A 72089-nucleotide genomic window follows, 5' to 3' on the forward strand; every position below is an offset into this window, starting at 1 on the left:
GAAACCGCTGGACGAAAGTAGCAAAGCTTTGCTTTAAAATCAAGCCTTTCGCCAAAGCAAAACGCATACCACCGCCCTCGTCCGATCTATGTCTGTCTGGGATTGTATGACGTTGTGCGCGGCGTAGTAAGCGCTTGAAGAAGCGGCCAAGCGCGCGGCATTGGAAAACGAACACCCCGCGGGTGCGAGTGCAATTAGAACGCGGTCACGGCCAAGGTCGCGCGCCATTCGAAAAGTGATTTAAACTTCAATGTGAAACGTCTTATCACCCGGATATGCATTTGTATTGGATTCATCATCATCATCATCACGAGTCTGTGTCCACTGCAGGACGAAAGCCTCTCCCAAAGATTTCCAGCCACGCCTATCAAGTGCTAGCTGAGTCCTAGTTTTTCCGCCAAATTTTCGTAGCTCATCTCGGCAACAAGTTCTCGGCCGGCCCCTGTTGTGTTTGTGGTATGTTGGCAGCCACTCTGTCAAACAAATGGTCCACCTGTTGTCTCTCATTCGCATTACGTGACCAGCCCATGCCCATTTCCTTCGATTAATTTTAACTGGATGTCCTCCATCTTGGTATGCTCCTTGGTCCATTACCTTGGTCTGTTGGAGGGTATTGGATTAGTTATCATTAATAGGCCCCATTTTCGTGATCAATTAAGCCAAAATAAAAGAGTGTGCGTGCATGTATGCGTCTTTCTTATAGATGACCACCGTCAACCCTCATAAGAAATAAAATTTCCTGATACCTTTCACCCAAATTCAGTGTCAGTGTCCTGTGCTACAAAGCTTCACTGTTCATCCACTTTCGCAGGGCCAGAATGGTGAGTTATTTTTCTAACGCGAAAGCAATAAATGGTTCATTAAGCGAAACAGACGGAGTCTGGTGAGTATAGCAGCAAAACAGGTACAAAACCCGCGTCACTGCGGAACGTACAACTTATCGCGCTTCACATTAAAGCACAAAATGACCATACTGGTTGGAAGTTCCATTGGAAGCGTCGCGTTCTACAGCGCGTGCTTCGCATTAATAAAATACTGCAAACTCGTGATAATACAAAGTAGAAGGGACCTCAGGACTTGTTAGCATTATCAGAAGTTCTCATAAATGTGACTCGGAGCAACGTACAAACTTGCGTTATAATGAAACATTTACAGATATTTGATAATACCACATTCGCACACAATACTGAAGTGCTATTCACACTTTGAAAAAAAATCACGCATGGATGACCGCTTTGTCTTGCATGGGAGTTCAAAACAATGTTTCCGATCAAGCTTCATTACGCAATAATGTGAGAGTGGTTTCTCAGTCCAAGAGCCCAATAATGTGAGAGTGGTTTCTCAGTCCAAGAGCCCATGTGCTATCCAGGCGGCCGTAGCCATGACCAGGAGCTGTTCCTCAGGTAGACAGCTGGACAGCAGTATCTCCCAGTTTTCTGTACTGGTCAAGAACTTGCGTATACCAGCAATGTGCCGAAAAGCCTGTGCAGCCTTCATGAATATATCTTCCACTGTTGGCTATGGCTCTTCCTCACTGTCACTGTTGTAGTGTGCAGACAACATCTCATTCACAATATGCCCCGCGTGCCGTCTCGGCTTTTTTTTTTTTTCTTCCTGAACCCAGAGGCGGTTATTGGCGCGCGCGGTTTTGCTTTGACACTTGTATGCAAGTAATCAACCTTATTTGGGATTGTTAGTGAAATAAGGATGCAATTGTGCAGCTAGATGCGGCAAAGCAGCAGACATTTTCCGATAAGGACAGCAAAATGTAGGAATTGACCGAATTTACGAAATGACGCAGCTTGAATTAGGCGGCTTCAAAATACATCGAAACCATAGCAGGCCAACCAAAATTTTTAAATTTGTTTGAATTAACCGAAGGTTTCAATTATCCGACTTTGAATTATCGCGAATCTACTGTATGTACAAAGGATTGCGCACTCCTCGGCAACGCGTGGGGTGCGAACCGTGTGGTGCAGTACGAACCGTACCGGAGGGATGCAAAGTGACAATTGTTAGCGGCCGCAACATCGGCTAGACCAGAAGGGGGCCATTCGCGTCACATATACCCTGCAGCAAAACACGAGAACATTATCAGCAGCGGAAAGCTCGGAGGAGGACTAAATGACGTTCATCTTCACTTTGGGGATTATAATTCAAACTCACGAGAAGTGATTAGGAAACCTCAAAGTTTTGAGTATTCCAAATTATGAGAGTAAATTATAGTGATTTTAGTAATGAGAAGTTCGGCATGTGCTAAACACGTAGTCTAGCGGTTTCTTGGATAAGCGATGTCAATCATTCACCAGCGACGGTTCTAATGATGAGTTTTCACATGTAACTATAGAGATCTCAGCTTTTATATTTTTTTTCCTGCGCTACTTCATTGGTACGCGCTGCTGTAACAAGAAGTCGCGAGATGGCGTGAGGATCCCACTACACACCATGCGCAACGGCCCTCAGCAACAAGAAAAGCGGTCGCGTGCACGGAGGGCGCGCCTTACACACGCACGCGTTGTCGTAAAGGGGCGCCCGGGCATTCTGCCAAATGCGCTATAACGGGGACGTCCTGATCAGAAGAGGCCCATCGTGCAGCGAAATCGTGTGGCAAAGGAAAAAACATGTCCGTGTTCGGCATTCCGGAATGGATAGTTTTGGTATTAACTGCAACTGTTCTTCTATATCTGTGAGTACGTCATTAACTTTCTCTCCAGAAGTGTAGCGAGTCTTGGCGAGTTGACACGCGTTCATTTTTAACGAAGCACGAAGGGAAGCTCAAAAAGTCTAATAATTACACACTGAGGGCGCTGACTATAAAACAGAGGTTTCATTGAAAAACCCGGTTCAGTCATTTGGCATTGTGCACTGTGATTATTTGCCACTTTGAGATGTATTTCGCCCTGTTATAAAAACGAACAATACTTCATATTTTCTCGGTTATGAAGTGCGCCTTAACCTTTTAAAACTAAAATTTTTTCGATACTATAGAGTTTACTAAATTTTAAAGGGGTAACAGAAGAACCACAGGTTTGGCGAAATCTCGTCTGGTAGGGTAGAAAAGTTATATTTAAGAAAGAATGTCGCGGAAAGCAAGTTTATTTTTTTTAAACAGACGTTTAGCCTTCCATAATGTCTTTTTAACAAACCTTCGGTCGCCGATCCTGCGTCTCTGAGTAACAAAGCATAACTGGAAGCTCCAACGTTGTACTTTGATCATTTCTTTGCTACAGAGTAGCCAGAAATAGATAATAGTCAAGGACGTTTTCAACTACATGAAATGGCACGAGGAATACAGGCAGCCAATGAGTGACACAAAGCCTTGCAGATGAAAAGACAGAAAAGGCATGAAGAGGGACAGAGACAAGTGTCGAGAGAAATAGAAACTCAGATTCAACTTTTAGTCTTACTATGACACCGTCAAAAAGGTTGTGAAAGTTTACCGAAGAAAAATATGTGTTCGACATACGATAGCATCTGCTGTCCCTGCAATACAACTCCCCCCTTCCCCTGCTCTCCTTAGAATGACAGACAGACGCTTAAATAGAGCCTTTAAAAAAATCGCCCCGCTGTTTTTCCTTTGTTTTTTTTTTTGTTTTTTGAGAGAAAATCCTACTTTCTTGGTATCCCCGTTGACTCTCGGTAACTACTCGTGTGGGCGCCAACCTGTTAAGAAACACCCAGTTTTCGTCTGTCTTTCTCTCTGTCACTCAGTCTGCAACCCACCGCCGTGCGTCGTCAATGGGTCGCATGGTCCACGGATGGCTCTCGTGACCCAAAAATGGAGTGGGAACGAGGAAGACGTAGCGGAGGCTAGAACAGTGTAGAGGAGGAAAGGAGTAGTAGAGTGAGTGGGAATGGGTATGAAAAAACGTATGAGGGAGAAAAGAAGAGCGGGAGGGAGAGAGAGTTGGGAATGGAGAAATGTAGGAGAACGAAGGGCGAGCGCAGGGGGGAAGGGAAAATATGACAGAGGGAGTGGGGAGCGGGGGGGAAGCAGACGGGTAGTGAAGTGCACCGGGAGGAGGTGATAGGTGCAGGAAGGGGGATGAAGACGAAGATGTAAAAACGGGTCGTTACTTAGCAGAAGTGGCAAAACTGCTGCGTCATTCAACGTCCTTTCCAGCGAAACAAGCGTATACGCGGCCAATCTTTTACTTACTTTTAGGATACAAGAATACTCGAGTGGCTTACCTCACAAGCGTGGACTGGGGAAATTTAATAAAGACGATGCACGATCTGGCTCTTCCTTTTACTATGTAACAAGCACGAACAACAACTGGTATTAATTGCTCTATTCAGCTTTAAAGGTGCCATGCAGACAAAACACGTTTGGTTCATTCTAATAATTGCCTCGTTAGAATACCACTGACGCCACTTTTAACATAAACTTCCCCCAAATCGGCTACATAATTAGGAAAAAAGGGAATGGCCATGTGACTCACTCGCTCATTTTCCGCACAAGAACATGTGGCGTCATATTCACAGCCGTGCGATTGGCTGAGGCTGGCAAACGCAAACGCAAATTAGGCTGGGCTGATAAGCCTGCCGAGTGAGCTATTCTCGCTTCTTAAGTGTAATGCATATCCATTTTATAGCAGTAAGAATGTTGGGGTAAACAATGTAAGTTACGAAAGTACAAGTAAGCAAAGTACCAGTGCGCACTGCATGCTGTTGGTACTGCGCGCACTATGCTTGTAGTAGCTGCACAGCATTGCGGCGCTTTGGGGTTCTCTCACACGGCACTGGCTGATTGGTGTAAGCGTCGGTGTCTTACGTGACCGTATTTGTCGAACATACCCATGTTCCACGAAACAATTACTACCTACCGCAAAAAAAAAAAAAAGCCAGGTGGAAATACGGTAAAAAAAAACAAAGCAAAGGTGCGGAGAAGTATGGTGGTGTCATCTAGGAGAACTGACGGTAAACAAGGCCCCGCAGTATCAACACAGCGCGCCTCCGCTCTAGCACGGCCGTGCCAGGCTGAACAGCGAAATTGAAGTTCGTTTGGAGACCCGTCCATGTGACGTTATGGCAGACGTCACGAAGCACACGATTTGGCGGGAGAATCAAAATTTTAACTTAAGTTTATTAATTTCTCAGTGACTAAAGCAACACTTGCTGCCGGAAAAGCGCTGGGGGCACTATAGAACATCAAATCCTTCGAATAAAATGAACTTGTTATTTTTCTGCATAGAAAAACCGCCAGCAAACACCTTATTACCTGGTGATCCGGAGAGCCTCTCCGCCATACAAGTTTCCCTACACAACTTTTATCTAGGTTTGAGGCATAATATATTTTTGTGCAGTAGCAATTGCCACCGCTGCGCCACGGGACGCATCACTCGAATCAGCTCCAACATACTAGCACGCCGACCATCGCTCCCAACGACCCGTATAGTGTGGATCCCTGGCCAAACATCTCTTCCTGGGAACGAGGTGGCACACGCCACCGCCCGCGAACTCACTTGCCGGGCATTCCCAGAAGAGACCAAAGACGTACCGGCTCACGAAGACCTAACTTTCAACCCCCTGCCCCCAACGTACTCCGACATCTTAGCCAACTACCGGAATTCCCGATGACTCCATCCCACCCCCCCCCCCCCCCCCCCACACACACACCCCTCCCTCACAGCCACCGACGCCCGCATATGGCGCCGCCTACAAACACACCACAATCACACTCGCCTTCACTATGTCTCCCCCACCCTCTACCCATTCAACTGTCCACATTGCAACTCTCCCAACACCACCAGCCACCTAGTTTGGACATGTCCGTCCAATCCCCTCCTCCCCACCCCTCTCTCCCCCTCTCCTGAGCATTGAGAGCGCGCGCTGCACTGCAGCCAGCTCGAAGAGCAGGAATCCTTGATTCTCCGGGCGAAGGCTGCAGCCACAGCCCGCGGCCTACCGGAATAGGATGGCCACCCAGTGCTCCACTTTTAAATGCAGAGCATTTCTTTAACTCACGATGTCACCCGTTCTTGGCGTCCGTAATAGTCCGCATCGCTCGCAGGTGCGCCCTCTCGGCCCGATCGTGGCGTGATAAAGGCGGGTGTCGGCGAGGCTGGAACGCACTCATCGCCGCGCTCTCTCGTCAGCCCCGCTCCTCCTCGCCTACTCTCCGCTCGCGTCGCGCGCTCTCTCCGCGGTCGGTTCGCGCCCAACAGGTGGGGGAGCGCGCGTCGCGGGATCAACAACATCTGTGGCGTGATCGTGACGTCAGCATCGCGCGCGCGTGGCGCGATCGTGGCGTGATAAAGGCGGGTGTCGGCGAGGCTGGAACGCACTCATCGCCGCGCTCTCTCGTCAGCAGTTGCCACAAGTGCAACAACATTAACGTAACGCAAACTGCTTAACGTCGTGCTCCCCCGGAAATGCTCTGCATTTGATCGTGCCCCTCGCGAGGGGGATGTTTCTTTGCCCCTACCACCATTTGCGCTTGCTTTAATTTCGTATGCTGGAGCTGCTTTGCGGCATTTCGAACGCGCCATAATTTCTGGAACCGTTGATTTACATCCCGAATTTGCTGTCACTGTGCTTAAATTAATACCATGGTACTAGCTCGATGAAGCTAATTTGTGCATCGCGCACTCCACCAGAGATACCTACGATTTCGTGACGAGAAACGAGTTTTTTAACCCAACTCCCTTCCCCTCTTTTCTTAATAAACGATTTCAACAACAACAACAACAACAACAACAACAGTATGCGTTACATACATATACGTAGAAATATAGTAATGGTTACCGGGCACTTTGGAATGACTGCCGAAATATATTGGGGCCAAACGACTAAATTCTTATTTTCTTACTTTGTTGCAGGATTTTGTAGCTTCAGAATAACGCCTTGTACTGAGATAGTCATAACTGTTTTCGGATACGGGTTTTTAACTCGTCACTCTTTTTCTTCGCTTTTAGTCGTGTGTCAAGGCACAGAAATCACTGGAAAAAGCAAAATGTCCCTCATGAAGACTACGCCTTGGTCTTTGGGCCCATGCTGAAGATTATGAAAAAGGTAAAAAAATTATTCTATGAATTTCTGTTCATTTTTTTTATTGGGTGTTTCGAAAGTTCGATTTGTTTATTTCCGCATGTATTCGCCACGCCTTGATACCAGTCCACGCAGCGTCGTTATCTACGGTGTTTCTCTTGTAATTTTTAAACTGGAAGGATACGATATTAATAAAATTTATCAACTGCAATAGTAAGGTAGCAGCAATATTTCTACACATATAAAAGCCATTCTGTTTTCTCTTTGGGTCACTTATATAAGTGAGCATGCACAAGAACTTCATATGCACTTTTCCAGAATGAGATCTCGTTTGCATAAACCGCATTGCAGCTATGACCCCCGCATAACCACCGTGTTAAAATTAGTGCTTTTTTTGGCCGCCGGTAGACTTTTCAGGCGATTAGAAAGAAGGACCTTCTGAAAGTGCCGCCTATGCTGGACACATTGGTTTGTGACCAGTATTCAGATTACTCTTGCTACTTTTATTGCAGCCTTTCCATGAGCTCGACCAAGAGCGCTACAAAAAGTACGGAAAGATATATGGGTGAGTCTAGTTGTGCACAACTTTTCACGTCTAAGCGTTTCCGCGTGTGATCAACACAACTTCATTCCCCCCTATACAGAACACTGCCCGAGTGAAAAACGTGTAAAGAAGCACTGACAATTATTATACTCCTTAATGCGACATTTGTGCGCAGTGCTAACTGCAGTCTTCTAGGTCAAGGCGCATATCTGCTGCGTCTCAGGAAGTGATCACGTGATCAGCGAACGCACGGCGGCGCGCGTTACTCTGCTGTTATTTCGCAGCCTGTCGCAGCCGCCGAGCATGTTGTTGCGAATCGGGTCTGAATCTCCCGCGCGAATGTCACATGGTTCGGATGAAAAACAAAGGAGGAGCGCCAGGCTAAAGTGTGAGGGGGAGGGCGCTCCTCAGCGGCTACACATGACGAAAGTGTGATGGGGAAACGGCGAGGGAGATGATGCCATAGCAGAATGTGCCGCCCTCTCCCTCGCACTTTTGCCGAACTTTCCTCCACCATTTTCTTTCTGCTTTCGCTCGCTCAGTTACAACGCCGTCGCCTTCGCCAAACCACAGTAGAAGCCGCCAGTGCTGCACCCTAAAATAAAAGCTACTGGACGCGGCTTGCTGCAAAGCACCTGTATCCACTTTGCCACATTTTTCCCGTTGTTATCCTCATTGACTCCTATCAGTTGTACATTTCTTATTAGGAAACAAAACTGCTGTTTACTTTATGTTTCAAAAGCAAAAGGCCATAGATTTCCTGGGGAAATAATTGCATAAGGCCAGTCCAAAGCATTATTATTCAGGTATTTACAAATTGAAGACGAGTTGAAGTTCTGTATTGAATTGAAGTTCTGTATTTATGTACAGGGAAGGGAAACTCCCAATAACAAAGCAATATAAATTACCTGGCTTAGTAGCAATTTCTACGAAGAAACACCCGCTGTCCTGAAAGGAATCAAATACTTTCATACCGCCATTCCCGAATCAGAACCCGAATATGCACTCAGCAACAAGAAATAAGGCCATAAGGCCATAATAGTGCTGAAGCTATAAGGCCCTCAAAGCCATAAGTGGAGAATAAGGGGTGCGAGGATGCTGCCCAATAACTAAGTAATTTATTAAGGGGAAGTAACCATTACGACCGACCAACGAGAAATTAGGAAATAAAAAATGAAAAGAAGGAAAAAAAAAGCTATATCTGCAGTATTGAACAACACGAACAAATCTAATTCCGAAATTTTCCCTAACAAATTATTTTACATCTCCAGCTGCGTCCAGACATGGCAGTTGGCCACTATTATACAACACTAGGTATAATTTAAAGCAGCGTTTGCCGTATTTCCCACTCACGTATATAACTTCTGGTGGCGGGAAATAGTTTTATGAATAATTCTAGTAGCCTATTGTTATCAACTGAGAAAGAAACACGAAGATGAAATATTGAAAACGATGCCCAATATATGAAAAAAGAACTAATTTTACAAACCTTTTCAAGAGACGATAACTTAGATGAACCACAATGTCCTCCAAATTTATACCTCCTACAGTACAGTCATACTGTTCGATCATAACATAACAATGAAGTATGACAATCATTTAAATGCAAATGGGTCGTCAATGGGCCCAAAGATAGGTGTAATGTAATGAATAGAAATTTTGTGTATTCTGATGTAAGATTGACATTAGTAAAGCTACAAATTATCCCTGTTCCCAGCATTGGGGAAGCTGGTAGTAGTCATAGTTACTAACTTCTACGATATGTCCCTAACAGCAGATACCTTTAGCAGTTTCGTTTTTTAAAGGGACGTAGCAATTCCCAGCCGTTTTGGCGGGAAATGTAGCGACTTTAAAAATCTCTGGTATATGTCTTCAAATTTTCGCGATATGGCCCGTGCGCGCACCCTCATTTTCATTCTCGAAGTTTTCATGCTCTGTTATTGTAACATTCAACTGCAAACTCTACCAAAACATCGTCGTGATCAAATATAAATTTGGCGATTCATGCTAGGATTTGTTTTCCACTGCTGACTACGTACACTCATTGTTAGTGGTTAGTGCGTCCTGCATTTGCCCGACACCAGTCCGAGCAAAGGGAAAGGGAAAGAAGGTCGCGCTAAGCGGGCTTAAGACAGACGAGCGTTATGAAGGTGTTGGACATAAAAAAGGGACGTTTTTTGGATTGTTCGACGTGGGAAAGTGACGAAATACCTAATTTATAAACCGCACTACGCTGTCTACAGAGCTAAAAGGCTAACTGAAGAGGCAGAGATTTGCGATTCCTCGACGTTTTGCTTATTTTTAGTTGAATTTTCTTCAACGTGAACAAAGCATACTACTTGCACAAAAAATTGCGCCATAACCTTTATGTAATTCGCATTTTTGGAAGCCGCTAGTTTGGCGTGACTCCCCGCGACTGATCAGCATGGCGGCGCCGATGACAAAAGAACCAGGACATTAAGTTACCTTAACTCTGGAGGAGTGTAACGACGTAAAGGAAATGGATGCGCGCACCAACCTCCCGTCTTCGTGTTTCATCAATAAATTTTGCACTTAGATGTATTTGCAAACACATGGCACGTATAGCTTTAACAAAAATGAAACGCATGAAAAAAAAAGTTCAGCAAAATTACCATAAACGCAGCATACTCATCTCCACCCGGTATGGGCAGAGATCAGAGACTCTCGTCCAGAACATGCTAGGAATTTTTTTAATTACAAAAAGGGGGCAAATTATTTGTTTATCAAAGCCTTATATCACGTGACTGCTTTGTTTATGACTTCCGAACAATGAAAACTAAATAGTGAGCCGTATTTATCACAGTGTTAGGGCTTGTTCATCATTTATTCTGTTTTTTTATCTCAAGATGGCAGGTAGTTGAATGACTCATTTTGACATATAGTGTGCTTTTCTGCGGCCTGTGTCAATTTTTTTAATAATCTGGTTGGCGACACTCACACCAGTTAAATATTTTTCTCCGCCTATCATTCTCCCAATTACCAAACGTATGTTGTAATATATCATTTCACAACTGGGACCTTCGAAATTATTTGAATATTTATTTTACAATTGCGCTTTTCCAATTAAACTTCGTTGGCATGGGAGGGAATTTATTTTATTCTTGGTTCGCTTTCTATTTTTCCCAGTCTTTAAATAAATAAAGCTATTCTGAGGAGCGGGAACTCCTGATAATAGCATTAGTGCAATCTCCAGGGTTTTGCTTTGACAAAACTGTGTAATTCTCTGTAAACAATGTCAAAAGTCAATGCAGTTGCTAGTGCCACCGTACCTGCTTTGTTGCGGCCGATTCTGTTCCTGTGGCCACTGTTACCATCGGGAAGGCGTCCCCGAATGGGACTGCGTCGCCTCCGTCATGTGAGGTAGCGTGGTGAAGAGCGGCCAGCAAAGGTTGCTGCCATGGTGACAATAAGGAGGAAAACTAACTGGTTTACTTCAGGACGAGAGATAAGCCGAAGCAATACAAGAAAATATCCTTCCAGGAGAGGTTACAGTACAGGACTCGAGGAGAGGGACAGCTTGGATTTGGTGCTCAAAAACGAATCAACTATCCACCGAGAGGGCGGACACAATGGTCTTTCCACAATACCACGGTGCACACGGCCCGCAAATAGTACAGACACACACTAAACTCTTTCCGAGTTCATGAGGGGCCGGCAGCAGCGGCGCTCACTGAGTCTGAGGGAGGGGGAGAGGAAGACTCGGTTGGGGCGTCCGCGTCCTTCGAGCAAGTTGCTACACGATACGCTCTGCAGCCGCCTAAGTTTGAATCACCGAAAGTGAGGCGCCCGCACACCGGCCGTTTTCAGGCACGTTGCGACTTGTCTGAGACAGCTTTCTCGCACAACGGAGCACTCCGCAAAATTTGCAGGACGTGCGAACATGGTATCGGAGCGCAGAATCGTAACACCACTTCAAGAACTGCTTCTATTTACTTATTTATTCATTTACAATACCCCTAAAGGCCCTCGAAAGGGGGTATTGCATAGGGGGGAGGGGGGGGGGGGGGCTTCGATAAACAACCAGAATACACGTACATTCAGGTGCAGCATACACAAAGGAAAGAGATAGAGAGGTCAACAACAACCAGAAGTTTTCTTGCGTGTGCGTGTGCGTTGGCACGCAACAAAGCAATGCAATTCATCATTGCATGTGAAAGTGAAAAAACAAAAAAAAAGTAATAAAATTAAAAAATAACATAACGAATATAAAAACGTTAAGAGCATGCAAGAACTTACTAAGCATCAAAAGTATCAAGAATACACAGCGAACAAAGAAAAGACAACACTGTTATCAGCACGTCACTGTAGTGCAAATTAAATCCTTAAACTTGGCTACATCAGTTTCTATGGCTATGTGTGAGGGTAAATCGTTCCAATCAATGATAGTGCGTGCTATGAAGGATTGTGCATATGTGGATGACCGACACAACATGTGTTTCACTTTGTTAGGGTGATCGCGACGAGGAAAGATTAGCGGAGGGGACTGAAAAAAATCATCACGGAGTGCGCAGTGGTGGAAAATTTTATGGAACAATGAAAAGCGTGCGTGTTTGCGACGAAGGCTCAATGATTGCAAATCGGCTCGTTTCTTCAATGCTGTAACACTGGTGAATGTAGAATAATTTGAAAAAATAAAACGGGCCGCACGGTTCTGCAGGGCTTCCAAATTAGTAGCTAAGTATGCCTGATGGGGGTCCCAAATGGCCGCCGCGTATTCAATTTTGGGGCGAATGATTGTGATGTATGCCTGCTTTCGTACGAGTGGAGGAGCTTGCTTGAGGGTTCGTTTAAGTAGTCCAAGTGTGCGGTTAGCAGCAGCCAGGGTTAAATTAATATGGTGATGCCATGTAAGGTCAGACTGGAAATGAAGGCCAAGATATTTGTAGGAAGTGGTAAATTCAATCGTGGTGTTATTAATGAAGTGTTTTCAGTTCAAGACTTACGGCCGTTAAATGTCATTAACTTTGTTTTAGAAGTATTAAGCGTCATAAGCCATTTGGAGCACCATACGTTAATTGCATCAAGGTCAGATTGTAAGCATTGGCGATCTATATCAGAGGAAATTGTGCGGTAATTTACTATATCATCGGCAAAGAGACCAACCCGGGACGTTAAGCTAGAAGGAAGATCATTAATATAGATTAAGAAAAGCAGAGGACCAAGTAGGCTTCCCTGGGGGACACCGGAAGTAACATGGGCAAAAGAAGAACTGTAGTTGTAAGCGGAAGTAAACTGCATTCTGGAAGAAAGAAAATCTTTAACCCACGCGACCACGTTAGGGTGAATGTTGAGGCATGTAAGTTTGAGAAGCAGTCTGTGGTGTGGAACGCGATCAAATTCTTTAAAACAATCAAGGAAAACTGCATCAATTTGTAAGCCAGCGTCGACGGATGAATGTAGGTCATGAACAAATCCGGCAAGTTGGGTTTCACAAGAGTAGCCCTTGCGGAAACCGTGCTGATACTGATATATAATGCTATGGCTTTCTAAGTATTAAGCAGTTTGAGAGTGAATGATGCGCTCCATAACCTTGCATATGGTATTTGTTTGTGACATAGGTCTGTAGTTGCATGGTGAAGAACGATCGCCTGACTTAAAAAAGGGTGCTACCTTGGCTATTCGCCAGTCGTTGGGGATAGTGCCTGTCGCAAGGAACTGTGAAAAAAGGACAGTTAGTATACTACAGATGCCTCGGGATGCATTTCTCAGTATAGTGTTAATAATACCAGTATCACCAGATGGACTATAAAGTGAGCCGCCGTACTTCACGTTCATAGCATCTTCACTCAGTGACTGCCCTTTTTTCGTGGGAATGGCGCAGCATGTTTGAAAGTGGGAAACCATCGCTGTTCGTTGCTGAACCGGAACTGGTGAAACAAGTCCTGGTAAAGGATTTCCTGGCCCTCCCCAACAGACGAGTACGTACACTGAGCGCACTAGCAAGTGTGCGATCTTGTCTAACCTTCACGCTTCGTGAATTTATAGCTAGCCGCCCCCAAGACGCTGGGCCTGTTTAGCGCTCCAGCCATAGTTGCGTGTCAACATTTTCTATAGTTTTTAGAAGGTAAACGACGCTGCACGTTCAGGTGCCGTCATAAGTATATGGAACAAGGATTTGTAAATATCACAAAATATTGGTTTTACTCGTTTTAGGGAAGCCATTCCCGATTTACTGGGCGCTTTTTTACTCCTTTAAACGCAAACCAATGCAGCCGGGCACTTTCAGGAAGAAACATTACTGCAAATGTACGAGACCATGTTCTAATTGCTTTTGACGGCACGTGTGAATGTTTTTACTATTATTTGAACACTTCGGAAGGCAATCTCAATGTCCCGCTTGTTAAGAAAGAGCTCCTTCGCCATATGAAAACGCAGATTGGGAGTCCGCCAAACTTTTCGTAAGAAGGAAGAGATGGCGGGTAGAGGGCAGGGGCAAAGCACTCTTTGTGCATGCAAAAAAAAAAAAGAAAAGCCGAATCATATTTCTTCAGTTCAAAATGATTCGGCTTTTCTCTTTTTTGCATACACAAATAGTGCTTTGCCCCTGCCCTTCACCCGCCATCTCTTCCTCCTTACGAAAAGTTTGGCGGACTCCCAATCTGCGTTTTCATATAGCGAAGGAGCTAAGGAAGAAAGTGGTGTAAATTTAGGGCACTTTCTAATGAAAGTAACATTCGATGATCCTCTTTCCTTACTGAATCGATTTCAGGCCCAAGAGAGACAGGCTGCCCCCCTCCCTCTAAGCGTGCTTTAAAAGTACGTCCATGAAGTCTCACACGACTGTTTCCCCAACAAGTTGCACACCTTGAAAACAATACTAATGTATTCGAACAAATTTCTCTTCTTCGAGTGAATTTCCTTTATCGTTCAATCAAAGTCATGGCGAACCAAGGTGCGAAAACACAGGTGCAAACATTTTCTCGGAAATGTGTGTCACAATTACAAAGCGAGCGCGAGGGCTCCTTAGAAGCTGCCTGCTGTGTGTGCTGCTCATTAGCCATGAACGAATTTGGCTGAAACAATGTGTGTAAAATTTTTTCACTGTTCGAAAAGTTTTTTGAGCAGCTTGTCTCGTTTTAGCAAGTCATTCATTCCCTACCCCTTCTTACAGACAGGAGACTTTTTCGAACCTATGCTCGACAACATGCTGAGCGTCATATCTTATCCTCGGTGGAAGACTATTCGGGGATACTATTCACCGGCGTTCACGTCCGGGAAGCTGCGGAAGGCGAGTCTGAATTGTTCAAATGCATTGCACGCCTCTGCGCAGTGACCGCTTTTCACGCCGACACAAAAAAATGCGCTATCAAACTTCACCATTCATTATATTCATTGCAGGAATAAATTAGTCATTTCGCATTTAAGCCAGGTAGAAAAAATAATTTGTGTCAGCTAGGTGAGCCTGTTTTCACACTCCAACTGCGGCGGAGTTTTCTCCTTTGCATGGTCGCATTAAATCTCGGCTGTCATTAAGCATAGCTGAAAAAAAAATAAAATTGCGATGCATTCGGGCCAGTTCGTCTTTATACACCAACCATTTTTTGTTAAATGACATTTTCCTGACAAACAAACCTGGTTACATTGCTTAAAACAACTCTTTCTAGTTTTCCTGTCTTAGTCCTGCACCAAACATATTCAGAACTACCAATCAACTAAAACTGAAACAGAACTAGGCAATTCAGAAAAATGTTTGGGGGGAACTCAAAACATTTCAACGACATTCAGCCGTCCCGAGCTAAACCCATATTTCGTAAAACTAACGTGGTCATTCGTCGTATATCTTCGGAACTCGAGTATCAAAAGAGGGGTTGATTATTTAGGTATGCGGTGGATAGGTGAGAACGATTTCCTAAATCCAGCACGTAGCGCTGACGGGGCTTAGCAAACGAGTGCTAGCCAGCTGAATTTATTCTTCAATTAAAAGTAACTGTGATGGTACGGGACAAAGGCCGAAGAACCTACCACCCTGCTTCATTTTTCAGCTGACCTCTTTTTTGCATTTATGCTTCAGTTTCAGCAGTTATAAGATTTGTTTTGGTTTTTTTAAGAACTATTTAGCGACCGCGCCCCAACAGACGTTGCTTGCTCGCCGTTTTGCCTGTTTGCGAGCAAGCAGTGTAGCCCCGATCGCCGGTGACTGCCCCGATGGCCCTTCTTGCGGGGCCATGTACCGACCGCTGCGGGCGCCTCCCCGTCTCATCATCGGCCCGTACCCGCCCATGGATCCTCATCAATGTGTCCCTCACGATATCGTGCCGGACGGCGTTCCAAGTGGTGGCTCTGTACCACTAGAAATTAGTCAGCCTGTTTCTGATCACTTCTGTCAAGGTGAGGATGCCTTGAATGACACTAGTGGGAATAGTGCGTCTCCAAAGAAAGCTCGAGTCGACTGCTCTTATTATGAGGAGGCAACGTCAGTGTGCTCTGGGCCAGATGACATCGAAGCCAGTGAAGAAAGACGCTGAAGGCGGTTCATTTACAACGGCGACATATTACAAGAGCAGGCCGTCAGGCATCCCAATTCTGTTCAAGCCAGTTGTGCCTGAGGCATCTTTTTGGATAGTGAACCCGAACGTGGTGGCTAGAGAAGTCGTTGCAGTTGCTAAAGAACAAGATTTAAGTCATCGCATCAACCGAGATTGCAGCCTCTCTCTCAGTGTTCCCTCTCTGGCTGCTGCTCAGCTGCTATGGGCAACTTTCAAGATGGTTTCAGTAACAGTCAAAGCCCAACTTACAGCCTCAACTTCGGCCGTATAATTGACGTACCCATAGAGTACATGAAAAACTGCCTACTTGAGTATCTTAAGGAAGTAGGAGTTGTGTTTGTTGCGACAGGAGTCTTTTGCTCCCGGAGAAGATGGCGCAGTGGAAGAGCGTCGCCTTCGAAACATTGTATTATAGTTCTAACCAGACCGCCCTATGCCCGCACGTGTGTTCCCGGGCTTTACCAGCCACCCTGTCACACAGCACTTCAGAACAGCGACACAGTGCTACAAACGCCAGCGTCATGGACACATTGCCATGTTTTTTCACGGACCCTTGCGTTGCACGGTGTGTTCTGACCCCCACCTCAAAGTCACAAGGTCACAAGGCCCATCAAGGCGAGAGCCAAAGTGTGCAAACTGCGCCGCATCACATGCAGCAAATTTCTCAGGATGTCCCCACCAAAAAGCTGCTACAGCAGCAAAAAAGCATATAATAATACTTGTTCATAGTAACAGCGCTAACGAAACGAGACAAAAAGAAGATGGCACAAATCCCGCCGTGTTTGTGCACAAACAAACACAAACAGCGCCGTGTTTGTGCCCTCTTCTTTTTGTCTCGTTTCGTTAGCGCTGTTACTACGAACATGTACCAACTCGCCCAGTGTTCCGTTTTAGTAATATAATAATACAAGAAAATAACCAACACCCAGGCAAAGTAAGCCGAACAAACATAACGCTAGAGGCAATGCCTCCTTTCAAAAGCAACTGCGACATCGCGGGGAACCTATGCCGAAGTCACCGCTGACTCATCACAACAGACACACCCGCCTGCACCTCGTTCAAGAAATTTGGTACCTAACTTCACTACGGTGATTTCAGGTTCGGCTCCTATGGCGGATCCATCACATCAGCGACCATTGGATACACATAACGGGCAGTCTAATGGCGTATCTCCACGACCGGAGAGGCCAGCAGTTCCACAGTCTGATGAAGAGATATCGGACAAGGCTCTTATACGGATACTCATTTTAGCGCTCCGTTCCATCGTCCGTCTCCTTCCACAAGCTAGTTCCTTTCCAGAAACTCAAGCTCTGCTATCACTAGCACAAACCCCCTCTTTTATTGCGATCCGTACATTGGGTATGTCTAACACATACCAACGGAGAGCTATTTTCCAATGGAATACTAATGAACTCACCCACAAGACAAGTACATTTCGTCCATTTGTGCATTATTATAACTTTCCACTTCAAGCTTTGTGGGAAACTCGAGTATTTGACCAGTTTCGACTGGCTAACTATGTGCACTATTGGTCTAAGAGACGAAATGGACACAGCCGTGTCATGCTTTGCGCACGCAAAGGTTTACCCTCATCTCTCATGTTCTCATTGACCTCTTCTTTACCGGAGTATATTGCAGTGAAAGTTCTATGCGCATCCTTCATTTTCATTGTCGTTAGTGTCTACATAGAGCCACAAACCACTGTGAGTTCATCTGTGCTTAATACTTGATTTAGAAACCTGCCAGCTCCAATTCTTGTATGCGGTGATTTCAGCGCCCATATTCCATCATGGGGATACCAGCGGATATGCAGTCGGGGCCGATTAGTATAGGAAATCATTAAGCGTAATAACTTATGTGTTTGGAATGACGGCACACCAACGTATCTAGGTGAGTGGGTTATAGTAGTGTGCTTGGTTTGACGTTATGCTGTCCAGACATTGCATCGGAGGCGTCACGGTGTGTGGATGCTGATACTCATGGCAGCGATCATCTCCCTGTCTTGATTCGTCACCAATGAATTTGCCTGACGCAGCAGCCAAGGATGGCATTCATTACAAACTGGAGTGCTTTCCACTTTCATAACGATCATTCTATAGGTATACCACTGGCAATACTGGCACCTTCGTACAAATGGTCAAATCCACTATGACAAAGGTTACCAAGTGGATTCCTGTTCCACGGGCCAGTGCTGGTGTAAACGGAGAGTATGTACGACTGCGCGCATTTCGACGTCGTGCTGAATGGTGTTCTTGCCGCTCAGGAAAGCTAGAAGATTACTGCATAGCACAGATAACGTTAATTAAAATGCGTAAGAAACGGCAGCAAAGTGTGGGATACGATTCGCGCCCTTCGATCACATGTGGCAGCAAGAATGCCTTTTCAAATATTAGCACTATACAGAGAATTGTCCGAAACAGCTGTTCCGGACGAGTTCTGTGCCTGGATTACAAGGCTTTCAGAGGCAATGACCTGCGATTAGTTTATCGCATGTCGCAATACCGCTAGGTCATCCTTCCATACATACAGGACGTCGTGCCACGCAAAGCTTGACGTCGGTTTTTCGCTGACTGAGCTCGAAGAAGCCTTGCGAAGAAGTCGCCGCAGTGCCGCCGCTGGACCAGACAACGTCACCTACGCTCTCCTTTGCAATCTTGGTGCTGGCAGGACCATCCATCTCCTACATTTATTCAATGTATTTTAAAATGCTGAGGATATCCCCGAGTCCTGGAAGTTATCGAAGATTGTGCCTCTCCTAAAGCCAGGAAAATCACCACGTGCGATCGACTCGTTTCGGCCTGTCAGCTTGACCAGTTGCATAGCCAAGCTATATAAAAGGCTAATCTTTTATAGATTAAGTTGGTTTTAGAAATATCTGTGTGTTTCCATCATGTATGCCAGAATTCAGGTCACGTCGGTGCACTATGGACAGTGTCCTACACCTGGTGACTTTTATTGAACAAGAGCGCTCTCAAGGAAACATATTAGCTGATTTTGGGTATTAGTCGAAAATTCGACACCGCAAGTCATTTCCACATTCTTGAAGGCCTTGTCGAAATGGGAATTCGTGGCAAAGTACTTCGATGGCTCGAGAACGTCTTGAAGAGCAGAAGAATATATATGTGCACCAGCCAAGGAGACAGCCAACATCATCCAGTGGAACACGGAGTTCCTCAGGGAAGAGTGCTACGTCCACTGTTGTTTAGTGTTGTAACAGCGAAGTTGCCAGCCTTCCTTTCCCCGTAGATGCACGTAACCATCTACGCTGATGACATTTGCATTTGGTGCAGCGGCGCTTGTTACTTGTCGATCCTAGCTTACCTCCAAGCCGGCACTGACAGCATTGATTAGTTTCTACGTGCGCGAAGGATGGATGTATCTGCACCGAAATCAGCCATGCTTGCTTTCACGCGAAAGTTGCGTGGATTACAGCTCACCATGGGCGGTCAGGAGATCCCTCGAGAAAAATGTCAAGTTTCTTGGTATATACATTGACACATCGCTCACGTGGTGCCGGCATATTGATTATTTGCTGGAAAGGGCACAACGTGTAGTCCACGCTTATCTTGACTTCGCAGGCACCTGATGGTGTTGTTCATCCGATTCTATGCTTAGATTGCATGCTCCTCTTGACCGTCAGGTCGTAGTACATTTTATACCTGTTCCTCATGTCCCGTCAAATAGTCATGAGCGCGACTGCAAAGATTGCTAGAGGCCACCGTCTCTGCCTCGTAGTGTCCAGGCTGACGTCGGGAAATATGGTTCTCGCGGAATCCAGAGAGCCACCTGTAAATGCTTTGCGAGTGCTGCAGGTGCGCCGCAATTACCTGAGCCTGACTACACAGCATGCGACGCACCCTTTTGTTCCCCGCCTCCAACAGCGTGCAGCGTGAGAGGTTTATAATGCCATCTTTGGTGGTATCATGGCCCTTTCCCTTGTGTCTAAATGGCAACACAGCATTGGGTTGCCTCCATGAACTGTTCCCTGTATTTACACTACTGCTGACATTCCCGGGATGCCCGAAAAATCATCTATAACTACAGTGACAGCAATGCAGATGACATGCATGAACATTCTGCTGATTATGTGTATATATACTGCGATAGATCATCGACAACCACCTCATCGGCGTCAGCTTTCACAATACCGAGCCTCCGCATTGATCAGGGGGTCACGCTCTCGCACCCCAGATCGTTGACGGCTGCAGAGGTTTACGCTATATACCTTGCAGTCAATTTTATCGCTACCATGTTTTCACCGACTGAATGGGCGCTACTCACAGATTCAAAAGTGGCTGTTCAAGCCCTAAATCCCATTGTTGCTTACACTCACAACGATCTCTTGGCAAAATGCATCTGCGATGTGATGGCAGACTAAGAAAATAATATTTCCATGGATTCCCGGGCATATTGGAATACGTGGAAATTCACGAGCTGACCAACTAGCAGCCACCGCTCATTCGAATTCCACGTGTAGCACCGTGCCTTTTACCAGAGGTGATGTGAAAAATTATCTGAAACAACTCAGCACACACATCACTTTGAAAACCAGGTTGACTGATAAATACCGTTCATCGCTGTTATACCAAGTGGACCCGTCTTTTCATGCCCGTCTGTGTCTTATCTCAGTCGTTCGGTTAACGCGTTATTGCATCGCCTTCGTCTTGACGTGGCCTACACCAAGAAATTCCTTTACCGTATTCGATTTGCTGATGAAACGAGCTGTTTTTGTGAATACCAAGCTGAAGACATGCGTCGTGTCCTGCTTGGGTGCCCCCTATATGTGACCGAGCAGAAAGCATTAGGTGACAAGCTCAGTCTGCTATCTCGGACACCCCTACCTTTTCAGAATTTGTTGGGACAGTGGGACAATGTACGTGACCAAACCAAATCCTTCCTTCCCTTAAGAGAGTTTTTTCAAGTGACGAAGATGGGCAAAAAACTACTAAATGCGTGCACATTCCTCTGGATGAGTGTGGAAACACACAATGGTGTTAGGTATCTAGGTGAGAGTATCTGTGTCGCGTTATGGCCATTTTGTTTTGTTTTTATATAGGTGTATGTAGGTTGTTTGGGTGATCTTTCAACAATTCCAATGTACTTATTCTTTAAGAAAACCATTGTACCTTTAATTACTCCAATGCTTGGAGTTGCCAGCTCCTTTTCAGGTTGGAGCTAAACTCTCTGATAAATCATTATTTCTCTCTCTCTCTCTCTCTCTCTCTCTCTCTCTCTCTCTCTCTCTCTCTCTCTCTCTCTCTCTCTCTCTCTCTCTCTCTCTCTCTCTCTCTCTCTCTCTCTCTCTCTCTCTCTCTCTCTCTCTCGTTTGCCATTGTATTATCCACGGCACTGACTTATTCCCCCTCCTGTCTGTTTTTATACACGCACTCTGCCGCATACACCAAAATGTTAACGAGGGGAAGTCTTGCTTTTTTGCTTGCCACCGCTCACATCATACCTGATAATCGACACCTTTTACAGCTAAACCTTGGCTAAATTGTTGGCAAAACAAGATGCAAATAACGAAAAGTACCCTCCAAATCTCCAAAAATGGCGCGAAGGTATCAAAGGAAAAAAGAAAATGGGACAGATAGTCGGTACTAAACTGAACTGAAACAAGAGCAGTAAGAAGAATCGGAATGGGCATGACACCAAACAAATACCTTTCCTGCCGAGAGCTCAAAGCACAGACGTGAACCTCCTCTAACCCCACGTCCAGTTAGTCAACCATGGTATCTCAACTCGCACGAAAACTTAAGGCAGTTTGGTCCACTACTTGAAAATCATGACTTTTGAGTATAACTCAACAACCATGATATCTTTACGTTATCACTTATGATATAACTCAACAATTTAATGGTCAGCAAAAGTTGCACCTTCATCACCACTTATAAGGAGGCCCGCACCAAAAAAAACAGCAAACTCGCTGTTCAGTACGGAACTGATCCTCTGAATTTTCGCCGCAGGGCTGCTAGAAAGACGTGCGACACAATAATGGTATCTATTCTAATTTCCGAATTACATGAAAAAATTCGAATTACGCCGGAAGTGAACTTCTGGCCCGAACTCACATACACATTCTGTTGTGATTGCTTCTATGCATTATTTTACTGTTCATTCACAAGAGGTTCCACCGCAGTGTCACACTCCGGAACCTTTTTCTGTACGGTCCATCACCATGCAATGTACCTTTGTTATCTGTTACGATAAACTGAAACTGAAACAACGCGAGCTCGGTTGACTTGGGGCGAGCACAGTGAGGTCTCCAACTGTATTTAAGGAAGCATTCCAACAGGCAATGCGCACATGTTTCCTGCCCTCGGCATTTTTTTAGATGGAAGACCAGATAGAGGCATGTACCAAGACGACTGTGTTTCATCTCCGGAAGGCAGCAGAAGAGGGCCGTGACGTAGAACTGGGAAGGTAAGTCAAACCACAGTCATATTTGAGGCCCACTGTCCAGTGTTGGCGTTAAAGAATGGCCATCGGTGACTGCGTCGGCCGAAATGTACCATTTCTACGGCTCACTATGGCGTGTAAACAAACGCTAAATTCCTGGTATACAGCAAAGTATGCTAAAACCTTTTTTAACAGCGAAGCTGTTTAGCAAGTCATAATTTTCCGTGTCCGCAGTTAAAAAAAACCAAGAAATTGCCGAGCGCGCACACGAGCGCGCAGGCCTAGCGGCGACCACCCGGCGGTTAACAAAACCAATAAAATGTCTAGAGCTCGTGTTTGCATGCCTCGTGGCAACCGCCCAGCGTACCCTTCAAACCTTCGTCAAGCCAAGCAAACCCACTTAGGGAGATCGGCCTAGATTGGCCAGAAAAAACTCCAGCGTCCGCCGTAATAGTGGCAACACTTGCTCGGAACGAGAAAGGCACGTAATAGCGTACGCCCCCGTCCAAGGTGATGCCCAATAATTTTTAACTTCCAAAAAACTGAAAGAATTTTACACGTGTAGCAACAATGATGGAGTAAAGGTCGCTGCGGCAGCGAAGAAGAAGCAAATCGGCTGCAATCGTAGACTTAAATGCTCGTGATGATCGCGAAGGCTGCGTGCAGCTTCGCTACCTTCAAGACTTACGGCGTACGTAAGTGTAAGCTTCCTTCATTTTAAAGATACAACGAAAAGAAAATAAGCGCAATTCTTCTTCGCCCTCTTTAGAAAAGTTTCCAAATTCTCGAAGGTCAAATGTTCATTTCGATATTGATGCTACGCAACAACTGCAGGTCTGCACGTGCACGTTTATATTTTGGTATTTTAAAAAATTGCCGTAAATTATTGGGGTTGAATGCTCTTTTGTCTTCTTGATAGCATTTGGTAGTCTAAGTGATGCCGGCTTAACCACTCTTCAAAAGCCGAGGAAAATGCATCATTAATGGCCGATATACAGCAGAATGTTGACGTGAAATACTAGCACTTAGGTCAATAGTACAGCCACTCGGGGGGGCGTTTGTGGTGAAGTCTCACCAGTTAACCATCAGTCAAACCTCTGCATCCTTGCAATACATGCCTCAACTGAGGTAGGGGAAATTGAGGATTCGCAGGCGACCACAAGTGATGTCACATGCCCGATTCGTTATCATCGCTGGTCAGTGAAACCCCATATCTCATACCGCCATACCGGACGTGTCGCTTCAACATTGAAGTTGCCAAATGCAACTTGTACAGCAACAGGTTGCCGTACATTTTCTTCATCTCGTTTTATGCGACAAGCCTGCGAAAATCCCACAAGCCTACGGAGGCCCTGGTTCTCTCTTTGTAGTCATCAGTCTTGTGTGAACGTTTGTAGAAAGTTCGTCAGGTAAAGCGTCTTGCCATTCCCCCATTTTAACGGTCTTTATCATATATTTTGTTCCCTCTTTTGTCCGTATTCTGTCATTGCCCTTGCCTTTTCTATTTGTTTGAATATTTATACTGCTTCCCATTTGATCATTTTTCCCCGTTTCTGATGTGTAAAAAAGTATCAATCTTATTTGACAGCCTCATTCCAGTAGTTAACACTTGTCTGGTTTACTCCTTTACGTAACCATGTCAGCTGTTTCGCATATGCCGCGCTATCGATAACGAATTTAATGGTACTCTGTTTCACCTATTGTAACAATAAACACACCTTCAGCTGACTGTGTATTCTGTAATTTAGAAGAATTTTATTTTTTATGATACCGGCCACATGTTCCGATGCTCTACGATGCACGTTCGCGGCCAACTAGCGGCAGCGGCACATGCGCTGAATAGCGGTTGGCAGGTGTAACGTGAACATCTGTGGTTTGCGGTGTAAAGAAAACGATTGTGGGTACTTTCTATGCTCCCTTTTTTATAGTTTTTGTTGTCTCGCTTAGTACCTTGCTACAAAAAAATAGGGTTAAAATAGTCTTGGTAAGCATTTTTGCTTGGAAAAAATTTTGGGCGAATGGTTAAAGGCCCGTGATGCCTTGCAACACGGTTATTTAAAGCGCCGAAGCGACACTTGGAGAGTATGAGCCAAGTCGGCGGACAGCGTTTTGTTTTTTCGAGCGCCTAGACTTGTTTACAGGGAAAAAGGTCTGTCTTGTGCACAATTGTATTTGCTATCCGCATCCGCGGGGAAAAACAGTTGCCGCTACCGGCTTTCAATCCAGTGACGTTGTGCATACGAGCTGAACTACTTGATACAACGATAAATGGTTCAAGAAACCCCGTTATCACCACATCATTAAAACTGTTGTCGTTGCTCCGAAAAGCTTCATCACAAGAACGAGCCACAGTGGCTAAATTTATCACTAGACATACATTTAACTTCGAAAATGAGAGCGCTCGGTCCGTACAGCGCAAGTAATGTAAAGTGAGATGAAGTAGTTATTTTGGTGAAATTTCGGGGCGCTGTCTGTACACGCGGTTGTTGCACCGCAAAAGTACCATATTAAGTAACCCCATAATATCCGGCAACTGAATGCAGGTTGCCCAGTCTTTACCCGTTCTAAATTTATAATAATATGAACGATGACATTCATTGCGCGTGCAGCATTATCGATGGCGTCTGAATGTACAAGATTAGCGCCCGCAGACATTATTCTTATAGCCTCTGCTGTGCTCCCCTGAATAATATGTCTCTTGCTTCCAGCTTTTTTGGCAACTTTACCCTGGACCTCATCGCTCGGTTTGCCTTCGGGACCAGGTTGGATTCCCACTCTGATCAATGCAACGAGTTCGTCACTTACTCCAAAAAGGCGTTCGGCACTGACATCTCATTCTCACTGGTCATTCACTGTGAGTGTCCTACAGCGTCAATCAGCCGCCCTTCGATACGCTGTTGCTTCTGTGCAATTTTGTTGTTCTAGTTATTCTGTTTGATGAAGCGCTTGGATGCTAAGCATACCAGTGGATAGTTTTTTTTTTTTTTTTTCAATTTTCCTCTGTTTTCTTAAGCAAGGGTGAAAGGTACCACTGAAACCATAACGCAGAAAGGTTCGGAAAGTTCAAATTTGAACTTTTGCTCACCGAAACTGCGCTTGTCCTATGAGGTGCGCTCTACTAAATTCCGCTGATTAATGTATATAATTGGGCTGCCTAGACAGGCGCCGAAACCTCATACACACGAGAGCATTTAGTTTTTACTTCCATCCCCAAAACAATCGCCTTGGCAAATGAGGGAAATATTCGGCTTCCAGAAGCTCTAGGATTTAAGGGTAGAACAGAGGAAGTTAACTTCAAGGCTGTCGAGGATACGAAAAGATTAGAATGCTGGTGAACGAAAAACAGAGAGGGGAATATTGCCTAGGACAGCTAGCACCTGTAACAGGAAAAAAAAGTTTTTTTTTGTGCCTGCCCTAACCACCGCTTGTATTGAACCAAGAGTATAAGACATGGGTATATCAGTACTTTTTGGTAAGATGGCACGTCATCACCCCGCCGCAACAGGGAAACCAATAGCAATTATCATCATCAACCAAGAATCGTACCTGTGACCTTCTGCACAGTAGCGCGGCGCCTTAACCACTGTCAAGGAAACGACCGACAGCATACTGCGCTGAAGTAAAAAATTAGAACATCAACGATTACGCATAAATCTCTGAATTCGATCACAGGGGCAGGATTTATTCATCTCTTGCAAAAAACAAGCTAAACTGCTAACTGAAGTATGTATACATGCTAGGGTATAAAAGTATGCAGGTGTCAGAATATCGGCCAAGCTGTCGATATCTTGCAGTTCTCCAGGTGGGGATATGCACTAGCTGCATGCACCGTCTGTCGACTTTGGATTCGTTGTCAGACTCTAATGTTTCACCACTGCGATTTCAAAGGCGCGACAGCGGTGATTGCAGACTGCAAACAGTCGCTTTAATATTTTGACCGCACGCAATAATAAAATGCTGAACAAGAGCCATCCGTAAATTTTCGTCCGCGGTCTCGCTCAGCATCGTGGGAATTCCGCAACTTGCGAAAAAAAATGCCTGCTTTTGGCGAATATAAATACGTTCAAAGCTATGCGTTTGGAAGACTACTGAATCATTGGCTCACCTGCTTAGTTGGGCCTGCGGAGCTTTGCAAGCGGAGGGCTGAGCTGGGGTGTCACCATTCGAGAAGCTCCGGTTCCCTGCCTCGCCATAGACGAAGGCTTGCGTTTGCAGTGAGAGATGTTTAACCCATCACGAAGGCCAGAAAGTCATTCGTCAAAGCACGCACTCGCTGAAGTCGCGTATTTCAACACGAAGGAGCACATTTCGGAACTGAACTGTCGCACTTCGGTAGTTGCACCGCCTGAATCACCACCGCCCGCGCAAGTTTGATGACGCGCTGGGAAACGCAGGCTTTGCACATGGCGCATAATCCTGGGTGGGTGTGTCCGTTGCTTATTGCGCAGCAGCGAACTGTGCCCCCGAAAAATAAGGCCACTTCACAGGGTTGACATATTTGTCGCTCCTGCGCTGCGAATGCATAAGAGAATTCGATTCTTCGTCGCGAATGCCTCAGCACGTGCAATGGAACAGCTATTGATAATGCGAACAAGCTGGAAACTGCCGTCCGCCACAACACTGCTTCCAGCACCGCACGCCCAGCCTGCACGCAATCCCAACTGCATGGAATTTTGTTCATTGGTTATGAGACATGCTTTGCAAAAAATGCGTCTGGTGTGACACACTTTCTCTTTATCCTTCAGTTCTTCTGCCCGGAGTCGCGAAATTTTTCAAGCTGAAATTCTTCAGTCCAACCACGCTTCTGTACTTTAAGAACTTAAGCCAACGTGTCATCAAAAGTCGTCTTGAGTCAAAAACCGTAAGTATTAAGTTAACCATCCGTCTCGGCGAACGCTGTGCCGCCATACGAAGCGATAACCAGGCGGGTGTTGGACAAGGCCAATTAGGCCACCGAAAGGAGGACCACCCATAATATCGGCATCGGATAGGAGACTATCTCTGACATTTTGCCAGTCAAGGACGAAGCTACCCGAAGGGTATCTTCCCATTTTAAGCGTAGCACATTGTAAGGCTGTCCTTAAGGAGAAAAAAAGATGAGCAGAAATCCAAAGAATTGCCTGCTGATGCGTAAGCATTCTTACATTGCTTTTCTTTATTGTGGGCTTTTATAGCCCGATTTGGCTATGAGTAGCCATATACATTGGGTTTTATTTTGTAGTTTGCCTTTGTTGCATTTCACCAATGATATACATTCTCATTATTATAGAATAAATGCCTCAGCTTGGCCAACTATGTATTTTTGTGCAGATGCAAAGCGTAGTACTCGGTTGGTGCCTGTTCATGATTCTTCTATCCGGGTTGCCGTCGTATTTTTTAGCGCTTTTTCTTGTCTTAATTGTATGAGAGCGGTGTACCACATAGATCATTTTGATTTTAGAAGTTCACCTGTTATTCCTGTGGTTAAGTTCGCTAATTATGCATTTTTGTGCAAATGTACGGCGTCCCAAGGCAGGGAATGGGGTGGGGGGGGGGAGAAGGAAAAAGGCGGAGTACTCGGAAAGAAATGCTTGCACATTAAATAAAAGTTATCGGTCATTCAACTCTGTGAAGGTGGTTGACAAGCGAAGCTGTATTGGCGACACGATGGTACGATGGTGCGGCTACATTTACATCCCGTTTAGGATAAATTTTTTTCTGGCCGCAGCATCGTCGCCCTCTCGACGCCGTCTCTTGCGCTCCGTGTCGCGTGCCCGCACTTCCTCCCGCGCCGACGGCTCGGCGCGACGTTAACGCACCCGGCTTGGTGGCTCAGTGGCTAAGGCTAAGCGCGAGTACGCGGGTTCGATTCCCGGCCGCGGCAGCCACTTTTCTGATGGAGGCGAAAAACAAGAACGCCCGTGTGTAGGGGATTTCGGCGCACGTTAAAGATCCCCAGGTGGTCAGAATTAATCCGGAGCCATCCACTACGGCGCGCCTCATCGCTTGCGTTGCGTCGGCGCGTTAAACCCTAGAATCATCATCAGCAGCGGCGACGTTAACGCTTGCGCAGGCGTCGTGGCCTCATTCTGTTTTGATGGCCGCCGGATCGGCACGGGCGCGGTCTCGTTCTATCACCGTCGCTGCTCGCGGCGTCTTTTGTCATACCGGAGCGAGATACGCTGCGAGAGTGTTCTCTTTCCTTTTGTGGCTCGCCAGATACATCACAAACACGTTGGTGGCCATGACGCCTTTTGCCGATAGAGACCACAAAAATGGCATTCGCGATCAGCCGCGTGCGCCTTTACATACTTGTCCTTGGCACCCCCAAAATTCCTGGCTCAATCGGCCAATTGATGCTTTAGCATTACAACTTACCTCAACTTTTTTAATTCTTCTGCGAAACCTGAACATGCGTGTGGTTTTCTTTCTGCGAACAAAAATAAAACCGGAAATATCCACTGGGAAGTTTTTTTTTTTTTTCACCTGATGGTGTTTGGATGAAGTATTCTTGCTTTACAGAGGCACGAAGACTTTCTTCAGCTCATGATGGACTCTCAAAAAGGCACGGTAGTGGGCGACACCTCAAAAGAGGCAACTGAGCTAAACGAGAAAATATTCGACATAGACTCGAAGTTTAGGGACTCGGAACAAGTTCCATCGAAAGGTACGCTAACCTTAATGATGAATGAGCATATTTCTTCCGGACGTTTGTTTGAAATTACCACCACGACAATATTTTCCCAAAAATCTTCAGTACGTTTCAAGATCTCTGGCTTAGTAGCTAGATTCGGTATGCGCCAATACGCGGCTACGTTACTTCCCTCACCTCATACGGCACATTTCTTTTATCACCTTGATCGCATATGAACATTAGGGCGTTATGCCACTGCCACAAAACCTTTTATATGTGGAGGTGCAAACACCCCGTAGGGCACCGTCTGTGTTTCTAGTTTGTTCTTTCAAAGACGAGTCTTTCTTGGGCTACTTGGACCCTAAAATTTCGCTCTGTCTGTATGCCTGTCTGTCTGTCCCCCGATTCAGCCACGCGGCCAAAAGTTAAAAGTATTATTGAACGAAACGTTTATGTAGCCAAAACCTTTCCGAACCACTGTCTGGAAACACACTTCATACTTAGCAACATTGTTCAGCAAAAAGAAAACTTTAGGCATGTTTTAGGCAAAACGTCAATGCACAACTGGTATTCGCAGTGGTCTTTTAATTGAAAATAAATGTGTGCTTGATATTTGCGAGGGCAAATAAAAAATATGCGTTGAAACAATATTTTAACGAAAAAAGCTTGCGTGAGCCTGGACCTCGTGGCAGTGTTCAAAGTTCAACAGTAACAAAAGGTTCCAGTAGATGGCGCGAGCAATGAAACGCGGGAAAATGGAATCGACTTTATCACACTTCCTCGGTGTTTCCACACTTCCGTTATCACACTTCCATCGAAAGGGCGGGAGGGAAGGGAGGGAAGATAGGCATTTACGTGGGAGAGGTGGCAGAACATCTTTTGACGACATTTGCAGGATAGTGAGCAGGATACGCGGCCTTTCTTTTTTTTTATGTATCCACAAAAAAATTCTACTGCGGCAAGTTTCGCTTCTACAGACTAAAACGGGTTTGTAGTTGATTGCTTAAAACCATACTTACATGCATTGAATTGTTAACATTCCTTGATGACGGTGCGGAAAACGCTGGAAATGCAAGGTCTCCTGACACGGTGTTTTATAGAATTTATTTTCTCGTGTGTTTATTGTGCGATACAGGGCAGTTCCTTTAACGAGCGAAACATATTCGATCTCATACAGTTCTCTGTTCCTTTTCGCTAGCCCTAAGCGAAGATGAAACGATGGCCCAGTGCTTCATGTTCCTGCTGGCTGGACAGGGAACGACGTCGTCCTTGGCGGCCTTCACACTGTACATGCTGGCCCTGAATCCCGAAGTGCAGGAGAGGCTTAGGAAGGAAGTCGACGAGTGCGTCGCCAAACACGTAATAAACTTTGACGACTGTGCTTTAATTTGTCGCCATAACTAGGCTTTGTTTTTGCCAGCCCAACCTGTTTTGGTAAATTGTCTACTAATTCATATTATTTGTTTTATGGCACTAGTATAATTACTGAAAGAACTGCTTTCATGAGCGCGCGGAACAGTGATTGTACGTTCACTCTGAGTGAGAAGAAAAAACGTTAAGTTGTGAAGTATAAACACTGGCAGTGTAGTTTCTGTGCGTGCCTTTAACGCCTTCTTTTATTTTGTTTTTGGTTCAGCAACGATCTGTTGCCTCATATATAACCCCTGTTTCCTAACTGCGCCGAACTCATCTTTTCCTTCATAGGGAGAGTACCCTCCTATGGAGACCGTGGCGAAATTGGAGTACCTACATGGAGTCATCTCGGAAACATTGAGGATGTTCCCCCCAGCATCGAGGTTAGCGCACCCAAAGGGAAAGAAGAACAGTGTTTAGGAATACTGGTGAATAGCGAGTGTCGCGTAGTTACAACAGTCAAGAATCCTGCACAATTCGTCTCGGGAGCTACACCGACAGCGCTATTATTGCTGGTTTTGAAAATACCGCTCTTTTTTTCGGTCGAGGTTGACATCGCATTGCCCTGGTAGCCACACTATGGCACAGAACGTGCGCAAAATGCAATTCGCGGGGCAAACACTTAAATTTGTACCCTAAGATCAATGTGTTGTGTACCACAAACTCAATGCACGGATAGGCCCAGGTGTGTGGCGATTATGTACAAATTTGAAGGAAGGGGATTTCAGACACTGAGATATTGCTGTCAGAGGGTATCCTTTTTTTTTTCGAGGCAACCAGATAGTGACTTTTTCATCATACTCGCGCTCGCACTAATGGTCGGCACCTGCCACCACGCCCATGTCCAGTCATCAGAAGTGTTAACAACAACAAACAACGAGATGCCAGCGTATGCACGGAGCGGCAGCTTGCAATGGTCCCTGCGTAATCAGCGAGGTTGTGCGCATGCGCTGTAGCTGCCGAGTGGAGAATGTCAGCCTAATGAGCACCGATTATCAGCCGCCGAAGATGCGACGGTGGCTATCGTAATGTGCCGCTCCGTGCATAGGGTGGCACCCGCTTCCTTGTTATTGTTAACACTTTTGACGATTGTACACAAAAGTTTCCAAGTCGAGCTCATAGCGCAGCCTAAACACTGTTAGCCCTGCACTAGATATTAAAGGAATGTTAGTGAGAGTCATGCGAAAGAGTGTGCACGCTCTGGCGCAAAGAGTTGCTACAAGTTGAGTATACGTTGTAGAGGTCGCATTTTACCAAACTACCCCCATTAAAAAATGGAACAAACAGAGCTGTGGGTGTTCGCCATCGCTCAGTATTTTGCAAACTAATTTTTCACCTAAAAATTAAGAACAATTAATAATATAAAATGCGCAAAGTGCATGTGGATAATATAACAGATTCATTTTTGCCATGAATTAAACGCTATGATTGAGAAATGGGAGGAAAGTGCGAACAGACGCGTGTGACTTGTATAAGAGGAATCAACTTTTCGTCTGTGCGACATAAAATTTGTTTTACCCAAACTTCTACTCGATTAATCATTTTTCTTATATTAACAACTTTTATACACTTTTTCTGCAGACTCGAGAGGGAAGCGGTTCAAGACTACGTTCTTGCTGACACGGGCATCAAGGTTCCGAAGGGTTGTGTGGTGGCTGTGCCGGTGTACGCCATGCACCACGACCCAGAAAACTTCCCTGACCCTCACGTATTCTCTCCTGAAAGGCAAGCTATAACCATTCTTTAATGCGAACCATTCTTTCGTTCATAGATGCGAGCGATAGATGCAAACGAAAACAAAGCCGAAAGTATAAATAGATGTTCGCGTGTCGGTATACCGCTAATCACACTTCAGGAAACCACAGAAAGAGAAACGCAGAAGAGATTGCAGAACTCAAACGCTAGTTTCTTGAGTACAACAGCAACTGCCGCACCAAGGAAATGCCCGAAACGCTTGGGAATATTCGTTGCAAAAACAGAAATTGAAGGGAACAGACAGTGCAGCATCAGTGCAACATATTCTAGTGCCAGGAAGCAAGGTAAGAGGAGGGACGACAGAAATTTTATAGAGCTCGTCATTGTAGCTGGTAGAGGTGTGCCGGGAGGAGACACACTTCGGTGGGAATGTTTCGTGACCCCTTTGCATTAAATCATACAGACAAGAAACAAAAATTGTGAAGCGCACTCCTTGCAAATCTATCACTCGTTTTCAGGTTAGTGGCACGGTATCACGACACTGTTCTTTATTGGGGAGAGGGTTGTAATCGCTGTTCTCGAGAGGAATAGAGAGATGACGTTAGTGCCGAGCGTAGCATTACTCCCTTTTACGATTTGCAAGTGCACTCCTCTTTAATGCATCACTCCTCCGAGTCATGTAAGTGCGACATCGGGTGACAGGACATCGTCCCTTTTTTCGTCAGCCTATTTGTCCCCTGATGCTATGCATCGCCAAGTGAAGTTCAGTACGTCGCATTACCAGCTCACATTTCTTTTAAAACACTGTTAATGGATGAAACGCATAACCTCTCTAACGACTGCCTTCAGCAAGTTGACCAGCGGCCGGCTTCCCCTGCTGCCTTTATGTGCAGGTTCATTGGTGAGAACGCCCAGTCCATCCGGCCCTACACGTACCTGCCTTTCGGAGCCGGTCCGAGGAACTGCGTGGGCATGAAGCTCGGTCTACACGCAGCCAAAGTGGCCGTCATGCACTCAGTGCGCAATGCAGTGTTCGTGCGCACGGAAAAGACGAAGGTGAAACACCTCTTCTATTATTCTCCTGGTTGGGAGTGGCCTTAAATGCCCGCGGGAAAGCTAATTCCCACTTCATTTAAATGCCTCCATAGCCCGTAAGGTTGCGTATTACTTCGCAGTACTGCGGCGACATCTAGTGCGATGATTTTCAAACATTAGAGGGAAAAAATTGTTATTTTATATTAGTCCCACTAGGTGCTACTGCATTTTTTGTGAATGTGTGCAGCATTTTTCTATCCGTCTGACCTTCCGAGAATTGAGCACCATAAGGGAAACGAGATGAGGATTATGAAGTGGGTACATTTTATTGATATGATAGGTTGATGTCTTAGCTAGTGTACTATGGTGTTTTTCGTCCCATTTTTTTGCTTTTATGTACTATGAGTAAGGCTTTAATCAGGTCTACCACATGGAAACATAGTTCTCTACGGGCTTTCAGCGCGTTTTAATATTTTTTCGGTATTTTCTTTCTTGTTTTATATCGCTTGGCACCTGACTGCGAAAGCGGTTTACAACTTGTTTTACTCCCATCCTGACAATGCAGGCCACTCGAAGGAGAGTGAGGATGATTATATTGATGGGGAATCAGCTGTACTTACCCATTCAAAATTCAAAAGATGCAGAAAGTGATAGCATTGCAGCCATTGTCAGCTTGTCAAACGCCAATTCGAGCAGATACATAATTGGAGAACGTGAATTTAATTATTGCCACTGGGGAATGCGCTCCCTTCCGCACAAAAAAGCATTCCTAAGTTTCGTTTACAGCCACAAGCTTCATTGAAGCTTCCCGAGGAAAACATGTACACCGGTGATTTTTGACGCATCGACGCGTTGTTTCGGGAGGCTGTTAAAATCTTTCTTTAGCAAGTAAACCTGTTTTGGAAGCAAGGAAAAATAAAAGGTTTGCAGGGTCAAACAGGTGAAAAGATGAGCAAATGTATTGTTAGGGAGGTCAAGATGGTTTTTTGTAGTCAACACCGCATTTCTCACAGGCGGAAACGCCCTACGAGCGGCTCAGATATTGTTCCACAGCAAAAAAAATGACATGCGATTCACGATACCTTGCAGAACACACAAGGTTCCCCTTTGCCCGGTTCAGTGTTTCGCAATGGTTTCGCAGAAGTAGGGCCCCCCTGAACGCTCACAGGCAAGAATATTCCCATTAATGTACTTCTTGTTCCTTGTGACCAAAAGTGTTTTCTCTGTTTTAGTTGTGTTCGCAGCCTAATAAATAGTATTCGTGGAAGAATTCGCTCATTTATCTTCTGTAGAAACCTTATGAGCATTTAAGGGTTAAAAACAGTCAAAAGTCTTTATTTTCCATTTTGACAAAGGAGGGGGCAGCCGCAAGAAGCCGCTCGTTGAGGAGGCTTGACCAGGGGACTGCCCCGGACACACGCGCAAGGTTACATACCTTGATAATCATGAAACAAATTGTAAAAGCACTCGCGAGATATCATGCGAATCACATTGCATACTCTCAGGTATAAAGTACACGCATAATGAAGGCTTTGAAGGCTTCATCCCACCATTCTTGTATGGAAAGCTGCGTTACTGGGATTAAACCAGCAAAAGCCGGAAACCATCAGTTAACGGTATTTTTTATGAGCACGTATTAGAGGCTCAAGCCGTAAAAACGCTTTAACACTGAGTATGAAACATCGGTGAGGTGACGGCCGAGCAGGGGAAACCGAACGATAGTACAGCGGACAATAAAGAGGACGCGTGATGTCAGCACACGCCACACCTGCGAAATGCAGGAGCGCGTCTCGGCGCGCGGGTGTTTTTGTGTGAGTACGCGCACGACTTCTGCGAACAGCTTCTGCAAATACATGACGAGCAAATCTCTCATAACACCGAGAGTGACTGAAATTAAGCTACGCACCAGTGGCTGTAAAGTACCACGCAGTATTTCTAAACTTCCCTACACTCTATTTGTATATTACAAAGAGTGGGAAAATAACAAAATACACTTAGGAGTAGAAATATTTTGTGGTGTCCGCGAGTTCAACACTCACTCCTCACCCGCAAATTGGCTAACTTTACTAGATCATAACGCCAGATATTGAGTACAAAAATTTGTTTATTTTGTTACTGTCAACTTCTTAAAATACAATTCAGATTTTTTTTCATGGATTTGGTGTACACTGTTACGTGGCATAAAATTTTCAAATTTTGGGCGTCTCGCGCGTGTAAGCTAAACCCGAGCGTATGAGAAGTGGCGTTGTGAACGGCTACGAAGTACCACCTGGGGATATTTAACATGCTTCTATACCTTGATAGAAAGGTATTTCTTTTTTTCGCCTCCATCAGGAAAACTGTCACTGCAGCCAGAATCAAACAACGCGCATATGTAGCTTTGTGGGGAATATTTGTAAGCTGAGTGCCTTGATACACGGCGTTTTGTCACAATTATGCGGGCATACGTCACGACCTGTTTAAGCGAAACATGATGAATTCACGCAAAATTATTAAAGCCGATAATGCGGCCTTAAATCTAAATTGTGGTATGGTTTGCGAAATAATAAATCCAAAACCAAATCAAGAAATATTGCCGTTACCGGGCAGGAGGCGCGCTGTCGCTTTTAGGCGTCACTTGCAGTGAAGCAAGGGTGTAGGCGGTCAATCCATGTCGTCGAATCGTCTAATCGAAGTGTTTCAGCAAGCTAGAGTGCACTATCACTGCTAATCGATTATTAAGGATAGGCTTCGAGGGCAGCGCCACCGCTAGGAGGGAACAGAATCCTGGTAGTTGAGGAACAGTACGTAATTTGGGTCCAGATGAAAGGCCTTTAGCGTGAGCTTGAGGTTGCGTAAGGCGATTATTGTTGCGCAGTAGTGTTGCCTGAGAGTCGCAGGCCCCTTCGTGTGCCGCTTATTCGCTGCCCGTGAACTGCCACATGTATGGGGGCACATTTTGAAAATCTATCGGAATAAAGAGAGTTGCAGAAGCACTACGCGACGTTCATGTGGCGGGCAATGCAACGACGGCTAGGCGGATTACAAGCTGTGCGAAATAGCATTTGGCGTGCGCAGCGGAAAAGGAGGCGGCAAACTGTTTTTCTTTGTTTGTCCTCCTTTCCCGTTTCGCGCTGGTTGTAAGCGCGTTTTCCACGTTCTTCGTAGCAAGGCGCCTGCGTCGCCTATTTGCCCGATCTTAAAAGCGAAAGCGCGCTTGAAATTAGAATTTATCAAATGACAACCACAATGAGCTCGATGTTCTGTGATCTTCTCAGAGGTTTTACGTAACGTGCCGTGACGCAATACTGTTGGGTTCCGCCAATGTCAGGCGGTTATGACCGCAGCGTTATCTTAGCAACTAAGGCAATCGTTAGTTCAAGTGATGGCATTTTTATTTATGGCAAGAATAAATCTATAAATGCGTGTTTCTGCAATATTTCAGGATGTGTTAAATTAATTTGTAGGCCTCAACTAACGCACCTCACATTGTGTCCAGGTCGTGTGTTGAAAACCAATCAAGTCTGTTTTACATGTATTACCTGGGCGTGTTGAGCGCGGATTTAAGTTTCAGTGGTATCTGACTCGCTCTCTAAGAGGCTATCCAGCCTCATACGTCACGCCGAACCATCTATCACATAGTCGCCAGTGTACAAGGCGCCGTAGCACACCGCGAAATATTGCGGGAAGGCAAACGTTGATAATAATGCGAACCATATTACGAACTACTCGCAAGCAGCACACTCGCAGTGCTCGCACTACGGGATTTCTTTCCTGTAAGCATCCAGGTAATCCCGTTCGTTGGATGCTTGTGAGGTGATACCGAATAATTTTCCCAAGCTAAATAATATGTCGAATTTTAACACAATTGCCGGGCGTTAATTTTGTGGGTAATTTTTTTTTAAACGATGTTGCAGTATTTCGTGATTAATTGGACAGCATCCTCTTAATGATTGTTCAATGCACAAGGCAGTTTTTACAGGGATATCCTAAATGAGACCCGCACACTCGCTTCGTGCTATTGAGACAAAGAACAATGATCCACACCCAGCAGCACCACAGACAAACATACCATGCTGTGTACCACCAAAGTAGCTCTCCACACTTCCTGCTGAGTGCAGCCGAAGCTTTGGACGTATACTGGCTACAGCTGTGCCCGACGCCGGTTTAGTCGCCGTCAGCAAGGCTCAGCGCACGTGTCTGAGTTCCTCTGCGGGCATTCAAATCTCAGGGTTTATTCCTTACAGCCTTTTTAACCAAATTAGGCATTAGGGTCTAAACCATCTTAACCAAATTAGTACCTGTATGTTGCCCTAAGAAAAAATACGTCATTGCAGGTTCCAAGGGCGAATAAAACTAAATAGAACCACAGCTGTACCAATGCGTGCTGCACATGAATGTAAACGAAAAATTTCTCGTCGATATTTCCGGAAGAAGGTAGTCGCCTGGGCGGAGTGTTTGAAGTGAACCACCATGTTGCTTATTCTAAAGTGCAAGGTCCGTACCGCCCTTCGAAGACCGTTGGCTGCTTCCAGCGAACCCCGGTGAAAACGCGTATTCACGACTTCGCGTGGCTGCATTACAACATTGTATCTCAGAGGTACAAGAATATAACTACCTTGACCAGGACCCAAACCACGAGAAAAGAATCAGGCGCAGAATATGACTTGGATGGGGTGCATTCTGAAAGCACTCGCAAATAATGAAAATTAAGATGCCTCTATCCGTAAAAAGAAAGGTATTCAACCAATTCGTCCTGCCAGTGATGACATACGCAGCGGGAACTTGGCGACTTGCTTAACAATTAATTAGAAAGCAAGCTTAGGTCCGCTCAACGTGCCATGGATAATAATGTTAGGAGTAATGCTTAGGGACAGAAAACGAGCTACCTGGATTAGGGAACAAATTCGGATAGATGATATCATACTTCAGGTTAAGAAAAAGAAATGGACTTTGGCTGGCCATGCGGTACGACGAACGGACAAGAGGTGGACCACAAGGACAACAGAATGGACACCGCGAGACGGGACTAGAAGGGGAAGGCCATTAACTCGATGAAGAGATGAAATAAGCAAATTAGGAGGCAAGGAATGGACACGGGCAGAACAGGGCAGAAATAGGTGGAGGCCAATGGGGGAGGCCTTCGTTCTGCAGTGGACCCAAATAGGCTGTTGTTGTTGTTGATGATGATGATGATGATCTCAGAGGTTAAGATAACAAATTGGCGCAGCTGTGTTGCACAAGCGGGGTGTCACGGAGGTTCAAACCTGGCTCGGCAGTTGCCCGCGCTGATCACCAGATGGCGAGCGCAAACTTGGAGTTGTGAATTATATCCATGTCAATCAAAGAACTCCTGCCGTCACAGGCTATCAGGAACGTGAACTGACCTACGGATTTAGCTAGTGGTCCATGTACGAATAAAACTTTTTTTTTTCTGAATTGGGGAAGAACAATGTAAATTTGTGCAGTAAAATATCTCTGGCTCACAAAACTCCGCTTTATTTTCAGGTTCCGTTGGACTTCTTCAAAGGATTTGGTGTCGTGTCGTCGTCAGACGTAACTGTCGGCATAAGGAGGCGGGATCCTTGACTGACCAATAATCCACCGCCATCATTTTCTATTTTTAGTCTTAACAGTATTCGCTTTTATCGCGCGGAATATATAGGAAGATAGCGTGATTGTTTTGTTTTGGTTTTGTGCGGCATAAAGCTCTGTGTATTAATCCCATGGCCGCTATCAATCGCTATGATGCCTCTTAAAAATGGCTGGCAAGAATTGCAGCAAAACATGCTCAATAAAATTTTCGCCATAATTCACACCCTAACCTGCCGGTACATACATAGCTTAAAGCTATTAGCTTGTAAAATGATCTTGCGCCTCTTACAAGCGAGAAGCAAGGTGTAACACAAACACGGTAGAGCAACAAGGCGTTTATGTGCTCTTATTGAATTAGGCTTACGCTCGAAGCACGACTTCAGGAAAAGGGATATTGATAAGGCAGAGACACTTTTGTCAATATTCTTCGAACCTATTATGTTCTATTCCCGACGGATTTGCAGCAATCCGCGCTTTCTGAGAATAAATCGCCATGCCCTGAGAACAGCGCACAAACACAATGCGGAAGACGGAACTTCATCCCTGATAATGTGCGGAATTCCCACTGCTTCCTGTGTTGTCCGGAAGGAGAGACGCATTAGAAGCCCACTTTCTTCGAAGCAGTCTCCTGAAGAGTGGCATCGAAGAGACACACCGAGCTGCAAACCCGGTGAAGCCTGGTGTCTACACATGCAATTGTAATGACAATCTGCAGCTCAACAGAACACTTATTTTATCAAAGTATAGAGGGAATTAAATGTTTAAAGGCTCTTGGTAGAGCAGTTTAGGCCGTTTGTGGGTAAGTCGCTTCTGTTCTATTCGGTCCTATATTTCACGCACACTGTGGCTCATGCGTGGTAGCGCCCGTCCCCGTCTCTCCCAACATGTGCGGCCTACAGGAGCAAATGGCTGAGAAGGCTCCGTGAAGAGGATGCTTCAGTGTGAATGACCTCGGCGCATCGCAAATGAACCTCCCCATACCACTCCGCCCTTACAGGTTTTTAGCAAATAATGATGTGACATAAAGTGACCTAATTATAGCTGCAGCCGTACTCTGTGGCGTGCTGTTTTGTGGTAGAGCCTGCTCGGCTCACTGGCGTACACCGAATGGGACACGGATGAGGCCGTCTGCCTGTCATGATGTAATAACTATCAGTAATTATTTTAAAGGTGAAGCCCCTTTGGGGCTATAGGGCTGTCGATGCCTCATGTCGTCGTCGTAAGCGTCGTCTCATCTAGTCACGGTACCAAAAACACTGGGAAACTCGTTTACACCTCGCGCTAGAACGTAACGCCTACTAAAAAAAACACTGGGGCACTCGTTTACGCTTCGAGCTCGAGAGCTTCGGGCTTCAAAGTCAAAGCTGTATACCTTGTGGTACCGGGGTTCTTGCACCCGGCCGCGGTTCCACAGAAAGACACTGTGCCCCCTAAAACTACACATTTACCCCCGAACGGTTTCATCTCCGTGGGCAAAAACGCCAAGGCGCCAAGAGTACACTGATACACGGCAGGCTTCGCCCCTCCCCAGGTTTCACGTTAGTGGAGGTGGGCCGGGATTTTTTGTGTCGCATGCTACGCAGCATCGAGAAAAGTAAAACCCATTTTCACCCAGTGCGAAATCTGCTGAAACATGCGAGCTGTGAGTTGTCCTTACCAAGATTCTGTTAAGCTTTGTCTTCTTTCTGGTTCATAGAGTAGCCTTAGCGACTAATTGCCATATAATTAGTGTTGTTTGTTTTCTGGTTCTATATATTTTTTAAATCTGGAGGTAAAAATCGGGTGCTATTTTTCAAACTAGTAATCGGGGAGTAATCAGGGTTTTTTTTTTGTAAAACCATTCTGAAAACTGGGTTTTTTCGGGTTAAATCTAGAGTTTTACTAAGTAATACAAAAGCATTGAAGGACTCTGGTAATACACTCAGTTTATTTTATCAGTAGGAATCACGAGCTTCGTAGCTCTAAGGCGTCAAAAGAGGTGTTTGTTTAAAGCTGGTAATCGAGGGGATATCACAGTTTTCTAGTGAATACCCTCCGAAATCTGACGTTTGTTTGGAAGTAGATCAGAAACGATGACTTTAAAGAGCGTCGATAACTTCTAAGAAATGGAACATTTTATTCCTTGTCATCGATTTTTACACATCTTCGTTTTCGTACATTATCATCTGCATGCAAGACATGTCGGTCTCCATTCGAGACCTGCCCGATCGTTGAACGTATTTCAGCTTGGAGAAAGCCCTCTAGACATCACAGATTCCATTAGCTAAGCACAACAATGTCAGTGCAGCATCTGCCAGCCCGGGGCAGAGAGCGTCAGAGTCATGCCAATACTCAATGCGTTCGAATGCTTGGTTCGTGCAGCTTGTTTCCCGCAAGTACTGGTTGAGAAAAACGGACCGTCAGCCCCCGATTGTGCAGATTGCTACTTTGAAAAGGTGCATTCCAGAAGAAATCTGGTTTAACCCGATTCTCCTTAATAAACAAGTTCGGGTGTAAAAGTAAGGCAAAATCGGGTTTTACCCGAAAACGAGAAACCCTACTTATGATTTTTTGGGGGATGCTTTCAATAACACAAGAGTTAGAGCCGCTTTCTGTAATCGTACTCCCTTCGTTGATGTCTATGCTTCACTACGCAACATGCAATCTGGGAAAGCCAGCTTACAAAAACCAAACTTTCACCGATTTCTTTTTAGAGTCAGCTTCACCCCTAAGCAAAATAGCATTGCTGAGAAGACATATTTAGGAGCAATATAAGGCGTCTCGTATCAAAATATGTATGAAGGCCCTGAGACTTTTATTTTATTTTTATGAATTTTTATATACTGGGAACCGGTTCTTGTGCGGCGTAGACACCTGCTCCAAAGACAGCCTGACGCGATAGCATAAATTGCCGTCAAGGCCTGCGTTGAACAGCTCCGCAGTTAAAAACTGCGGAAAAAATAAACAAGCGCCTAGGTCATTTCTGCGTGCTCGGAAACGTAGCTGCAAGATAGCGTTACTAACACCAGGTGAAGGGCATCGAAGGCTGACTCACGCATGAGTCGCCACTACCAAAGATGTGGAAAGCCTCCACAATCTCTCGTGTTTGTGTATCTTTGCGCCTATACGAACACCCGGTTTACGCGAGCATCGGGAAATAGCAGCACGCTTGTGTCTGGTGTATTTTCTTGTATTCTTTGTTATACAGCGCGCAGCCTTAGCCCCCATTCACACAGCCGTCACCTTCTCCGTCACGGCACCGTCACGTCAAGAAACCACGACGGAGACGTAAACGGAGTAGCGTTCGTTTGATGATTGATTGTTGGGTTTAACGCGCCGACGCAACGCAGGCGATGAGGTGCGCCGTAGTGGAGGGCTCCGGATTAATTTTCACCACCTGGGCATCTTTAACGTGCGGCGAAATCTCGTATACACGGGCGTTTTTGCTTTTCGCCTCCGTCAGAAAAGCTCCTGCCGCGGCTGGTAATCAAACCCCCAAACTCGTGCTCAGCAGCGCAACGCCTTAGCCACTGAGCCACCGCGGCGGGTGAGTAGCGTTCGTACTGGAGCTCTCCATCAGTGTACAGGGTCGTCTGCCTATAGTGATCAGTTTAGCCTAGAATTGGCGTGCTTCATCTGAAAAGTAAAGAAAATGGCTTGTGCTCACATTTCGCTAAATTTAGGCGTAAAAATTTGTTTTCTGATTAGCTAGTTTACCGCGGGGCATGGTTCCGTCGCGTTGACGGGACGGAAACGTCGAGCTTGGCCTCCCGTCACCGTCGCGCCGTTTTCGGCGAGAAATCGCCCGAAAAACCGTCGCCCATGATGGAAGACGGCGACGTGACGGTGACGTGACGGGGTGAAAAACGGCTGTGTGAATGAGGGCTTATATATTGTTACGTGGAGAATATCACCGACAAAACGATGGATCTTGGCGGCTTGAGGTTGACAGAATTGGCTTCATTGCCACGAACTCAATAAAGCCAATTCTATCAACCTTAAACCACCAAGATCCATCGTCTTATCGGTGACAATATTTCCAGTCACTGCTAATAAAAATGGAGTTGATAGTCTGCGCTCGTGTCCTGCTTTCCTTCTTCCAATGTTTTTTGCGCAGTTTTCGCGATAAACTCATACCAAGTCGTTCAGGTTTCTGTTCCTCAAAGCTACGGAGCCACCATATCCGATGTGCGCAGCCATCTCTCGCAACGTCGATCACTTGCAGTTTCACTGGAGAAAAAGGAACAAAACAACTGGAAATGTAATATAAAATACGGCGTCATGTGAAGTTTTGTAATATAGTGAAATATTTTCTGAGGCTTTTTAATTTTTGCTCGTTTCGTTGTTTTTACTTTTCGTCCTTTCATGTTTTTCATCTCTTTCCCCCGAAGGCCTCATTTTTCGGGAGAGGCCTTTATTCTGCAGTGGACATCAATATGATGATGATGATAAGGAGGAGGAGGAGGAGGAGGAGGAGGAGGACGGCCAGACCCCTCCCCCCTCCCCCCCCCCATTTAAATTTTGCGCGCGCCCCTGATCCACCTGACTGCGTAGATCAGTAGATCAGACGGGTCATACTGATCTACTTGATCAGAAGTTCTCTTCAATAGCTTTCAAAGTATTTCACAAATGAAATTTAACAAACTCAAAATCTTTTAGAAGTGAAAAGATCAGTAGATCAGATAGATCAGACTGATCTACCTGATCTGTGACTGGTATTGTGAATATGTGTATACATCCCGTCTATTATCTTTGGCGGCTCTGTAAATATGGGTAAGTATTCCGTAAGTACATTAGCTTGCAATCGGTTTGATCGTAACAATTTTATCGTTGCCGTACGTATTGTGGTTTCTAGTTTAGCGTGTCCTTAATGATTTAACCACTCAGGCCAATTTTTTGCATCGTAAGATGCAAAACGTGTGTCAGCATTTATAGTACCCTCGCCTTAGCTTTAAAAAAAAAAACTTATTCTTTGGGCACATAATGACGCCATCGACCATGGTGGCAAGACATCTCAACTTGAAACGTAGACAAAAAGAAAAAAATACAGGACTACGTCACAAGTTGCATTGTTTTGCCACAATGATCGACGTTCACCAACTCGCCTAACCATCCATACTACTGCAATGACGTCAGCATCATTTAGAGTTGACTGTAGTTTAATGAGGAGTATATCGAACTTTATACCAGATTACGTAAAATAGCTTGTAAACTAAATGGTTGGAAACCCAGAGTGAAAATTTTTGTGGCGTGTCAAGGTAGTCAACACAAATATTGAAAACAATTATCCGACTCCTTTGGGAAATGCCGATTTTAAGGTACCTCAATCTCAGTGAATTATGTATGTTTGCAAACTTCCGTCTGTGTGATAAGGTGAGTATTCATTAGTGCTAGGGTCTGTGGTCCGGATAGTTTGTCAAAAAATACCGCTAGTTAGGCAGCCAAGGGCGTCATCCAAGTCTATGAGCATTCCCAACACGAGAACCGTTTTTAAGTCAGCTAGGGGGAAACCGGGAAACTCTTCAAATAAGAGGAAAGCATTTTGCATTGACTGCGCTTTTCTAAAACGTGGTGCGCTGCTGTTACGGAATCACGACTTTTCGCTTTGTTTCATGAAAGATTTGGAGTCGATGAAAAATAAACTTTCCAGTACTTTCAAAAATACAGCGCCAGTTTCGATTATTATGGAAAAGAAGGGCTCTATCGGGCATTGTGAATACTTTCGCAGAATAAATTTTGTGTCGGAATATTCACACTTAGCCACAGGGAACTCCGCATCCACCTGCAATAGGAGCTGACGCCTTACACCGAATTACGAGATTCCAGTCGCTTGCTCACGTTATCAATGTCCTCTGTTGTTTGCTTCAGGACAGTGATGGGGTGTCTGGGATGCAGCTGCACAATTGAAACGGTTTCGGGGCAGCCGACTGAGGTATTATGGCAAGTCCGCGTGCCAGTTCTGGTGAGAGGGAGAGGGACATGGAGAGAAAGATAGCCTTAATGGACAGGGAAGAGGTTCGCCTCACTAAAGGCAGGGCTTCCTGCTTCAGGTAAGAAGAATTTAGTGAAGCGATAAAGAAAGAAAAGGAATGAGTAATAAAAAGGCGCAATAAAGCGATAACTAAATATCCATCCTTCCTAGACACGACCATCCTTTCAAAGTGGAGCGTTTAGCATGTCATATTTTGAGCTATTCACGGTCATTCGTTCTGCGTCCAATCGTTGACTGGAACGTACTGCCATCACACATAGCCACCGTCATTGATGCTGTTAAATTTAACCAACTAATACTCACGGAAGTTGTGAATTGAAAACAAAACTATCGCTTTTTATTGTATAACTTCTGACAGATTGTTCGTTTTCTAGATAGATTTGTTTGTTGTTGCTTCTTCTAAGTTTATTTTTGCGCGTTATTTCGAGCTAATATTACCTTTATCATATTTGTATTCGCGCATGCGCTCTTCTTTTTATGTTCTATTTCTCCCAGTGTGATATCTTTGGTCGTATGTTTGTTTATGCTGCATTGACCGCCCCCTATGTAATACCATCCTGCGTGAGGGCCTTTAGGGGTACTTTGAATGAATGAATGAATGAATAAATAAATAAATAAATAAATAAATAAATAAATAAATAAATAAATAAATAAAAAAATAAATAAATAAATAAATAAATAAATAAATAAATAAATAAAAAAATAAATAAATAAATAAATAAATAAATAAATAAATAAATAAATAAATAAATAAATAACATTCGGAAGGGGTGGAGAAACATTTTCCACCTCAAACCCCGAAGCAGGTCGAAACCTCTAATGAGATTTTGTGCTTAGCGCCGAGAATATATGAGTGCGTCATTGTCCCAGTTCCAACGCCACCCGCTCTGGCGTAGTAGCCGGGGGAGTACTCTCGTCGCTGTTTCTCGTTCAGTTGTTAACTGCCGGCCGATGAAGCTAGGCGTGGCTCAAGCCTTGCTCCAAATAGTTTGCCAAGTACAACGACAAATCCACCCGGCCTACCTAAAACAAACAACTTCGGGAACACTCGAACTTTCTGTTTTGATGTGAGAATGCAGCTGAGTTTAGTGACGCTGTTTTGGGCTCCCAAGTTTGGCGTCACTGAGTTTAGTCTTGCTCGGTTTACAATGTCTCCAAACACGCGAAAATGAATTTTTTTTCTTCGTGAGTAGGCCTCTCTGGAACTCATTAGGGGAGAAAAGCCAACTTTACGAGACCATTTCTTCCTCAACGCTTTTTTGAAGTCAGCTTCACTAATTTAAACAAATGCAATACCAAGAAGACTCTTCTCCACGGGGCAATGTGGAGAAGAGAAACTATGCCGCACATAAGTGTTAGAATGTGAGGGTATCCATCCAAATCTACACATTAGGGAAATATTCGGCTTCCAGAAGCCCTAGGATTTATGGGTAGCACACAGGAAGTTAACTTCAAGGCTGTCGAGGGGGCGAAAAAAAGATTAGAATGGTGGTGGACGAAAAGCAGAGAGGGGAATAATGCCTAGGACAGTTACCACCTGTAAGAGAAAAAAAAAGTATTTTGTGCCTAATAAGATTTTTGTGCCTGCCCTAAGCAGCGCTAGTATTAAACCAAGAGTATAAAATATAGGTATATTAGTCCTTTTTGGTAAGATGACAGTTCATCACCCCGCTACAAAGGGGAAACCAATAGTAATCATTATTATCATCATCATCATCATCATGTAAGAAGTAATTTCAGAATATGAAGTCCCTATGTCCTTTTATAGTGCAGCAGCATGGAAATGTGTCGGCGACGTGACTACGACGTCGTATCAAGAATCGATGGCACCAATTACCCAGTTGGCTGCGGACAGGAGTATGCGCAGCCGTGACGTCCATTGGCTGCGAACTCAGGTATGTGGCGGCCCAACGTTAGGTCTTAAATTATGCTTAGAAGTCTGACGTAAACCACCGGTGCAGGCAGCTCGAAGTACAATGAGTTTGAGTTTTCTGGGCCAGTCCATAGGCTAACCATTACGGTAAACACACCTCAAAGCTATAGAATAAAAGGCAGTGACGTCGGCCACAAAGTAAGTATGAAAGATTACGGGATCCTTGGTCACACAAATGTTCGCCTTGAGTATGTTTCACGACGCTGCCCAAACATCTTGCGCAAACCAGTGGCACGCTTCCAGCGTTGTGCTCCATCGTTTGTGTGGGGAGCGACCGCTGATAAAGGCGTGACATGATAGTCTTTTCTTTTGCCAGCACACGTGCATCGCGAGAGCTGATTGGGGGCGGTATCGCAGCGCTCAGAAGGGGAGCTTGATGACAGGAGTTTCTCGTTCACATCGTTTCGATGCTGCTGCACGCGTTTCTCAGTTTATGGTCAGCATAAAGCGTCACGTAAGCGTCAAAAAGAGTTATTAAGGTGGATTGGCAAGAGACGACGGCTGCTGCCGTAAAAAAAAATCGGAACGGCCGTTTTATGAATTCCCATATACAGGGTGGTCAAAGTTCAGTAGACAGGCCTTTTCAAAATTAGGCACATGGATGTACGTGAAGACTACCTCTATATGCGCTCAGGGGAGCACAGAGTGAGGTGGTAACTATTGATGTCGGTGGCTAAATTAAGTGAAATTGAATAATTAACTTTTTAGTGGTTTGTATTGAAAAGTTAGACGCAGTCGTTTTCCTGCGCAGTCTCATTTGGCAGAATTCTTCAAGTGCATCCGAACTCCTAGATATCGGACTGCGAAGTTTAATTGCCGTTCGTACGATTACGCATGCAAGACAGTGAGGACCGGTTCAAAGCTCCTCCCTTTTGTGTCGTGCCTGCTGTGGACGGTGTTTAGTTTGACAACGGGGTCGAGGCATATACTGGCACCCTTTCAACTGTCTTGGCTGGCGTTAGCGCAAACTGCAGTCTTGGGAACCGCTATCGCAACCGATCGATATATACAGTAAACCCTCGTTAACTCGAACTCGCATATCTCGAAATCTCGGTAAGTCGAAACTTTTTTTCGTCGTGCATTAACCTCCCATAGGTGCGATGTATTTGCCCCCTCTTATCTCGAAACGTTTTTCGGAGGGGACAGCGGATATCTCGAAATCTTGACGGGGAAGGGAGAAGGCAAAGTCCACTCCCAACAGGAAACGAGGGCTCCGTGCGAACGCTTGACTCTTACAATAATGCCGAACGCGGTCGTGAAGGGCGAATTTGAAATTCCCGCGGACGCAGCCGTTTCTTATCCGCCTTGTCAAGCAACTGTGGGAGTGATCACGTGCGCGCACCTGCGAGCGACTTCTGCGCGGTGGGGCGGCGTGTGCAGCGTGCGCCCGTTAGTACGCAACCTAGCTCTTGCATGTGCGGGCTGTTGTTTGTTTTCCCCGCGATCTGCGCGCGATGCATCATGAGTTCAGTTTTGCTGAGTAGTGAGTGGTCTGTGCAACGGACGCTTCCGAATATCGACCAAGATGTCCGGCCCAAAGCAGTGCAAATCTCCGACGTTGAAGAGAAAAGTCGCATTAATCAAGGAATTTTTTTTCCCTGCGAATTCTTGTGCCGTTACTACGGTAGCTCTCTCGTGCAGTGGAGCTTTTCAAGGCAGCACTGGCTTTTCTTTTACAGTGACCTGGGCAAACATTTTAAGGGTTCGCAGTCAACAAGAAGACCTCGAACAGCAAAGGGGAGGATGTGGTAGGTCATTGACACAGATGAGGAATTTGGAAAGACAGAATGAAAGTGAAGAATGTATGTGTGTGTATGTATGTATGTGTGTATGTATGTATGTATGTATGTATGTATGTATGTATGTATGTATGTATGTATGCATATATATATATATATATATATATATATATAGAAAATAAGGGTCGGCAGTCAAGAAAACCTCGGAAAGCAAAGGGGAGGTTGTGGTGGGTCATAGAAAGAGATGAAGAATTTTTTGAGTCGAAAAGAAAGTGGTGAAAAAATGCCCGGCGGGTGGGATCCGAACCCACGACCTCCAGAATACCGGTCTGGTGCGATATTGGTTATCGCACAAACGAGGCTACCACAGGTCTCACACTAATTTCCCCCCCGGGGCTGGAGCGGCCGCCCGTTCGCGTTTCACTGCGGATTACGCCGGTGGAAAGCCTTGAGGCGGGAAACGTGGACAATCTCCGTGCCACGATGACGGCGGTCCGAACTTCCACAAACGGGGGTGACGCGATAGTTCACCGGAGAGGTAGCCTCAAGAACCTTGTAAGGACCAAGGAACGGTGTAGGAATTTTTCGCAGAGGCCTGGGGAGCGAACCGGTGTCCAGACCAAGACTTCGTCACCAGGTCGGAAAGAAACGGACCGGCGAACAGTGTCGAAGCGGTCTTCGCGGTCTTGTTGGCTTGCTTCTGTGCGCATGCGAGCCAGTCGCCGACAGTGGTTGATCCAAGACACGAATTGTTCCGGGAACGATGCAGAAGCGGACACAGGAGCGGTAAAGAAACAGGTATCAAGCACGTGCGATGGATGACGGCCGTGGACAAGGTAGAAAGGCGTGTACCCTGTAGTGCTTTGAACTGCCGTGTTATAGGCAAAGGTGACTGAAGGTAATATAGTGTCCCAATTTCGGTGGTCAGGGCGTATGTACATTGATATCACGTCATAGAGCGTGCGGTGAAAACGTTCGGTGAGCCCGTTCGTTTGTGGATGGTAGCTTGATGTCATTTTGTGCGAGGCATTAGAGGCACGAAGTACTTCGGCAAGGATCTCAGATAGAAACATCACGCGAGGGGCTCCATGTCGTAGCAGAATGTGTCACAAAAAGAAGGCAGCGACGTCGCCAGCGCTAGCCGAGGGAAGTGGCGCTGTCTCCGCGTAGCGAGTCAAGTGGTCAATGGCCGTGACGATCCAGCGGTGACCAGTTGATGTCGACGGTAAGGGCCCACACAAATCAATACCGACAACTTCAAACGGTGTAGTTGGACACGGAACAGGCTGTAGGAGACCGACAGGGGGTGCTGTAGAACGCTTTCGGTGCTGACAGAGTGAACAAGATGAAACGTATTTCACGACACTGGTCGAGAGTCCTGGCCAAAAGAAGCGACCTCGAATGCGGTCGTAGGTCTTTTAAAAGCCAAGGTGGCCGGTGGTGGCGTCGTCATCAAAAGCTTGCAAGAAGCGACTCCGGAGAGAGTGCAGCACAACTGGGACCCATGTGGCGCCATTTGGGTGGTGGTTTCTGCGATACAGTGCACCGTCTATGAGCTGGAACTGCCGCAGTTAGCGACGTAGGCGGCTATTCGGTGGACGTGTCGAACCAGCGAGCCGATCCATTATTTTCCGGCAGTAACTGTCTGCCCGTTGATGATCGACCAAGTCGCGGCGGTCGTCAGCCGTTGCACAGTCGACAGGCGCAACTAATGATGGCGGTGCATGAGAAAGTGACGCCATGTCGTTTGAAGACGGCATCAGCGGGCACCGCGAGAGTGCGTCTGCGTCTACATGATTGAGTCCAGATTTGTAGGTAACCGTAAAGTCGTACTCTTGCAATCGCAGAATCCAACGTCCCAGGCGTCCCGACAAGTTTTTCAATGAAGACAGCCAGCACAGAGCGTGATGATCTGTGACGACGGTGAAATGTCGGCCGTAGAGATATGGCCGAAACTTCTGCACAGACCACACAACGGCCAGATCGTATCGTATAATTCTTCTCCGCTCGTCTTAGAGAGCGGCTGGCATAAGCAACAACCCTCTCGCGGTGGTGAGCATCGCGCTGCAACAGAACGGCGCCAATGCCATGCCCACTAGCGTCGGTGTGGAGGATCACCGGTCTCGAGTCATCAAAGTGGCATAATACAGGTGCGGAATTGAATGCTTGCTTGGGGTCTTGGAAGGCCTTTTCGCAGCCATCACTCCAGTCGAAGGGGGTATCAGAATTTATTAGCTGGTTCAGAGGTGCAGCGAGAGTAGGAAAATTGCGGACAGAACGGCGGAATAGGACGCCAGGCCGACAAAATTACGCGGGGCTTTTTGTTGCTTAGGTCAAGGAAAATTGGCTACAGCAGAAATTTTGTCCGGGTCGGGGCGTATGCCATCTTTACTGACAACGTGACCAAGAACCTTTATCGATTTGCAAGCGAAACGACATTTCTTGGTGTTCAGAGTCAGACCAGCCTTTGCCAGGCAAGTCAACACCTCGTCCAGACGCGGCAGATGTTCCGCAAAACTTGACGAAAAGATGACGATGTCGTCAAGATAACACAGGCATGTTTTCCATTTAAGGCCGCGAAGGACTGTATCTATCATGCTCTCAAATGTTGCTGGGGCGTTGCATAAGCCAAAAGGCATTATGTTAAATTCGTACAAGCAGTCTGGAGTCGGAAACGCCGTTTTCTCTTTGTCAGACTCGCGCATGGGGATCTGCAAGTAGCCAGATCGCAGGTCTAGACTAGAGAAATATTCAGCCCCTTGTAGACGGTCCAACGCGTCATCTATGCGCGGCATCGGATATACGCCCTTCCGGGTAATCCTGTTCAAAGCCCGATAGTCCACACAAAAGCCCACGGAACCGACTTTTGTTTTTTTTTTCTCACCAGAACAACAGGAAAAGACCACGGGCTCGAGGATGGTCGAATAACGTTTCGTTGAAGCATGTCCGCGACGTTTTCTTCGATGGCTTTCCGTTCCAACGACGACACACGGTACGGGCGACGGCGAACAATGTGGGTAACATCTGTCTCAATACGATGCTCTGCCACAGACGTATGTCCGAGGTTGGTGGAAATGCAGTCGAATGCGTTTTTGTGTTTTTCTAGCTCAAGTAGGAGTTTCGTTTCGAACGACGTGAGGTCTTCGCTAATTGTGGCTACCAGTGTGGGACGTGAGGGGCCGGAATCTGAAGACAGGGGAACGATAGACACAGAGTAGAGGGGAACCAGAGACAGACTGTCATCAGCCACAACGGAAGCGAGCGTGGTGCTTTGAGAGAGGAGTATCGTCTCAGAAATGGTATTTGTAGCGACGAGCGGCGCAGACCCACTTGCAAAACGGACAAAGCAGGTCGCGATAATGATTCCTTGGGGAATAAAACCCGCAGACGGAACGATTAACACATCACCATCACGAATTTGTGTTGAGTAAACTGAAAGGATTGTATCGCGGCCAGGGTATAAAACGTAATCGGCACTTGCTGTCAAATTCCGTCGTGGCTTTTCTTCCGGAATGTTGGTATCATCCGTATCTGCGAGTTCAATTTGGGGTTGCCGGCACGCAATGACGGCGGATGCGGAGGACAAGAAGTCTCAACCCAAGATAAGGTGATGCGCACCGGGTGACAGCACTGCACACTGAACGTGATGACGAAGTTGAGCGATTGAAATTCGCACCGTGCACTGTCTGGATGGCTTGATCGTGCTACTATTGGCGCCATGCAAAGAAGGTCCACTGTAGGGTGTTTGAACCTTGCGTAGTCGTTCACACAATTCCATTCTTTTCACCGAAATACTGGCACCAGCGTCAATATAGGCATCTACACAAACACCTTCAACCAAAACTGACACATGTTCGATGGACGCTCCGGAGACATTGTAAGTTTCCCACGTGATGCAGTTTCCCCTCTCCCAAAACTGTATCAACTAGTTTTCCGAGTGCTGGTCGGTGACGTAGGTCGCAGGCCGAAGGGGCGACAGCGCCCGACAGCCTGGCGACGGTGAGCGGAGTCGCGTATCGCGCGGCCTACGAGGAAGGTTGGTTGGTGGCTCGGGTGGCGATGGTGAACGGCGTGAGCACGTAGTCGAAGTAATTCGGACGTACATAATCGCGTTCGTAGGCTTAGCCGCGTCGTTCGTCACGTTGGCGCCTTCGACAAAATCGGGAGATGTGGCCCCGGATGCCACAATATTAGAAGACTGGCCGGCCAACGTTGGGGTCGTGGTTTGGCGGAACATAAGTCGGCGTGGTTTGCAACCGAGGCATGGCGGCCACATAGCCGGGCGGGGCCTGTGTCGTAATGGGAGTGAGCGGTAGAGGATGCCGACCAGCCACGTCCGAGTAAGATGGCGTTGCCACAGAAACAGGTTGGGTGGGAGGCGAAAGTACGGGCATAGCCGCGAGCTCCTCCTTAACGATATCCCGTAGGCCAGGCACAGAAGGAGATTCGCGGACACAGTGTGTGCACTGGGAAATATTGGAGTGCATTTCCTCGCGAATTATAGAGCGTATTAACGCACGCAGGTCTTCATTTCCAGATGGTGGGTAGGAGCCGTGTCATGACGAAGGCGAATGGACTGTAGTTCGTCGAGACGCTTACAAGTTACGCTTACTTCTTATTTCTGTCTTATTTTCAACGAGCCCCTCATTTCCTATTCTGATTCGCTACATGCATAGCGAGGGCCTCTGTTCTGGCAGTCTTGGTGCCATAGGGAGCTTAAGAGGGTTCAACGCTGGTCGACCACTCTCGACATGTCGTAGACGCTCGAGTCACGGCCCGGGGTTTAAAAAGAAGGTCCCCTTCACCCCGGGTAGTCCGAGTGGCGCTGGCTACAGCCCCAAGCACAGGAAACAAAAATACCTTAACATAAATACCCCAGAAAGTGGAGGGGAAATAGTCCCGCCGGTAGCTAGTGATCATCGCACCAGACGCGTATTCTGGAGGTCGTGGGTTCGGATCCCACCCGGCGGGCATTTTTGCTCCACTTTCTTTCTGTCTTTCCCAATAATTTATCTGTTTCAATGACCTACCAAATTCTCCGCTTTGCTCTCCGAGTTATTCTTGAGTGGCAAACCTTATTTCTGTCTTATATATATATATATATATATATATATGTAGCAATAAGGTTATCCCGTTGCCAAGCGAGACACCTACTTCCGGGGGGTTCTTCCGGGGGGTTCCGAGAGCTGGCTCCTGAAAAAGGAGAAACGTGAGCGTGTTTGTGCCCGGCTAGGAAAACAGCACTCATTCACTGTGCTCGCTAGGATTTCGGCCAAGCTAGACGATGCGACCGCCTTACTAGCAGGTGTATCCCTAAACGTGTAGTTGAGCACCCGCTGCATCCCATTCTTTCGCTCCTAAACTTTTCAAGGAACCTTGCAACATATTTCGAACCTTTTTTTAAACCTTAAATGTCTTCAGTACGCATCAAACAAAGACTGCAGTACTTAGTACAGGGGGTCACAAAGTACTTCAGCTAAAAGTAGTGCTCTATGCCTACAAGATAACTTGGAAAATTGCTCAAAACATTTTTCTGTTTTTCCCTAGCTTTGAGGTTCTTTGAGCTCTCGAACTACGTCATTACACTAATGTAGCGGCTATATATGGGCCGCTTTCTTTCTTCTGGAACAATAAACGCATTCGATAGCCACTTCAGAAAAAAAGCCAAGAAAGCGAAGCAGAAATGGAAGGCGGATAGTTATGCTGCGAGAGAGCATATCACGCAGTGCTGCTCCGTGCTGTTGATAACTATAGCTTTGATAATGCTTCCAGACGCAAAGTAAACAGTGAAAGTGTTTATCGGAAGTGTGTTGCAAAGTCGTTTTCAGGTTAATGAAAAAAAAAATGCGAAAGGTTAGTCGGCTGCCCATCCTGTGCGGCCAAGGTTACCGATAAGCACCGATGTGCGTCAAGGCGTCTCGGAGAATTCGAACATGGCCTGCCAGAGAATCCCACTTCAACCAGAATGCATCGGTACGCCGATGCCTTTAGCGTTGAGCAACCCAAGCCATAGGCTACGAGGACGAAAACTGATAGCCGGTAGATATGAAGCAGGTAGCTCATTGCCTGTGAGTGAGTGCACTTTTTATCAGTCGTGCGCACTCCGCGTGACCCCGCTATCGTGCTCTTGCTGATACAATACGCTCACATTATCGAAGCCGCGAACAACAAACAACTCGACCCTTAAAGAGGCGGCGTTTTGAGCGCTGGGGACACTCATTCACCGAGCACAAATCCTAAGGTCCAAAGATGGACAAGTCACTCCTTGGCTTCCTAGTTTTTAACGACTGGGTGATACTAGCGATCATCATTTGCCTTCTTTTATACCTGTAAGTAGATTTCCTCTGCATTTTATTCTTCCGTACGCCTTCTAATAAAATAAGAAACGATATCGCTGTTCTTGAAGCTACAAGCCTTAGCAATGCAACGAAAAACGGTAGCGACATGAGTGTCCAATCATTAGGTATAAAACGGTGTAGGGACGGTGCCGATGAACTTAAAAGAAAAGGCGAGAGCCGATTGGAGTTCCGACGTTTGGATATTTGTTGTATTGATTACGTTCTGTCGAGGTTAATACCGTGATGTATAATCTGTTACCGAACGTTTTGCGAGCGCCAGCTGCCACATCTGAGTGCGGTATCGCTTAGAAAAATCAAAAATGACGTCACAATACGAGAGGATTCCGTGACACGCTGCTCGAATTTATTTTGATTTTGACAGTACTAGGCTTGCATGTATTATCCACAAACCGCACTCATGATTTAACTATGACAGGAAGCGAAACAATTCTGCAGAAACTCAAAGAATCGTCTACTATACTCGGGAACAAGTTAAGAACGTCAATAGCTCACGTAAGGTATCACTCCGCCGAAGCGACGGGCCCGTTTGTCAACGGGCGCGCGAGTTTTGAAAGGAGGTTGCTGTGAATGCGTGATATCGTCTGCCTTTTCTCGCGTAGTTTGCTTGTCTTCGCTGCAGTAGTTTATAAGCATATTAAGTCCAAAAAAAATCACAGAAATGGTTCGTGCCTTGTTCAAAATATTCCCAGTAACTTTCTACTGTCGCCGCGCGGAGTAACATCCGGCTGCGGTGATGTAGCACAGAGACACCATCCGTTGCCGTTCTTAAGTTGTACTCGAATACAATGCGTAGAATTGTTACGTCGCTGGTCTATACTCTAAGTTTTTCACAGGCAATTTTGACTATGAGTCGCCAAATACGTTGGGTTATTTTATTTTTTCTCGGTTTTCGTTAGTTTCTTTTCGCCATTGATGTAAACTTACACCTTTATAGCGGTTGAGTGCCTTAAAGGAGCCATTAAAGAGTTCTCTCTCTCTCTCTCTCTCTCTCTCTCTCTCTCTCTCTCTCTCTCTCTCTCTCTCTCTTCTCTCTCTCTCTCTCTCTCTCTCTCTCTCTCTCTCTCTCTCTCTCTCTCTCTCTCTCTCTCTCTCTCCATGAAGACAAAATACAAGTTCGGTTTATTAGAAAGACTGCATAGTCCCGATAACAATGATACCAATATCATCGCAATCTTCGAGCAAATAACGGATATATTAAAGAAAACGTGTGAAGCAGTCGCACCCTCTAGCCAATTTCCCGCAAGTTTTCTATGACATCACGGAACCTTGTTTGTGCCATTGGCGGCCGCCTAACTGACCTGTCACGACGACACATGACTGGACGTCTGTAATGGGGCCTCTAGTTCCATTTGACCATATCACTTGAATGCCAACGTGCAGTTAACGCACTGAAAATTATGTTTTATTGTTGGCCCGTATGGCGTCATTCTTGCTCATAACACGTCACTGTGGCGCAAAATTTGAAAGTTTTTAAATACTTCTTGCTTTTTTTTTGTTAAAAAAACATCTTTTGTGGCTGTAATGGAGCTGAGTGAGATACTGAATACTAGTTCTTTAAAATTAAATGAAGTTGTATTTTCTCTTCATGGCTCCTTTAACTCTGCCACTTTTGCATTTTTCCGCAGATGCGAAGCGTAGTGTAGGGTTGGTTTATTTTGGCGATTTTTTCATTCATATTTTCAACGTTATTTTCCGTTATTTCTTAGTTTAGTCTTCATTTCTTGGAGGAGATGTACAGGAGGAATATTTTTTTTTTATTTCGTCAGTTCATTTTTGTAAAATTTTTATTTTTCCAAAGGGTCCTCGACTGACGAATCTTTTCACAGGGCGAGTGCCCTTTATACCAGCACCTTGCTGTTTATTAAAAGTTTATACCTTCTCATCCTCCCTCCTATTTTTTTTACATTTAATTCTTCAAAATTCTGTTCGACCAATTATCTCCATTTACGCTATAATCGATTACATGTGTTACCACCACGAATTGGGCAACCGTCACTGCGTTGCGTAATTGGATAAACACGCTAACGCTACTGCGTGTTCGAATGGAAATAGTTTAAGAACACTCGGTGGTTTGCCAGCAGCTCTGCGTGGCTAACTTTTTCCGCCTATTTGAAGCGTTTTACACCTCCCAAATGTGCTTTACGGGCTACAAAAGCTCTGATAGAGTACCTGAAACACACGAATCTAAACCAGTCTCTGTGAACAACTCAACGTTTCTGTGAGCATGAAGTTCTTCAACATCATCCTCATCACCTTCATCGTCATCAACTGGCGTAGCAAGTTAGCCATTTTAGCCCGCCTAACATCGCCAGACTTCATTAAAGGTCGTGCGCTCTCTCTCTCTCTCTCTCTCTCTCTCTCTCTCTCTCTCTCTCTCTCTCTCTCTCGCTCGCTCGCTCGCTCTCTCTCTCGCTCTCTTTTTCACCTCGGCTTCCGCCGTGCGGTTCTGACGGGTTGGGAAAGAAGGAAGAGCAGGGAAGGGAAGGATGCAGTTAGGTCGGAGGGGTCTACAAGTTCCCTTCGAAACATCGCCATGTGTACGGCGAGAGGGGATAGAACCATTCGTTTAACCACCTAGGCTGGAGTGGCCCCCGTCTCCATCTCTCCATCTCCATCACGAGGAGGAAGGAAGGATGGAAAGGCCGGGAGGTTAGCCAGGTGTAGAGACCAGTTTGCTACGTTGCACTGGGGGGACTGGATTTCAGAGGATTAAAAAGAGGCTAGACGAAGAGGAAGAAATGTAAGCGTCAAGGCGCGCACTCTAGCCCCGTTATAGGCACTACAGTCGTTCATGTCAATTCGTTTCGCTCAGGGAACGTAGAAGTACTTCCGTCGCCTTTTGTGATGTCGATGGTAGCGACCGATGACCAGGGATAGTCTCTACTGAAAATGGTCGATTGTCCAATCTGCTGAGCGCGGTGCCAAGCACGCTTCTCTCCGACGAGTATTCGGGGCAGCGACACAGCACATGCGCTATAGTCTCTTCCGCCCCACAGGCGTCACAGTGGGCGCTGCTGGCCATACCCATGAGGAAGGAGTAGGCTTTCGTGAAGGCCACTCCCAACCACAGTTGACAAAGTAAAGTCGACTAGGGTCGAGACAGCCCATACGGAAGACGGCGCTGAAGAAGAGGATCTTGAATATAGAGACGGGGATTCGAAAAGTCCGGTGTGTTCCATTGCTTCATGGTAATCCTACGTGCAAAGGAGTGAAGCATCCTCGCGGCACCGGTCCTTGAAAGCGGGAGCAGGGTGGTGCGTTCGCTCTCGTGGCCTGCACGGCAGCTTCATCCGCCAATACATTAGCGATGATTCCACAGTGACCTGGAAGCCGCTGGAATATTATGTAATGCCGGCTGGGATGGCTTGATGGAATTTTTCTCCAGTCTGCATCACCAGGTGATACAGGGAGCCGTAGCGCAGGGCTGCGCGTAAGGAGTTTAGCTGTCGCCGATGAATCACATTTCACCAATTGAACGGTGCCAGTGAACTCTCTCATGTTAGCTTTTTCTCATTATTCACCTGCAGGGACTTGTGATGTCTGTTTATATTTGGGGAGGAGGACGGAGGGTTAGTGAAAGGGGTAGCGAAAGACTCCTTCGAAAGTTTCTAAAAAAAATCCGCCCCATTCATCAACCTCCTTTCATCATGCTGCACTGATACATTGGTAGCGAAGTATTGATACCAAATTTTTCATTAGACACTGATTACTTATCAGTGTTCTGTACTCGGCATTTCGACCACAGCCGAGCAGCCCGGTATCGCAACTACTGGAGGGACCAGAACGTGGTGCACGAGAAGTTCTCCCTCTTCTTTGGCCCGCAGATGAAACATCTGTACAAGGTGAGCTTTCAGGTGGTTTTTTTTTTCTCTCTCTCATTTTTCACCAAATGACGCCTTTTTTCCACTTCTGCAGCCTTTTCAAAAGGTAGACCAAGAACTTTACAAGAAGCACGGGCGGCTTTTTGGGTACGTCTGCGCTTTGTACTTCTTCGAGCAGCGACAGTCTTCGCTTCGAAAACTATCGACGCCTCGTATAACTATTCCCAATGCGCCTACCCTCCCTGCTTGAAAACAGAACGTTTGAAGACGGAAAGCCGGTGCTCTTCGTTGCCGAACCGGAGCTCCTGAGGTTACTTTTAGTCAAGGATGCCTCACAGACGCAAAGAAAGGTGAATGAACTCTCCCAAAAGGAAGTCCTCTTCCTGAAACGTCAGTAAACTATTTTTAAAATGTTTTTCTCGCGTGTATCTATCTTTACTTACTTATTTTCTCGCGCTCTGTGTGAGTTCTTGTTTCCAGACTATATATATATATATATATATATATATATATATATATATATATATATATATATATATATATATATATATATATATATATATATATATATATATATAGTCTGCAAAGATGCGAATTCACACAGAGCGCGAAAAAATAAGGTTAGTAGAGACAGAGACACACGAGAAAGACGTAGAAAATAGAAATACGTTTACTGACGTTTCAGGAAGAGGACTTCCTTTCTTCAGAGTGAAGAAAAGAAGTACTCTGAAGACAGGAATTCCTCTTCCTGAAACGTCAGTAAACTTATTTCTATTTTCTACGTCTTTCTCGTGTGTCTCTGTCTCTACTAGCCGCCTTATATATATATATATATATACAGAAAGAAATGCGGGCAGTCCACAACACCAAAGAAGGCATAGGGGAATGGTTGGACTATATTTTTTACCGTTAGTAAGCGAGAAAGAAAGAAAGAAAGAAAGAAAAACACGCGCCCAGAGTGGGGACCGAACCCACGCCTTTCGATTAGATCTCGAATGCCTTACCAATTCGGCTATCTGGGCGACTGTGTTCTGCTTCACTTTCTGGGGTATTTATATTTACTACAACTGTATCTCACGCTTGAGGGTGGTAGCCAGCGCCACTCAGACTACACGGGGAGAAGGGGACCTTCTTTTCAACCCCCGGGGCGTGACGCGAACGTCTACAGCCTGTCATAAGCGGGTAACTGGCGGGAAACCCTCTTATGCTACCTTGGCATCAAGGCTGCCACAACCGAGGCCCTCGCTAAGCTTTCGCAGGATAATATGGTTAGGAAATGAGGAATATATATATAGGAATATTAGGAATATATATATATATATATATATATATATATATATATATATATATATATATATATATATATATATATATATATATATATATATATATATATATATATATATATATATAGCAGAACAGAAAGATACGGGACGAGGGACTCGGTAAGGACACATATCAAGGTTGCAGTCAAGGCAGCACACAGGGCCGCTCGAGAGCTCACCGTCCGAGCTGGTCCTGGCCTTGAGCCGTTCCACAGAGCCCTATCAGCCCGCGACAGACTTGTTACCTTCCACGACATAACCTCGCACTACCCCCTCTCCCGCCACCAACTACCCCCAGCCGCTCCGACCTTCTTCAATGAAGAGGAACGCCTATGGCGACTCACCCAGACACACGCACTCCCCTGCCGATATCGACTTCACCTTATATATATATATATATAAACATAATTAGAATGCTGAGCATTTGTTGTATAACTGGTGTGCAATAATCTTCTTACCTAGCCAGACATGCCTTGCTTTCTTCTTTTCAGCTAGTGGAGTTGGACGACCCTATTCTGAGCAACTTGATGATCAATGTTAAAGCCGAACAATGGAAGAAGCTTCGATCCGCAACTTCGCCTGCTTTCACAACAGGAAAGCTACGCAAGGTAATTTTTTCTCCAGCTGTCTGCATTCCTATGAAGAAACAAATTGGTGCATTACTTTTTACTGGCACAGCCGTCCACACGCTTAGCTTGCACATCAGATTCTTCTTAAAGGCCAACTGCACTCAAATTTTCTACACCGTAAAAATAATGTCACCTAATAGTACATATAAAAAGCGTGCGAAATGCAAAATATTGCGCTTCTAACATCAACGCGCGCGGCACAAACGGCTCGCGATATGGCCATTTTCGGAACCGAAACGGAACCGAAAGGTGACGTACGTGATGGAACGGAAGCGGCCGCGCCAGAACCGGCGGCCCCTCAGAGCCGCCTTCAAATGCGCGTTGTAGCGCCGCGTTTCGCTCTGATATTTCCACAGAAGAACTTCTACTAACGTTTGCCCATGATAATGGAGTTAGGGGCAATTCCGGCATCCCGTTGCTATCAGTCGAGATGAAGTAGACCGCCCGACAGTAATTTTTTCCATCATAATAACTGCCGGAAATTAGGCGGGGTATATTTTCTGACATCCTATAGCCGCGCTATACAGTTCCTGTTTGCTGTAGATCTTGTTGAAAACGTGTCTGCTTTTTAAGTGGTCATTTTAGGTTGCGTGTTCTATACTAATAAAGCACAATTGAAGTGAATCTTATTCCGCTTTATCTACTTGCAGATGCAAGCAATCATAGACAGCTGTGCCATGTTTACGGCTCAGCGTTTGAAGGAAGCCGCCAAGGAATCACAAGACATCGACATGAAAGGGTAAGATGGTCTTTCTGCAGCGTCGGAACCGAAAGCCCGGTTCAGTACCAGGCACCTCGCAGACTCACAAGTATAGAGATATAGCCAGTGACATCGCTTGGAGGAACTCGTTTTTTTTTTTTTCGGTGCACTAATGCGGCAAGAGTCATTAACGATACTGTCCAGAAATGTTATTAACTTTGGACTTGGAGATGTCCTCCAGCGCAAACATACATTATTATATATCATTTAAAAAGCAAAAAGTACTGCAGAAACCATAAGACACGAAGTTGCGGAGGTTTACTTATGGGTGCACCTGAGTTTCTTTAACATACACTAAATTATCCTGGAAACCAGAGTTATATATGTGTTCCCCATTTTAAAAAGTAGCACCGCTGCCACCAGGATTCGTAATTCCTACACACTGAAAGGAGTACAGCGCCTTACGTTAAATTCAGGATTCGCGCAGGCATTCGTAACCTTTCGAAACAATGACGACACCTGCTGTCGTGGTCAACTAAATTACGAAAAGCGCTGTTTCTTGCGTCTGTATCTTAAAGTATTTCTATATCGTCAGCTAGAAAACGCTCTGTTGCCTGCCGCTTACGCCCAAACACGTCGACATGCACACGTGAAACGTCAACCACTCGCGGTGAAACAGCACGCTGGCCCAGCACGTCCTAAGCCAGAAGAGTCGAGCGGAAAACTAGGCAATCAGTGCGGCCGCTTTTATCGAGTACAGTATCGGCCATTTTCATCTAATTTGTTTGTTTATTACTATTTCAAGTTTCCAGTGGCTCGATTGTACCAGCCAGTGTTGTCCGATGGCATTTGGAGTCGCGGAGGCGAACAAGTTTAGCTTTGTGAGTGAAAAATCGGCACTCCGAGAGGAAAATTTGTTAATGACGATACATTCCTCTGCCTCACACACATAGTTGGTGAAAACAGTTCTCCACTTTTAAGCTATGAAATTCTGCTGCTTCCAAATCAGCCGCCATGCACTTACTACATTCTCAAATTTCACCAAATCTATTTGAAGGCCTAAACTACTCTATATTATGAAACGTCCTTTCTGAGCCAATTTATGTATAGCGTAAAAAGCGAAATGTGTGCGGTTCCAGCCCTGCGTGGTTAAAAATGTGCCTGCCTCGCTCTTTTCTCCAATGCACCTCACGTAGGTTCTATGGCCATTATGCATTGGATGCGGTCGCCAGCTGTTCCTTTGGAGCCAAGCTTTCCACATACTCACCAGAGGCGAGCTCCTTCGTTAGCAAGGCAAGGAATGCGTTCTTCGCACCAATAACACCGGCGGTTGTGTTCAGCGGTAAGCAGTGGTTACCATTTCATTTCGAAGGGCATGTAACAAAGTTTTCTGGCCCATACAATTTCAAATTATGCCCGTAGTAGAAGAGCCTTGTGTAATTCTTATTGAGCTTCCTGTCCCTTTCAGCATTTCGAATGAAGCTCAGCGAAACATTCCACAAGAAAATCTTCAACCAAGATGCGTTTGATTTCTACAAGTACGCCACACTGGACATCATCCAAAAGCGAGAGAAAAACAACGTCGTAAGTAACGCTTTCCTCAAGCAAGGGCTTTTTTTCCTAAATCGAAAGCCTTAAGTATCCTGTCTTGCGAAACATCGTCGTTGTTGCTGAGGCTGCCCCGTCAAGAAAATGGCCTCCGGTGTAAGTAGTAAATGGAAAAAAAAATTACACCATCTCCCCTAAGGGAACTATGTGGTGACGCAAAGCATACGCGCACACCGCGTACTCGCCGCAGTCGTTGCCCTCGCCGAACTCTCGCGAAAGAACCTCGATGGCGTTAGTGCGTTGACGATCGTTCTTGATGCTGCCGATGCGCGTAAGATAGTTGTCGAAGCAGCGTCTGTCGCCACGCGCCTTGCAGCTCAACCAGAGAAGAGGACGAAGAGGGCGGGCAGCGGGGTAGGAGCGTGAGCACGCAATAAAGAAAGACGAGAACCAGGAGGTGTTCGATAGCGCGCTGTGCGATAGCGCGCGCGCCGCTCCCTCAGTTGCTGCTTCGGTCCGCGCGCTATTTGGGAAACGTCGACATTTTTCGCTGACTTTTGCGTCACGATAAAACAGTAGTCAGCGAGTGTGGAGTACGATGAGGGGTGAGCATAACTGATTGAACTGCAGCACAACTATGTTAACCACACACACTATGCGAGTTAAGCCAAACAGGCCATGTCATAGCATGCTATACCTGCCACCTTGACGGGCAGCTGACGCGTATTGGCGATGCTCATTGGTGCGGTATAAATTTGACTGTTCGGTATAATTTTGCATATCATCACGCATAAGGCAACAATCCCACCGTAAAGTAAAGCAGATGTATAAACCTTTTTTGTTGCTCTTGCTCTTGGACGTAATGAGTAGAAATGCATCTGAATACCACCCACTGGAGTAGCCTTTGGTCGGCCAGCACCCATCGAGTTTGTTAGCCACAATTCGCCGCGCTACAAATACGTCATCTCTAAGTAAGACCCGCCGCAAAGTATTCCATCCCAGAGAATAGAAGAAAAACTGCTTGCAGTTCATATTCAACGTATCAACAAATGATTCCAGGGCTGTTGACTTGGATTACGAAGTCCCTAAAAGTTTGTTTAGGGTGATAGCACGCGCGCTATGTCAAACCTTACTTATAGTAGTGGCGTTTTCAGTAATCCCTTCGTGCGCTTCATTTTACTGTCTTTTTAAAATACAGAAGCATGAAGACTTCCTGCAAATGATGATGAATGCTCAGGAAGCGTCGGAAACTTCGGAAGAATTGGTGACCTCCGTTGAGCGGTCTGCTTTAAACCCTGAAGGCGAAACCTCTCAGTTAAAGCCCCGCAACGTAAAAAGTGAGTATCGTGTGTTTTCTTCTTAAGTCTGAGTGGTTGCAAATAGTTTGACCATTAAACAAGTAGCTTCAAGTATGCCTATCTTGCACTACTGGTGGCTTCATCACAGCCCCCTTTGTATCGGCCCAGCGTAACATTTTTGCTGATTGATTTATACATTTAGCTTGTTAAAACAAACGGTTGAATTGGAGTCACATCGATCTAATGCTCTAAAACACCACTGAACATCCAGCCCCTGTCAAAGAAGGCATAAAGGGGGGGGGGGGGGTACCAAGCATGTTTGTTTTGTTTTTTCGAGGGTACAAAGACACCACGCTAAGCTTTGGCGAATTTTGGGGTTTATGGGGGAACGCCAACATTTAAATTCACATTCTGAGTATTAACCGTACCGATCGCGTGATATGCGCACGTGCAGTAGCTCACGCGGCCTTTACAAACTATCAAGAAATCTATCGTTTTTCGGGACTATCAGCCTCTTTATAGTCGACTAGTGGTATAATTATCGATAATTTTATAATAATTATAGGAAAATTTTTGCCATTTTAAAGCTATAGGAACGTATTTGATGTGCAGCATGCATTAAATGCTGGCTGCATCTCTGTCTTCGCTTAGGGAGCGGGAAATTTGCATCAGCACCGGCTTTTCCTTGTACAACACATCCCCTCGGGATCAACGTATTATGAATAAACATTTGGCTAGGAGCAGCTATACGATGCAAATGTTTTGAAAATTTGTGCGAATGGGTTCAAGACAAATAATAAAAAACGCATTTATTAACTCTGTTGCTCATTTGTGTGAACCTGAGAGCGAGATAGTAAATATCTTTTCACTTGTTGCACCAATGCGTTGCAATAAAAAACACGTACAGTGATTTCGTATGCTAGTAAATTTACGTCCTCAAGGATGGTGTCGTTGTCAATTGTTATGGTTAAGGTTAGCGTTGTATTCAGATAAGCAATCCTGTATCAGAGATGAATAGGCTATTTGTAAAAGGTGAAGTACGTTTAATTTTATTGCCCGTCCTCCGCTCGTTGAAACAATGCGATGCGCCAACTACTTGAATGTAGTCTAGAAGCAGCTAGCCAGATTTTTAATGTATACAAAAACTGTTCCAGAACTATGATGATAATTTTAAGATATGTTATGAATATTGTCTGGCAACGACATCTTTATCACTTCTCTAGCTGCTGTTTGTTCAATTATACAAAAAATGTACCTTCATACGTAGCGGATGTTTTCACTCCTATGGAATAAGAAGTCTCGGTACTTCGCTCGACGCTATTTCAAGCCTATAAATACTAATATTTGCAATCTTAGTATTTTAATTATCGGTAATATTATATCTGCAATTTGGCAACGGTGAACAATCTATAGTACTAGCTATACCAGCAGTGGGGCATTAGTGGGCTACTAACCAATTTTACATAGGGTTTTCACTGCGGAATACTGTCGATAGGGTTCTGAATCTGCCGATGGTCAATGATATATAGTACTATTGGCATTTTTTCTCTATCAATGATTCTACGTCAGTTGGTTATGGATAGTACTGTGGACAGTTTTTCCTCTATCGGTACTACTATTGTGAGGAAGCAGACGACAATATCGATAGTAGTAATAATACTTTTGCATCACTGCTGTGGGTTCCTCCATTTCTGCTGTCATTGCTGAGCGACGAAAGTATAGCAGTGATGGTAAAGAAAAATGTCAATGAAATACTATACATTTTTCAATAAGAACACTTGGACGCCGCTGTTGTGGACTGGTTTAGGCGTGCGCAGAATAAGATGCGAAACGGGTGGCTTCAGTGCGTGGTCGAAACTGTCCAGAAAGAATGCAGGTGAGCTCTGCAGATCTGAAATTAGAAGGTATTAAGCTTATGGTTTTTCCACGCATATTCCTCTTGTCGAATCACTGATAACAGTTCCTCCCAAATATCTCTCGCAATAGAGTATCCTACGCGGATCCGTTTAACGGAAAGAGCTACTGCAAGAGTGTAGCCATGCAGATTACATATCTGGGACGTAATATAGGGTGGTGCTGACTATTTCACAAGCGCACTTTTTGTGAAACATCGCTGTAAGCACTGAATGCACTCTTCACCCTGTCACCGTTATTGCGTCAATGCTTGATAATTACTCCGAAACAAGGTCGCGCTCACAATATAGCATCACAAAGGGAGGTTTTCGAGACAGTTACAACAAAGGAAGGACCTATCTGATTGTCCGTCGGTGATAGATTGGCAGCGCTGCTCCTTCCACGTGCTTTCTTTTATTCCAAGCACTGAGCAAAGTAGTTTATCGGAGAACGTTCAACAACCCTTCTTGCGTCAGTCTGCGTTCGTACGCTGTCCATGTCTTTAACGTTCCTGAGTCCTGATTCATGCACTGACTGATGAACTTTAACTCATAACAAACAAAAAAGTTCGGCCACAGCCTGGGCTTAATCTTCTGACTCTGTCACCGCACTGAGCAGTCGTTTCAATTCGTTAAATCAAAAAGAACCAGTTAACAGTACATATTGTGGTTTGCCTGTGGGCTTCTACGGAGGGATCTTTTCAAAGTGAGCTAATAAACTGCCGTTCTTATCCCTCGAGCCTGTTACGACCTAAGCTTCGTGGCTTTTACTCCGCATGAACGCTCACGAACGCCACCAATAATCCATCGTAGACTCACTGTGCAAGCTCTAAGCAGAACTGCAGTGTTACTGGCTTCAATTTTCCCGCTTCTCTCTGCCGGCTCGCTCGCCCAGACCTGACGGAAGTGGAGGCGCTGTCCCAGTGCGTGCTCTTCTTCCTGGCGGGCCAAGACACGGCCTCGACGGCCTCCACGTTCGCCACCTACCTGCTGGCCACCAACCCGCACGTCCAGGACAGGCTGCGCGCCGAAGTCGACGAGTGCTTCCGCAAACACGTACGCACTGCTCTTCTTATCGCCTTCTCCGGGCCAGTCGGTAATATAACACGGAAGTGTTTTATTCTGGGATTCACGAATATTTCACTTACGTCATATCCGTCACGGACGTGACGCCCGTACACCGAAGCTAGCGGCCTGTAAAGGGTGCACCCCTGCACAGAGGGCCTTCTTGTGGGCAAGCAACCTTTAGTACTGAAGAGTACGTTATATTTAGGGTTGTTCGTTTTCGGGTTTTATATTTTAACATGAAAGTGTATTATGCCGGGATACACCAAGATTTCACCGACGTCATATCCCTCACGAAAATGACGCCAGTGCACCTTTGCCGAAGCGACTCGCCAGCAGGACGTCACTCGCCAAGCACACCAGCAAGACAGCCGCCGACCCGCAAATCATGCTCAGCTGCAGACTTCGCTGCACATTTAACTTTCGTGTTTTACCGATTCCTATGACAGAGGAATCAACCACAGTTTTTTGTCCAGTGTACGAGATGTCGTTTTTTACGTTTTTTTTTCTTTTTTCCAGGGAAGCTCGCCGTCATACGACGAAGTCGCGAAGCTACCTTACCTAGATTGTGTCGTGAATGAAACGTTGCGAATCATGCCACCAGGAGCGAGGTAAAAAGCATGGGTTCTGTACACCTGCGACGCGTTCACCCATTTTAATCACCACCCGTGCGGGCTTCCTGATGTAGCTTGTATTTGTTCTGTTAACAGACTGGAAAGGTGCCCTGCTGAAGACTATGTGCTCGGAGACACGGGGATCAAGGTGCCCAGCGACTGCGCCATAGTGGTGCCAGTTTATGCGATGCACATGGACCCCGAATTTTTTCCACAACCCGAAGTCTTTAACCCCGACAGGCAAGTGACCTCACCCTCTCAATTATTTTTAGGGGGGCGGCGTAAAATGTTGGCTTCGCCATTCCAGGGTGGTAAGAGAAGAGAAGTGAAGGGACTAAGCAATGACAGTTTGCGTTCCCTGGGTAAGTCGTCGAGTGCCATGAACCGCGAAAATGAGCCATCCGAACTAGCGAGCCAAGTGAGCAAGCGAAAAAGCAAGACCAAGGGGCTGGTTCACGGTGCGATCTCCACCGAAAGAACGCAAGGGAAACCGGCCCCAAGTAATCGCGAATCAAGGCAATTATGCTCACGTGTACTCGACGACGCCCCTCTAGAGACGGCGTTAGAGACTACGGCATTGCCAATAATATTAAGAGTGGCTGGCTATAGTGCCAAAAGAATAACGAATTTGGTACTCACGGTTGATTTCAGTGCGAGACACTTGTCCTCTACAGACAAATTAACTAAGAACAAAACATCGTTATACAGTGCATATCAAAACAACGCGAACAAATATAAAATACAACACGTGAACACTGATGTACAATATTAAGGAGCTTGGGGTAAAAGCGCTAAAGACATCATTGGTGCTGTCATAACAGCCGCGATGAAATCAATTAATTATAAGCTTGTTAGGGGCGACAAACTTAAACGCCAGACTATAAACTGAACGACTCCAGTGAGAATCACTGAACTTGGACGCTTAGTACTTCATCGCTGGGAATACCTGCTCCAATTTTTCTTCATTCTTTGCTATGTCTTTTTTGCCTGTTTTCCATTTCCCACGTGTAGGATAGCAAACTGGGCTCTAGCCAGGTTAACTTTTCCGCCTTCCTCCGGCATCTATCCTTCCTTCCTTCCATATAAGGGGACCTGGCTTTTAGGGAGCTTCTAGTGCGGGGTCGGATGACAGATTCGTTTGGGTGTTTTACGCGTACACCTACAATAAAAGAGGGTGAAGAATAGGATCATGAATATCCGTTGGTTTTGTTGGAAAGTATAGTTTTGAGGTTGTGCTTTTCTCCAACTTATAGTGGTTAAAAATATTACTGTGCTCAATTTTTATTGGTGGCGTTGTCAGGCAAAAAACGGTTACGTATCAGGCTCTGCCAGCGCGGTTGAGATTCGATGAAAGAATGAAAGAGAAATATTCAGGCCTAGCAGCCCTAATAACCAATAGACAACACGTGGCGCCGGTATTTTTGATTATGTATTCGCCACCTAAACCTTTCACGGCTAGCCTAAAATATTTTCAAGTTTAGAGGTCGATTTATCCCCAGCTTCCCACCTGTAGCACAGGAATTGTAACAGGATCATAACGAAGTAAAACATCGTAATTTTGTACGAACTTGATCATCATGGCCTTACTGCAAATATTCGAGCAATAATATAATTTTTTGCGCTTCTTTTAACATAAACCCAGGTTCAACGAGGAAAACATCAAGACTATCCGCCCGTATACGTATCTTCCCTTTGGCGCCGGTCCCCGCAATTGCATCGGAATGAGATTTGCCATCCAACTCATAAAAAGTTGCCTCCTTCATGCTGTTCACAGCGTGGAGTTCGTGCGGTGCTCCAAGACAAAGGTAAGAAAGCCGGAATATGCGCGACTTGTCCTCTGTGGCACAGTGACGATTGCAGGCCAATCGGAGGTGTGCTTCGTGGCATAACAATAATGTGGATGAAAGTCTGCAGAACAAAATTTTAACATCTCCAGAAGTGTGGAAGAAAGATGACTTATTGTTAATTATAGGCCAATCATTTACATGGCAAAACTTCCAGTTTTCGTGCATACATTGTTTGATGCAGTATTTCATCCCCCTGGACAATCATAAAGGTTCACTGAAACTCTATGCGGCTCATGGAGACATCGCTTTGGCAGTACACGAAAGAAATAATTTTGTAAGACTTGTACAATTGCTTCAACTTTAACAAGCAATAGAAAAGTGCAGTACGTTCCCAGATAAGGATCTGGGAACGTCCTTTGACATAGTTTGACTTCTCTATTATATATATATATATATATATATATATATATATATATATATATAGTTAAGAGAAAAGGTTCCTGGCTATGAGGTTAGCTGTAAGATAGAGAAGTCAAACTGAAAAACATAACATTTATTCTTTGAAAAAGACCGGGGGCCGGTCTTTTTCAAGAAGACCGGCCCCCGGTTGAAACGTTAGCCTAAATGTTGTTATGTTTTTCAGTTTGACTTCTCTATCGTATATATATATATATATATATATATATATATATAAGGTAAGTAGAGACAGAGACAAACGAGAAAGACATTAAAAATAAAAGTAAAAGTTTACTGACGTTTCTGGAGCAGTCCTCTAGAAGAAAAGTACTCTGCAGACAGGAAGTCCTCCTCCTGAGACATCAGTAAACTTTTATTTTTATTTTTAATGTCTTTCTCGTTTGTCTCTGTCTCTACTTACCTTATTTTTTGCGTGCCCTGTGTGAGTTTTTATGTTTCCAGACTATATATATATATATATATTGATTGATGGATTGTGGGGTTTAACGCGCCGACGCAACGCAGGCGATGAGGCGCGCCGTAGTGGAGGGCTCCGGATTAATTTTGACCACCTGGGGATCTTTATCGTGCGCCGAAATCTCCTACACACGGGCGTTTTTGCTTTTCGCCTCCATCAGAAAAGCGGCCGCCGCGGCCGGGAATAATTGAACCCGCGACCTATATATATATATATATATATATATATATATATATATATATATATATATATATATATATATATATATATATATATATATATATATATATATATATATGTATATATATATATATATATATATATATATTGGTGATTTGGTATGTTTTAGGTCACTTCAGTTTCGGGGCGCAGCTTATGACCACGTGTAATAAACTCTCAGCTTCGCCCGATGACATGGGTCACGCGGGGAACTGTGCAGCGATGCGTTCAAAAATACGCGGCCGGGCCGGCTCCACGATATAGCATATATCATGGCGGGGGACCGGTCAAGAGCGTATTAGCATATCGGCTGATAGACATATCTGGAGGGTCCATCTGCTGTCAATTGAGCTAAACTACAGCGGGCGCTTACGAACATACCACGCAAGTACGAACACGGTTGATTTGGCCAAGCGTGATTAAATGGTGCGCGCATCGAAGGAAGGGCTAGAGCATAGAGCAAGGATAGAGCAAGCAAACAAAGAATAGAGCAAGCAACTTGGTTGCCTGCTCTATCACTTAACAATTCGCTCGAATGCTCCTCCGAAAGCTTCGCATTCGCATTTCACGCACTGGACTTTCTCGGAAGTAGGACAACCACATATAAATCGGTTTCGGAGCTCTCGGGCCTGATTCAACATTTTCGCAAACTTCGCAGGTGCCTCTCGAGTACCAGCCGGGATTCGGCATCCTCCAGGCCAACGGACTTGTCGTGGGTGTCAGGGAACGAAGAAGCTGACCGGCCACTCTCTGCACGTAACGGATGGCGCGCATTCAAACGAGGGCGCCGGAAGGGCGTAGGGCCATACGCACATGTCCTCGTTGCTGTGTGCTCAGTTCGCGTTTGCATTCGAACGAGCCCAGTTCGGTGGTTCTAAACGACCCCTCACGAAGCAAAGCGTTTCCTCGCACCCATGTTGTAAATGCGCTCTTTTTAAACGTCGTATTATGCGCTTCTCTCGCGAATTCGCCTACCTACCGCATAGAGACGCGAACTAACCATGACGGACAGCAAGGAAGCCTTTACAACTCATCTGATTTGCTCCATCCCACCTCTTGTCGCTTCGAGTAGCTAAACCTCGCCGATGCGACAGTATGCTTTCTTTTTAGTTCTTTGTTTCGTTTGGATGCAATATTAGAGCAAAAAACAATACTTCATTCAAATACCGTACAGGAATATTTATGTTATCCGATGCCACACATAAGAAGAGACAGAAATCCTTCAAATGAGAAATGTGCAATTCTAGCAGAACGGAGCACTAAAAAACAATGCATAAGACGCGACCGCGGCCAGAATGTGACACACTATTAATCACACGATTGCACTGCAGGGTATATCTAAACGGGTAGGTTATGGGCAGTCACGTTGCTGATAGCAAATCGGACCCCAAAATCCCTCCCTCGTGAACGTCACCGCCAAATATATAAACTGGTCAGTGTAAATAGCCAATCAGCATCGGTACGTCAGATACGCGCCTTACTTTA

At 45.6% G+C, this 72089-nt stretch overlaps 2 protein-coding genes across 2 annotated transcripts in view; both read left to right on the top strand.

The window, feature by feature from the left end:
• Positions 1-2473: 2473 nt before the first annotated feature.
• Positions 2474-39079, top strand: LOC144178331 (cytochrome P450 3A11-like). Its single transcript, XM_077706091.1, has 14 exons — positions 2474-2686; positions 6918-7014; positions 7503-7555; positions 13377-13473; positions 14667-14783; positions 22376-22464; positions 25149-25294; positions 27186-27301; positions 28942-29086; positions 30252-30412; positions 30758-30849; positions 32048-32191; positions 33055-33217; positions 38684-39079. The coding sequence occupies exons 1-14, from the start codon at positions 2622-2624 to the stop codon at positions 38762-38764; spliced, it is 1566 nt and encodes a 521-aa protein (XP_077562217.1). The 5' UTR covers positions 2474-2621; the 3' UTR covers positions 38765-39079.
• A 15504-nt stretch (positions 39080-54583) lies between these two features.
• Positions 54584-72089, top strand: part of LOC144178330 (cytochrome P450 3A56-like) — a 17798-nt gene continuing 292 nt past the window's right edge. The window contains exons 1-14 of the mRNA XM_077706089.1: positions 54584-54742; positions 58518-58614; positions 58688-58740; positions 58850-58943; positions 60410-60526; positions 61198-61286; positions 62444-62589; positions 62716-62831; positions 63994-64132; positions 66881-67041; positions 67570-67661; positions 67761-67904; positions 69307-69469; positions 71263-72089. The exon at positions 71263-72089 is cut by the window's right edge and continues 292 nt beyond it. Of these exons, the coding sequence (XP_077562215.1) occupies positions 54663-54742; positions 58518-58614; positions 58688-58740; positions 58850-58943; positions 60410-60526; positions 61198-61286; positions 62444-62589; positions 62716-62831; positions 63994-64132; positions 66881-67041; positions 67570-67661; positions 67761-67904; positions 69307-69469; positions 71263-71343 (1572 nt within the window). The 5' untranslated portion in view covers positions 54584-54662 and the 3' untranslated portion in view covers positions 71344-72089. The remainder of the gene's footprint in view (positions 54743-58517; positions 58615-58687; positions 58741-58849; positions 58944-60409; positions 60527-61197; positions 61287-62443; positions 62590-62715; positions 62832-63993; positions 64133-66880; positions 67042-67569; positions 67662-67760; positions 67905-69306; positions 69470-71262) is intronic.

This window comes from Haemaphysalis longicornis, unplaced genomic scaffold (assembly GCF_048455015.1).
Source record: "Haemaphysalis longicornis isolate Haplotype H1 unplaced genomic scaffold, Haemaphysalis longicornis Haplotype H1 scaffold_4, whole genome shotgun sequence".
Lineage (NCBI taxonomy): Eukaryota > Metazoa > Arthropoda > Arachnida > Ixodida > Ixodidae > Haemaphysalis > Haemaphysalis longicornis.

Excerpts from the sequence above, each read along its gene's own strand:
- LOC144178331 (XM_077706091.1), top strand. The coding sequence starts at position 2,622 with ATGTCCGTGTTCGGCATTCCGGAATGGATAGTTTTGGTATTAACTGCA. Across the intron at positions 32,192-33,054 it reads CACGTATTCTCTCCTGAAAG|GTTCATTGGTGAGAACGCCC; the intron begins GCAAGCTATAAC and ends CTTTATGTGCAG. Across the intron at positions 33,218-38,683 it reads TGCGCACGGAAAAGACGAAG|GTTCCGTTGGACTTCTTCAA; the intron begins GTGAAACACCTC and ends CTTTATTTTCAG.